Consider the following 66,115-nt stretch of genomic DNA (forward strand, 5'->3'; position numbering starts at 1 on the left):
GCCGTCTCATCCTGCACGGTGTCTCTGTCGAGCTGTGTGCATTCCTGACTAGATTGCTTCTGCGGGCTCTCTACTGTCCAGTGACCGAGCTGATGGGGTGACCATCCAAAGGTCCCAGGAGTGGGTGTTGCTCCCTGAGGCCAATATAGCTGCCCTGAGGGGCCATCTTCCCTTTCTGACCCAAGGTCCATGTTCTCCTCTTTCTCATCAATGGAAGGCTGTCTAAAAGCCTGGGCCCTAGGGTTTGGAGTCTTGGTCACACTTGATTCAGTTTTCATTATTCAGTGATGCTGGACTAGGGCATCTGCCTTCTGATGGGCCCTGCTTCTAGCCACTGGCTTGCTGCCACCTCCAGGGACCTGAAGTCAGAGACAAACAAAACCTATTAGCAAGAGGGAGTTTTCCTTATTTGATCAAAGAACACCAATTATGAAAGCCATGCCCTGCCGAGCGATTAAGGTCTTGAAGGGGACTCCTAGTCCCCAGGTGAGTGACCACTCAAAACTGAGTGTCAATATTGCCGAAGACATAAGATTTCCATTGTGCCACAGCCCCATCCAGAGCACTGACACGGTGCTTTGGAAAGTAAGCATGCGCCTGGGGACTTGAGCAGATCTCTCCATCCTGATTTGGCTTCATTGGGAAAGTGAAGATGAAGGAGACATCCTTTAAGATCCATCCAGGATGAAAGCATGAGTGACTCTGGACTCTTGTCACCCAGACTATGGAACAAAAGGCTAAAAACCTGTCCAGTTGACCTGGCATTACTGAAATTTTCAAGAAAGCCCATTCATTCCCTTCCGTTTCTCTACTTCATCCCTCCCCTTCAAGCCTGCTCAGAGTCCTTCTGTGAGATGTGCTCCCAGAAGGGCTGGGATTCTTCCTCACTCTCCAGCGGAGGATGCAAAAGCTTATTGTTGGGTACCAGCAACCCAGTTGGACTCCGACTCAGTGACCACAGGCGACAAAGAGGAACTGCCCGATACGGTTTTCTTGGCCGTTTACGGGAGCAGCATCCTCAGGTCTTTCGCCCACCAGCCAGTTAGCTAAGCAGCGCAGCTCATAAACCAAGTGCGTGCGCCACCAGGGCGCCTAGGTAGTGCCACCCTCTTCTCAAACCCACTGCTGTCATCAACGTTCCAAATGGCATTGGCTGGGCGCTGTTCGGATTCTAAAATGGCCCGCAGCAGGCAGGGGGAGGGGGAAGCAATTGAAGCAAACCGTTCCTTGCTCCTGGGGGTTGATTTTTTTTTTTTAACCATTTGGAATGGGGGTAGGGCAGGCAAGCCCCCCCGCAGCCCTCGGTTGGGAAGACTCATCTGACTTTTAGACACTTTAGGAGCCGGAAGGTCAGTGGGGACTTATCTTCCAATCCCTCCTCCACCCAACCTTCTGTGATCCCAAACCCTTCCATTTCTCAGGGCCGCCGCACGCTGGAGGCTCCCACGCGGTGCGCCAGCCCTGTTAACCAGCCATGTTGACCAGGGGCCTCTGCCTTAGACCTTCAAGCACCCTTTCTAGCTACAGCCCTGGTCTTGCCCCCCAAAACTGCAGAGGCCCCCTGCCTCGGCGCCCCGTTAGTTATCACTTGCCCCGCTCCTGCACCCCGGCCTGGAAGCTCCTTGCGTTGCAAAACCCGAGACGTTCCGCTCCCTCCGCGTGGTCCACGGAACCAGACCAGACTCGCTGCCCCGGGCATCCAGCAGGCGCTGACTAATACCCAAGGAGTCGGGCAAGGCAGCTCAGAAATGCGGGTTCCACTGGTGCGTCGGCATTGCCGGAAGCCAGCCCGCCCCGAAACTCAATTCCTAGACCCCAAACTTTCCCTGAACGCGCTAGAGGGTCCTCGGCGTGGCCTGAGCGAGCAGCGGATCGAGCCACTCCCACTCCAACCCAACACTTCCGAGGGTTGAAAGCTGCCCCAAGATTAGGGGCACAGTGCCCCCACTCCCACCCCCGACGGCCAAGGTCGGAGCCCGGCGGCAGATACCCCCTGCAGCAGCCTCCGCGCGCGCCGCTGCGCCGGGGTACTCACCTCGCTGCACGTGGCCCAGGCCCAAGGTCCCCAGACCTCTCCAGCCGCGCGTCGCTATGTGACCTTCACCAGAAGGGGAATGCCAGGGACCCTGCCCCGGCCCGCCCCCGGCCCGCCCCTCCTGCTCCCGCCCCTGCCGAACAGACCCTAACCTGCACTGCTCAGGTTAGGACCAGCCGAGGTCTTGAAGCAGTTTCTTAGCAAGTGTGAAGCTGGTGGAGCGCGCGCACCTCCACTAGCATTGCTCCTCCCGCTTAGCAGCCGCTGGACCGACTTAGCGGTAAGGTTTCTGGATGAATAATGAGAGTAGCGATACCTGGAGGGTAGGGGAAAGGGGGAGGTGGGGACAGAAGGGACAGGAAGGGGAAATCGATCGCAAAGACGTACAACGCCGTCCCCACCCCAGGGGGACGAACAGCAGAAACTTGGGTGAAGGGAGACAGAGGATGGTGTAAAATATGAAAATAATTTCTAAGTTATCAAGGATTCACGAGGAGGAGAGGGAGGGGGAAAAGAGGAGCTGATACCAAGGGCTCAAGTAGAAAGAAATGTTTTGAAAATGATGATGGCAATATATGCACAAATGTGCTTGATACAGTGGATGTATAGGTTGTAAGAGCCCCCAATAAAATGATTTATTAAATTTTTTAAAAAGATTTCTTGATAAGGAGAGTCTGCCGTTGAAACACACAAAGCCCCCATCCATGTGGAGCCCCTAAGAGAAAAGGAGAGCTTCACAGACAGCACCTCCCTCCTCCCCACATGCGGAGGGTCTTACACGGAACAAAGGCAATGAGGGAGCGCACGTGGGAGAGCTAAACAGCACACACACACGAAAACCACGACCAGGTAGACCCTAGTTTTTCCGGACTGGAGCTCAAACTCAGAACCATGGAATCGATACGACCCTACAGGACTGGCCACAACTGCCCTTGTGAGTTTCCGAGACTGTTCACTTTTTTTTTTTTTTAGCTCTAGAAGTATTTTATAATAAAAATAAGATTCGTTTTTCCATCAGCATCTTTGTCAGCGTAATTCTGAATTATTTCCCAAAGTACCATCTCTTTTATAAACACTTCGTACTGTGGAAGTACACACAAATCTCACTTTTGTTCCGTTTTCCTTAGTTTCCATTGTGAAAAGTTATTTCTGAGAAATTGAAACCCCAGAAGATAACACGACAAAAACATATTAAATGACTTTTGTTAAGTGACGAATCAAAGGCAGGCTGGAAGAGAAGTCGTTTAGGAATGAAAGAAGGCAAATGTAATCTCTGAAGGGAACGGTCCTAATCATCACCGAAAAAAGTAAAGTTACTGCTACATTCACCCCTACACGCTTGTTCCTCCAACTGAAAAACGACGATGTTACCGCCAAAACACCCATGCCAGCTTTTTTATCTTTTATCTTTGGGGGGTGTCATTTTTATCCTCATACGCCAAGAAATAACGCGAAAATTTCATAGTAGGGAAATCTAACTTTTGGAGCAGCGTCGTTCCAAGAATTCGAGTATAAAAATCCAGGGACTTCTTAAGATCTTTCATTCAGAGCATGGTCTACTGCAGCAGGAAAACTTTGGTGCTGGGGTCTGTGTCAGAGCATCCCTTGAGGTTGGGGTCCTCTGTGAGGCCGCCAAATGCTGGCTATGAGTCTGCCCTGATGGCGCTGAGTTTGTACTCAAACCACAGGAACCGAGAGGCAGGGGACCTCTTTTTTTTTTTTTAACAGTGTTATTAGCACTTCATCCACATCATACAATTCAATCATACCAAGGACAGTTGTGCAATCACCAACACAATCAATTCTAGAACCTGTTCTTTGTCTTTGTATTCATTGTAATTCATGTGCATTTTCCCCTTAATTGTGGCCAAAACATACACGACAGTCTCCTATCCTATAAATTGTACATTGATTCTACTCTCCGTGTTGTACAGCCATTATTGATAACCTTTTCACATCATTCCACCTCCATTAACATAAATCAATGCTACCTAAATGAGTTAGTTTATTGTGCCAACCCGGCCGATAAACACAAGTGGAGTTAATTGAAGGGCAGAGGGATAAATGGCTCAGTGAGCCTCGCCTTTCTAGTTCTCGGGTCTCTTGCTTTGGGATGGTCAGACCAGGGTGCAGCTGCCTTAGCCAGTTCCCTGCTTCAGCTGGCAAGTCTCACTTCCTGCAAGACATCCTCGAGGAGAAGCCGCATGGACCTACCCTGATGCAGCCCTGGGTGCTGGAGCAGCCGTGTGGAGACCCCTGCCAGTGCTGAGATGCTTACACGTTCACTGATTCGGCTTTCCTCCTGCAGTCAGTGTCATTGCACTGTTTTGTGAGATGGACGAGAACTTTGTGGATTGGCATTGGACATATGGGTTAATGTTGGACTTGTGGGCTTGGACAGCACTGGGTTGGGATGTTTTCTTGATGTGCACTTAACCTTGATATATAACTCTCTCTTATACGTGAGTTTCTGTGGATTTGTTTCTCTAGAGTCCCCAGACTCACACATTAAGCAACCGCGCTCATCTTCACCCATGGTAACCAGAGACTGTAACTGTTGACTGGAGTAAAAAGCCCCGTCTTTATCCCACGGAGCAGCTGGTGGTTTTGAACTGACTGCAGCCCAACAGGTCCCCAGTATGCCCCCAGGGTTCCTTCATTCCTGACCAGAACCCAATTAGTGTCTCCTGCTCAGTGATGTGCGCACAGACGTGCGGGGGTATCAAAAAGTTGGTGGAGGAATGGAATTAAAAGATAGTGCAATTTTTCCTTGAACGTTTGGAAATATTTCAAAACACAAAAAATACCCAAGCCATGGTGTTTTCAGTCACCTCACATGCCTATGAGAGTTGGACACCAGATAAGGTAGACCGTAAAAGAGTCAATGTCGATGCACTTGAATTATGGTACCGTGAAGACTATTGCTAAGTACCAATGGACTGTCAGAAAAGCAAACAAATCTGTCTTGAAAGAAGTACAGCCAGAATGATTCTTAAAAGCGAGAACATTGAGACTTTGGCTCTTGTACTGAGGAACTGTCCTTGTACAGGACAGGAGACGAGTCCCTGGCAAGAGACTTTAGACTATTTTTGTTCCGCAAACTCAAAGAACATTGTAAAAGAGCACAATGTGAGCCCCTCAAAGATTGTGGGCCATTTTGGTGTGTTGTCAATCGAGGAGCAGAGACTTCTTTTTTGTTTAATTGTTTTATTAGGGGCTCATACAACTCATCACACTCCATCCATACATCAATGGTGTCAAGCACATTTGTACATTCATTGTCCTCATCATTCTCAAAACATTTGCTCTCCACCTAAGCCCCTGGCATCAGCTCCTCAAGCAGAGATTTCTTCAGGGAAAACTTAGAGGGGTGGCAACACTGTTTTCATAAGTACATAGAACGAGATGGAGACACCAGTCGCTCTACATTGTCATAATGCTGTTTAATAAAAGTTTCTGTTGGGCAATACCAGTCTCTGGAGAAGAGTATCATACTTGGTAAAGCAGAGGGGCAGCAAAAAAGAAGCAGGCCCAGAGGCTGCAACAAGGTCTCAAACATAACAATTTTGAGGGTGGTGTAGGACCAGGCCATGCTGGTGACATTGCTGGGTAAGCCTTGAACTGCTAACCCAAAGACCTGAGGTTCAAACCTGCTTTGCAGGAGAAAGATGAGGCTAACAAACCTGTATAGAATCAACATAAAACACTAAGGGGGAGCAACAGAACAGAGCGGCGAGGTCCCCAGGGAATGCAGAAGGTGGGCTTTGGGGCCAGGGCATGGTGCCCCAATAGACAGGACTGAAAAACACTCTGAAAGGCAAACAAACAGTCCCTGAACTAACTACAAGCTTTTCTTTCTGGTTGTGTTTTGGGTTTTTGTTTTGTTTTGTTTTTTTGTCATTGGGTTGTTGTTGTTTTGTTGTATATTGTTGCTTGGTTTTGGTCTGTCTTGGTTTTGTGCATGTTATTATCTCCACAGGTCTCTCTAAATAAGATAGGCTGGATGAACAATCTGGAGGAGAAAAACAACCGACAGATCCCGGGGGAGTGGTGCGGGGAAAGGTAGTGGTGTTAACAAACGCAGGGACAGGGGAACAACAAGTGATCCAAATCAGTGGTGAAGAGGGTGTAGGAATCTTGGTAGGGCATGATCAAGGGTAATGTAACCAAGAGGAATTACTGAAACCCAAATGAAGACTGAACATGATAGTGGGACAAGAGGAAAGTCAAAGGAAATAGAGGAAAGAGCTAGGAGGCAAACCGCAAAGGGCATTTATGGAAGTCTAAATAAAGACATGTACATATGCAAATATATTTATATATGATGATGTGGAAATAGATCTATGTGCTATATTTATAGGTTTAGTATGAAGGTAGCAGAAGGATATTGGGCCTCCACTCAAGTACTCTCTCAATGTAAGAATACTTTCTTCTATTAAATTGGCATTCTATGATGCCCACCTACCCGACACAACTGCTGAAGACAACGCAGGTGAATAAGCAAATGTGGTGAAGAAAGCTGATGGTGCCCAGCTATCAAAAGATATAGCATCTGGGGTCTTCAAGGCTTGAAGGTAAACAATTGGTCATCTAGCTCAGAAGCAACAAAGACCACATAGAAAAAACACACAAGCCTGTGTGATCACGAGGTTTCGAAGGAATCCGGTATCATCAGAACAAGAAACATGATCATAATGAATGAGGTGGGTAGTGCAGATTGGAGACCCAAAGCCCATTTGTAGACCACTGGACATCCCATTACAGAAGGGTCTCCAGGAGAAGATGAGCCAGTCAGGGGGCGATGTAGCAATGGTGAAACATACAACTTTCCTGTAGTTCCTCTAGTTGTACATTCATTGCCCTCACCATTCTCAAAACATTTGCTCTACACTTAAGCCTCTGGCATCAGCTCATTTCCCCCCTCGCTCTCTGCTCTCCCTTCCCTCATGAACCCTTGATAATTTATAAATTATTATGTTGTCTAATCTTGCCCTGTCTGATGTCTCCCTTCATCCACTTTTCTGTTGTCTGTCCCCCAGGGAGGAGGTCACATGTAGATCCTTGTAATCGGTTCCCCCTTTCCACCCCACCCCTCTACCCTCCCAGTATTGTCACTCATACCCCTGGTCCTGAAGGGATCACCTGTCCTGGATTCCTTATGTTTCCAGTTCCTATCTATACCAGTGGACATCCTCTGGTCTAGCCAGATTTGTAAGGTAGAATTCGGATCATGATAGTGGAGTAGGGGGGGGGGTTTGAGGAGTGGTGGTGGAAGAAGCATTTAGGAACTAGAGGAAAGTTGTATTTTTCATCATTGCTACATCCCACCCTGACTGGCTTGTCTCCTCCCGGAGACCCTTCTGTAAGGGGATGTCCAGTGGCCGACAAATGGGCTTTGGGTTTCCATTCTGCACTCCCCCCCTCATTCACTATAAGATTTTTTTGTTCTGATGATGCCTGATACCTTAAAATTATTATATTATCCCTAAAAAATGCACATGCCTTTTAAAAGGCTTCTTACAAAGGCTAAGACAGGTGTACTCTTGAGGGAACTTATCTGTAGCTATCCACTGATTACAGAGACGGGTTTTATTTGGAATAAGAGCATGCATGTGTGGACTAGAACCCTCCTAGCAATGACATCGGATGGAAAGATCTCCCACCAACTTTATGAAGCCCCGTATGCTTGTGTGTGCCCCCCGTATGCTTGTGTGCCCCCCATATGCTTGTGTGTGCCCCCCGTATGCTTGTGCATGCAACTGTGTGCTTATGTGTGCGTGTGTCTCTGTGTGCACGCATGTGTGTGCATGTGTGGGCATCTGTGTGTCTGTCTCTGGGCATGTGTGTGCATGCATGCTTGTGCAAGTGTGTGCACATATGTATGTGTGTATGTATCTGTGTGTGCATGAATCTGTCTGCATGCATTTGTGTGTGTAAAACAAACCAAACCAGTTGCCCATAAAGCTGGTTCGCTCTCATGACAACCCTATGTGTGCAGACTAGAACTGTTCCGTAGGGTTTTCAAACTGTGGCCTTTCAGAAGCAGGTCACCAGGTCAACCGCTATGGTCGCTGTCAAGCTCTGAACCAATTACAGCCCCAAGGATCTCTTTTGTTAACCAGTCCAACTGAAATTACAGCAATTCTCTTTCCAAGTACTCGACCCTTACCGTCCTATCGTATTCATGTGAATGTGCCTATGTATCTGTTAAGTGCCACCAATCCAGAACCCATTCAGCGGCCACCTATCAAGAACAACCCCCAATCTGATGCCACATTCTTCATCAAATCCAGCTTCTGCAATGATTTGCTCAGCAAGTAGATTAAGTATGGTGAGAAGATTCAACCCTGATGCACACCTTCCCTGATGTTAAAGCATGCAGTATCCCCTAGTTCTGTTCACACAGCTGCTTTTTAATGCATGTACAGGTTCTGCATGCACATAAGGGTGTGTTCTGGAATTCCCCTTCTTAGTTTGCTATGATCCACACAGTTGAATACCTTTACATGAAACACAAGTAAACATCATGTTGGTATTCTCTACTTGCAGTTAAGATTGTGTTGTTCCTGACCTAGTAAAACCATATAATTTTCTGATTCAAAATGGCCAATATTAGTTGTGATAGTTAGATTTATTGTGTCAACTAGGCTTTCATAGGAACATGTGGACAGAATTTAACCAGGTCGCAGCTTGATTGGAGGGTGACTGAGAGAAATACTTTCTGAGGCTGGCATCCCCTCTCTCTTCCTCCCAGGTGATCAGACCAGCATGCTGTTGCTTGAGCTACTCTTTGCCTCAACTGTTTGCTGCACTACCTATGGGCTGAGCCCACCCGTGAATCATGTTGCTAGAGCTTGAGGCTCCTTTTAGACCTGCTTCACCACGCTGCTTGGGTGTGCATTGCTTGAGCTTCAGGCTGGTGGATCCTGTCGCCATGCATCCCTTGAATTCAAGATGCCATCTAGGCCTGCTTCGATGAGCTCCCTAGCTACTGACTATTGTGGCCCCACCCTGCTGTCTGCTGCCTGTGGGCTGACTCTTCCTGTCTTGACTGAGGGAAGACTGCATTGCCTGCTTCCTTGACCTTGACCAGGCAGCCTGAGTGAGTTGAAGGACCTTCAGTATATTAACTGTTCCACGAAAGTGAGTTGAACTGAGTCCTCCGTACTGCTCTGTGGACTAATTAGCTGTTACAGTCCTTCTTGCTATATAAGCCTATTGATATATATAATACTTCAGATTCCATTTACCTTTAACGGCTTCCAGTTTTCCTGGACTCCATTGTACATCCATGTTCCAATTATGAATTAATGTTTGCACCTGTTTCTTCTCATTCTGAGTCTGTCTTATCAGCAAATGAAGGTCCCGGCGCTTCTACTCTGCAGGCTTGACTCTCTGAGTCATTGTGGTTGACTCTGCTTGGAGGAAGCAGCTCCTCCTCAGGCATATTGTGAGAGCCTTTGGACCCGAGGGGCTTGTCTACTGTCACTGTCTGCAGCAACGTTCCACCTCTCACAGCTAGGTTTCCAGTATCTGACAATACTTCGATGCTATCCGCAAGGCTCTCAGTGGCTGAAGTGGCCATTTCAATTCTTCTGCAGTGGACAGCCTATTCCTTCTTGATGGTCTGTTCTCACTCTGGAAGCTTCACTGGAAGCTGTTCACGCTGGGTGATCCTGCTGGCATGTGATGTATCATGACATAGCTTTCGGCATCTCAGCAACACACAAGCCACCATAGTATGACCAAGTGACAGACAAGTGGTGATATACATACATTAAGGTGACCAGACGTCCCGCTTTTGGAGGGACAGTCCCAATTTTTAACAATTTTTCCCACTTCCCACGGCGTTTTTAAAAAGTCCAGATTTTTGGAAAGACTGCATGACAAGCTAGGGTATATGGTTTACGGCTGCCATGTGGCTATTTCACCAGGATATGAGTTTTATCAATGGTGTCCCGCTGGTGTTCCACTTTACCAATGTTAAAATCTGGTCACCTTAGCATACATACATACATACATACGTGTATATTTTACAGTGTGTGCGTATGTATTTATTTATTTACAGTGGCATGAGGTTCTACAATTTACAAAATGCTTGGGTAAAGCCTAACAAAGCCAAACTGAACTCATTGCCACCTAGCTGATTCGACTCTTAGCAATCCTGTGGAACAAGGTAGAACTGTCCTGTGGGGTTTTCAAGGCCATTATATCAGGGAGGCAGGTTGCCACACCTTTCTTCCGAGAGGCAGCTGGTGGACTAGTACTGCTGACTTTTCAGTAGCAGCGCAACCACTCTCACTCCAGGGATCACTTTTGTAAGCCTAATAGCAACAACAACAACAACAGCAACAGCAAAATCTGCCGTGATGTGATGTCAACTTACGGTGGTGATGCTACATTGAAGACAGAATAGAACCGCCCCATAAAGTATCCAAGACTGTGATCTTTACCTGAGAAGACTGCCACATCTTTCTTCAGCTGAGCAGCTGGTGGGCTGAGCCTTCCAGGTGGTAGTCAAGCACTGCGATCAATGTGCTGCCCTGCCCTTTGCCACCGAGTCAATTCTGACACACAGCAACCCTCAGTGGGGTTTCTAAGAGTATACATCTTTGTGGGAGCAGACCGTGTCACCTTTGTTCCCCTGCTGGGGGTGTTGAATGAGGATTTGGGGCTCAGCAACCCAACACTTGAGCCACAGGGTCAATGGGGGTCCTTAGCCCAACCCTAGTCTCCCTTAAATCTTCACAAACGCTCTGTAAAGTGGCCTTTATCTTGGCCCTTCCAAGAGAAGAAACTGAGGTCTAGAGATGCTGAGCCTTGCCAGACAGCACATGGACCGACACCAGGTCTGGGGGGAAGTTCTGATTCCACGGTTGCTCTGTTGTCTCAACTGAAGTCCCGAGTGGCCAGCAGGTGCCAGGTCCCCTAGTTCTCTCAAGGTACCTGACACAGCTCTGCCACCTTGCAGACAGGCAACTCCTATCTGTGGGCTGGGGAGGCTCCGGCAGGGTGGGGCCTGAGAACCAGGGCAATGGATGGGGGGGGGGTGGGGGCAGTGGGAAGCACTGGAGGCCGGAGGTTGCAGGAGTCTGGTTCATTCCTACCATGTGCAGACCCGCAGGAGAAGAAGCTGTCAGATTCTGCTGCTTATCATCTGTGGGTCCTTGGGTGCCTCGATGAGCGCCTTCCTCTAGCATATGAACTGACAACAAGGATGAAGTTAAAAAAATTTTTTAAAGATGAAATTTGCCTCTGACAGCAATTTTAAAGTTTATTACCACAGGTAAAGTTTGTAGTCTCCAGCAAACAGCAAGCACTCATTTAAAAACTCTGTACCAAAGAGCGAACATTTATAGGACACTTATTATATACCTTTAGTAAAGCATGTACATATATTACCCCTGGCAGACCTTACACTACATCTAAAATGCTAGCTCTATTGTTCTTATAAGGAACATGGGCTACAGAGGCTTTTATTAGCTAACTGGACGAAATCTGTGTGACATAGGATTTTAAATATGGTGGCAAGACTTCAAACCTACACCACAGTCTTAAATTACTCGTTTCATCTGTTGTTTAACAAGTGTACTGAATTCTTAACAAATGGGACCTATGAACTTAATTAATTTGTTAAATAATTAACAAAGCAGCCCCCCCCCCAAAAAAAAAAAGCTATCAACGTTAAGCCAGATGAGTTAGTTTATTGTGCCAACCTGGTTGATAAACACATGTGGGATTAATTGAAGGGCGGAGCGATAAATGGCTCAGTGAGCCTCGCCTTTTGAGTTCTTGGGTCTCTTGCTTTGTGATGGTCGGGACCAGGGTGCAGCTACCTTAGTAGTTCCCTGCTTCAGCTGGCAAGACTCACTTCCTGCAGGACATCCCCAAGGAGAAGCCACATGGACCTACCCCGATGCAGCCCTGGGTGCTGGAGCAACTGTGTGGAGACCCCTGCCAGTGCTGAGATGCTTACACGTTCACTGACTCGGTTTCCTCCTGCAGTCGGCATCATTGCGTCTGTTTTGTGAGATGGAGGAGGACTTTGTGGATTGGTGTTGGACACATGGGCTAATGTTGGACTTGTGGGCTTGGGCAGCACTGGGTTAGAATATTTTCTTGCTGTGCACTTACCCTTTATATAAAACTCCATCTTATACATGGGTTTCTGTGGATTTGTTTCTCTAAAGTACCCAGACTATCACACCCTATATAGGTAGATTTGGTTGCAGGTGGGGGCAACTACTGCTTCCAGCAGGCAGTGCAAACTTCGGGATGGTAGCGCTCAGGACCCCATGAAGTGTATGCACATCTGGGACCCCAGGGACAGCCCTCCGCCTGGCACCCTTTCTTGACTTTGAGTGATGCTCCTGAATTTGACTCATGCTACATCTGGGAGCATACCAGAGACTGGTAGAGATTCCGCTATAGGTGACAAAACGTACATTCATAGAGTGTCATGACATCAAGGCAAGTCCAACTCCCAGCAACTCTGTCTTGGCTTTCTTCAGACCAGTTCGTGACTCTGAACTGCTGACTCTCTACTTAACCGTCAGTGCTTACCTGACACCACCACGTGGGTGCAGCTGTGTGAGGTTTACCGTCTTGGAAACTCTCCTGGGCAGTTCTATTCTGTCATGTGGGGTCACTGTGAGTTGTAACAGACTCAATAGCAGCGGGCTGGTTTGTTTCAGGCACGTAAAAGTTGGCAGCTTCTCTTGCCACTTCAGTCAGTCTGTACATCTGCATATGCTCCTTATTTTTCTCACTGCCATCCTTGATGCTGATTCACACCAACTCTCTAGCACAGACTAGACCTGCCCTTGGGCATTTCTGAGACTCTGTTTATAGGAATAGAAAGCACCATCTTTCTTTCACAGAGAGGCTGGTAGATAGTTTTGAACTTCTGACCTTGTGGATTGCAGCCCAGTGTGTGACCTCTACACCTCCTTGACCTTTCAAAGCCTCTTTTGGGCTAACTTCTTTCTCGTGCCCCTAATATTCACTTCTGTAAAATGCCTTATTTTTTCTTAAGCAAGAACTCTCTCTTTTACTCCCTCCAATGGTTCCAGTCACAAGTGTTGGATGAATTTATCTCCTACAGTAGAAAGCTTATTCTCAACTAAGTCAGGATTTAGTCATTTCTGGATTATCCAGTTGCTGATTTAATGGGGAGGGGGATTGTTTGTTGCATGGCAGATGCTTAAAGAAATTTACTTTCTCCATAACTTTTTTCCACTTTTCTATGCAGCCCATATTTGATATATCATGATGAGGCATCATTCATTATTGATTGGAATTGACAGTGAGTTTTAGAAATCTTGTACTCCCAGGTCCTCCCTGCTTTGTTCACTGATTTTCCTCTCGGGAATCCAATGAACCCCTCCCTCATTCAACCTTATCCTAACCTTTGGTGTTAATCCAATTACGACTTTATAATTAATAGAACTATTTGAACCAACTAACCTATCCTGTGTTCCTGACATCCTGAGGCTCGGTTTTCAAGCACTTCAATTTTCATGGTTGAAAGTCCTATCAGGCAGGCTGTGATGAGCTTTAAGTCCTTATCTCATGTATCTGATCCAGTAGGAGGCTTATCATGATCTGCTTTGTCCTGGGACCCCAGTCACATCATCATCTCTGTTGTTTCTAGGTTGGCATCTCTTCACTTTCAAGTGTCAGTTTAGTTTATCCTAAGACTCTCTAGGTCTCATCTCCACTGAAGTCCAGCTCAGTAGTTGTACAGCCTGTTGCTGTTAGCATGTCTCCTCTTCCTAACCTGTTCTCTTATCCAAAATCCAGTGACTGGGCATTTCTTTTGTTCCGTTGCTACTCTATGAGTCACAAAAATCGCTACAAGTCTCCCCGGCCTTCTCCTCGATTCCTCGGGACGTTTGATTTACCTTGCCCCGTTCTGCAGACTGGAATCCTACACCAGAAGTATTGATCCCTTATCCATGTTGTCTTTGTTGCCAAATGCCCATTGGGATGTTTGGACCTTCTCTTTGTCCTATTCTATCCTTAATTGCCCATTTGATTGAACAGAGGGGATTTGGGGAAATGATGGGCATACGAGCCACATTAAGCAGCCAATATAGGCAACTTTGAAAATGAGACTTGTTTTTGAAGGACTGAAAATAAACAGCGTGGTCATTGATTCAGATGGGAGAGACATCAGCATATTTGGAGGTCAGAAGGAAGGGTCCAGTTGAAAGAAGCACTTGGACATAAAAGATGACACAGAGTGGGCAGTTGGTGGCTTCAGTCTCTGAGAGAGCAAGGGCAGTGGTCGTCTTCTGTCAGGAGACCAGGAGACAGGGAGTGGCAGTGACCAGAGAGAGCAAGCAGCTACAAAGAAAGATGCAGAAATCAGTAGTACTTTGTGCCTCAGTTGCAGTCTCCTGGAGATGCAGTTTTTTATTTGGAGATGCAGTTTTGTGAGAGATTTCTAGGTACTTTCCACTGATTTTTCCCTTTTCTCTGTGCTGACCAAAAGCAGGTTGTTAAGGCCTGTAAACCAAACAACAAAAAAACTTTGACCATAGTGTTACTGTATTTCAGACCTCAACAACTTTCCAACGTGAAGACTGGAATCCAGTCCCTATTGTATGTGGAACCCGACAGCCATGTTTTCCCTCCAACTCTAAGAGATGATCTCACCTCCTTCTTCACAGAAGAAAAAAAAAAATAGAAGCCTTGTGAAGATGCCTTCTGGCAGAGATTTATTTTTTCCCACTCCTCTCATGCGCTAACTCCTAGGAACTAACTCCTGCCACATAACCATGGAAGAACCTTCTCTAAGAAGTACTGCTCCAGGGACATTTTCCTGCTTCCTTTAAAGACATAGCTTATCGATTTGGATTGCTTGTAAGCCACCTTTTATTTTGAGAACTCATCTAAGTGAAAATGTTTTCAGGTGGACAGGTCTAATGGTTTACAACTACACTGTACATGTACACACAACTCCCAACAGTGTGAAGTCGATACCAAAATACTTTTAAACGACTGTACCCATAGGCACTAGCTGCCCACTCTGCAGTTGTTCATGGGAGACTATCTAGCGGGCCCATCGGATGCTGTCTTGTCAGTCTTTATGTCCGCCAGTCTTGCCTGACCCCCAAACAAAATGTTATTTGATTGATATCGAGTTTAAGTGGACATTCATCTTGGGGGGGGGGCGCGTCTCTCACAACAGTGGGAACATGGGACTGGATAAACTGCTTCATCATTTGGAATTTTTTTCTGTTAAATCTTTCCTTTATAACAGTGGACGCATGGATGCCCTGCTCTCGTATATGCTGTATGGTGCAAGTTAGGCGTTTAGGGTTAGTAGTTCTGACGGAAGCATGGACTGGAAGTGAAAGGCCATCTACTGAAGTATCGTCATCTCATCAAGATAATCTTTTGAGGGTTGACAGCAAGGACCATGGGAGAGGCAGTGAAGAACAAGGTCTTATTCACCATTCCGGCCCATCGTGGGCTTCCTACCTGCTAGCATTATGGGGAAACTAGCCTTCCTTAACCACCCGATACATGCTAGCATTTCACATAAATTATCTTCCTCCCTGTGATAGGTTTTTGTGCCAACATAAGAACCTGTGGGTGGAGGTTAGCCTGTCACCCAGGTCACAGCTTGATGACCTCATTTGGAAGTGCCACTGAGACAAATGGCTCACTAGAGACAGGGTCACTTTCTCTGTCTTCACCTTCCTGTTGATGTCCTGTGGAGACCTCCGTAAGCCCTGTAGATGTGTCCACTGCCATTGGATCCACAGAACTTGGCACCCACTGGCTGGTGATGTTCCTGCATTCTGCATCATTGCATGTGGCTTCCTGAGTGTGAAGAGGGACTTGTGGACTAGTATCGGACATATGGATTTGAGCTGGACTGGGCTGAGATAATAATAACCTCTTGATATACAGTTTTTTATTACACATGCATGAGTGTCCCTGGATTTGTTTCTCTAGTCAACCCGGCCTCACATACTCCCCTTACTGCTATGAAACGTTACCATCCCCACTTCACAGATGGGAACCAGAACATCAAAGACGATAAACAACTTGACCAAGTACAAAGTAGCCAAGCCAAGAATGGCCACACTACCTCTAAGTTTGGACCTATCTGATCCTTTCCAGATGGCAGCCCTGCCTGAAGAGTAGCGAGGACAAAAAGGAACAGAATAGAGAGATTTATTCAAGAGTTGCGGTTTTATCAATAGAACATTGAGACTTTCCTAAACTTCTCTTTCCCTATTTGGCTTCTCAGAAAGGGCGGCATGGGTAAGAACTTCTTTGTATACGGTCTTACAACTGTGCCCCCCTCCTCCTCTTCATTCGGAGTCTTCTCCATCAGAATATTCACTTGGATGCGACTGGCTTGGCATGGCTGAAAGAGGGGGTATGCAGTCACTCTTTCAAACACTTGCATCTCCTTCTTGTCTCTCCCGGGCTGCTTCTTGTGGGCCGGCGAGGGGCTCTGGGTTATTCCCAAGATCCCCTCCTTGAGCTTCTGTTCTAGTAGCTCTCGCCCTCGAAGCATGCGCTCCTGGTGATCTTTAATTTGCATCTCTTCCCTTCCACAGACCTGCTTCCTTCTCTGTGCCTTCGGCATGCCAGGGTCTTCTGGCACAAGCTTGGGGAGTGTTGTTTCCCTGGTGGGCTGGCGTGGTTTCCGGAAGTCCCTCCTGCTAGATTCCCCACCCCTTCCCGCTCGATGTATATGTCTCTCTATGTGTTTCAGCTCTCTCTTGGGGACAAAATATTGCTGCTTTGGTCCCTGAGTGAGTCCGGCTTTTGGACCCTCCTCCTCCTCATCTGTCTGCTGTTCCCTAATCATTTCGGTTGCTCTTCTATTATAGTAAGACTCTGCTTTAGCGAGCCAGTAGTCAAGGGAAAGCGCCTGCTCTTTATAGAGCCGTTCGTACTCCTCTTGTTGCTTTTGAATGAGCAGGTTTCTGGCTTCTTTCGTGTGCACGCCTCCTAGCTTCTGCCAAGGCAAGCAAGGAACAGCGATTTAAAACGGGACCATCTTGGTACTTTGAACACACTTACACAGAAGCCTGCCCTCACCATTGGAACCAGTACAAACATGATGGTCTTCGATTTACTTTGATGTCAGCACTAAGATTTTTATCCCCGTCACTCTCAAGCGAGTCAGAACTCTACTGCATTAGGATAACAGCCAGCCCAGGTGGAACATATCAAGAACAATGTTTTACCCCCCACTATCATGATCCCAATTCTACCTTGGAAACCTGGTGAGACCAGAGGATGCACAGCGGTGCAGATGGGAACTGGAAACACAGGGAATTCAGAACAGATGAACCCCTCAGGACCAGTGGTGAGAGTGGTGATACCGGGAGGGAAGAGGGAAGGGGAAGTAGAAAGGGGGAACCGATTACAACGATCTACATATAAACTCCTCCCTGGGGGTTGGACAACAGAAAAGTGGGTGAAGGGAGATGCAGGGCAGTGTAAGATATGATAAAATAATAATTTATAAATTATCAAGGGTTCATGAGGGAAGGGGGAGCGGGGAGGTTGGGGGGGGGGGAAGAAAAATGAGGAGCTGATTCCTGGAGCCCAAGATGAAAGTGAGAGCTTTGAGAATGATGAGGACGACGAATGTATAAGTGTGCTTCACACAATTGATGTATGTGTGGATTGTGATAAGAGTTGTATGAGCCCCAACAAAATGATTTTAAAAATTTTTTATTAAAAAAAAACAATGTTTTAATTACAGGAGTTGGAGCTTTAGAAAGGAGACTTTGTTTTGCCACTGAGGATAGAGCTGGGGAAGACATACTGCCTGAAAATTCTCTCGAAGGATTTAGAAAATACTACGTCTTCTCGAGTTTACAAACAACATGGTGGGAAGAAAATTTGCTCACCAGGATCCTTTTTTCCAGTGGTGACTGCTGACCTTCAGCAACCCGAGGGTCTGTGGATGCCTTAGCCCAGGCCAATCTGGAATAGAAAAGGCAAAGAGAGATTCCAACTAAGTGCCGCCAATTGCCACTGAGCCCCAGAGACCCCATAGGTCAGAGCAGAACTGCTCCTGGGGGTTTCCAATGCTCTATATCTTTCTAGAAGGAGAGAGCCGCATTCTTCCCCACAGAAACTTAAGGACACATCTGCCCAAATCATGTCTGTGTCAAGGAACCCCGTTTGGGCCAAAGCCAAGGGTATTTTCCTCACAAGGAGGAAAATCTGCTCTCAGGGCCATTTCTCCTCTGGGAAACCACTTCATTCCTGCAGGAGAAGATGGTCTTCTAGTAAGAGATCGACTTTTCCCTTCACAGGAACTAAAAGCATACTTCTTCTGTGGGCTCAAACAGAACCACTCGAAATCTTGTATCTTGGACTGGAAGAGGGGAGACACAGACTTCTTGGCATTATGTTGAGTGAACACACCGAGTGATTCCTCCGTCTCCTCATCTCCTTCTTCGCCTGGGGCAATTCTAACTCCCCATGTTCTCAGTTCATGCTCTTTCTGAATTTTCTTGAGCCGGTCCCTCTCTGCCTCTATCAGCACAAACAGCATCGCTGGGCTTTAATCTTGTGTCTGTATCTGATCGCCCACCTCTCTGCTTATCTGCCTGATACTACCAGTCATCCTTCACCCTCAATCCATGGTGAAGCCCTTCACTGTTGAACCCCTCAGGATGGGAACTTAGCGTTACACTGAGTTTATTTATGGGATAGGCGGATAGCAACACAATGGAAGGGCGCCAACCTTCTGTGTGTCATTCCTGGTCTGATCTGAGTTTACTGTGAGGTCACTCTGAAGCTACTCTCATGCCTGGTATTTCATCTCTGTGCCTATGTTCACATGATTCCTGGTTAAACGCATGGGGTTGGGAGCCAGAAAGGGCAGAGTTGAATCCTAATTGTACTTCCTGCATGTGTGACTGATAAAAAGTAACCTGACTGATAGCAAGTAACTTAACCCCTGTCTGGGTTGGTTACTTTTTAACACAGAGACATAGACAAAATCCTGCCTCTGGGCTTACCAAAGTTAAAAGAACAAATGTGAGTCAGATGTGGACAGCTTAGCACAAGCTCCAAATATGGAGAGTAATTGGCAGTTGTATTTCACAACAGGCCAAGCCCTGATTCCATATGAATTCTTCCTGGTCTACACCATAATTTTGTCTTCTTCCAAACAGAAACCCTGTTATTTCTACAACTCATTTGAAGATTCACCATGGTTTACATAAAAATATCCATATATCACTTTTCATATTTTGAGGCATCATTTTGTCAACTGAAATTTAGGCTCATAAACGATGGTTAGGTTTATATCAACAAGGATGACTTAACCTGTCAGGTACTATCAAAGAGAATCTGAAACAAAAATTCTGACACCGACCTCTTAGGTGCACTTATATTGTCTGACAATATATAGCTATTTTTAGATTTCAAAATAAGATTTCTTAAATCTCTTATATGGCACCAAGCCTAGTATTTAACATTAATGTGAGCCCAAATTACTTCCTAGTTCTTAAAATTAATGGTTGATTAACCATCAGATTAAACATCTTTTCTCCAAAGAATTGCATTCATATTTTTAACGAAACATTTCCCAGTCTTCTATCAAGCATACATGCAATGCCTGTCTATTGGCAATGCCTTGACCTGGACCTGTCACCTTTAAACCTCTAACTGTACTTTCATTACACTTATTCACTTGTGTTCTTTGAGATCGGAGTTGTTTGACTTCGCAGCCCCAGCTTCGGTTCCAAGTCTGGCACAGGTATGGCACAGGTACTCATACCTTATGAAATACACTGTGAGATATTTTTTGTGAAAGTGTCCTGACTTAAAACGTGTCTCTATTGAATCACGGCAGCAATTAACCAGTGCGATTACTCATTGACTGTTCTTCCAACGTTAAAAGAGAGTTGAGGAGGGATAGCTTCAGCTCCTCTTTTTCAAGGAGACAGACAACAAACAGGTGAGAATAAAAACTGCTTTCTAATACTAGCCTTGCTTTAGCTACCTACAGGCGTCTGAAGGGAGGGGAAGCCCCAAACCTCAACCCCTTCCTGAGCGCCCCGCTTTATCTCTGCCTTCATCTTTATCGCTTCCTGCCCCTTAAGTCAACTCTCCAAGAACCGTTAAACAGATCACAAAAAAATAGCAAGTCAGCCAAGTTGGGAAGGAGCGCTCGGCCAAAAGTACCGGCTACGAGAAAAGCCAGGGCCAAGCTTTGCTTTCCACCAGGGCACAGCCGCACGATGGCTCAGGAACGGGAACACGCTGCTCTAGTCTTGACCAGAACAGTACGCATTCAGAGGCGAGTGCGATCTTAAGGGGAAAGCTCCCCGCGACTGGGTGGAGGTAAGGCGCAAAGCCAAGACTTTAACGACCCTGGCGTAGCCGGAAACGCATCTTAAACAAACCGCTTCCTAACTGACGTCAAGTACCAAGCTCGAGAGCCCACTCCGGATTCCCGGCCGAGACCTCCTTCTCCAAGGCCCTCCGGTTGGATCTGCGCAATAGTGCGCGTGACGTCACAGCCAATCGCGAGCGGGAACGCCTTGGCGCTCTAGCCCGCCGCACTCGCTGCCCAGCCTCCCGGGCGGAGAGGACGCTCTAGCCAGAAAGCCGGCTGCTTCTCGTTCCTCCCAACGGAAGTCTTCGCTCCGAGTGTCCGGTTTGCCGCCCGGGCCTGGGTGTCCCCGACACTTTGGTTCCGTCGCCGTAGATGTGCACGGGATGAGAGCTCGGGCACCCGATACCGAGGTTCTGGGACGGGCCTGGCACTTCGGGGCGGGGAGGTTTTATTGAGACACGTCTGGTTGCCTCCTTCCAAGCCTCGGCCACCAATACCATCATGGACTTCACCGACACCCGCTCCAGCTTCCAGTCCGACCTGGACTTCTGCCCGGACTGCGGCTCGGTGCTGCCGCTGCCGGGGGCTCAGGACACGGTCACCTGTGCTCGCTGCGGCTTTTCCCTGAACGTGCGCGGTGAGCCGCTCCTGCTCAGCGGCCGGGGGGCGGAGGCTTGGGGCGCTGCATGGGCGGGAAAGGGGGACCCTGGAGCCGGAGATGGGCCTGGGGCTCTTGCACGTTGTGTCCAGGGGCGACGCCTGCAGGTCCACACACGCGAGGAGCCTTGCAGCGGTTCTCAACCTGTGGGTCGCGACCCCTTTGCAGGTCGAACGACCCTTTCACAGGGTTTGCCCGATTCATATCAGTAGCAAAATAGCAGTGATGAAGTAGCAACAAAAATAATGTTATGGTTGGGAGGGGGCGGTCACCCCAACATGAGGAACTGTATCAAAGGGTCGCGGCGTTGGAAAGTTGAGCACGGCGAGGGCCACTTTCTGTTCTGCGCCACTAACAGCTCTCCACTCCTGTACAGATTTCGAAGGGAAGGTCGTGAAAACGTCAGTTGTGTTCCACGAACTGGGCGCTGCCCTGCCCCCGTCGGTGGAGGAGGGTCCAGAGTTCCAGGGACCAGTGGTAAGTTAAGAAGTCGCGACCTGTTGATGGGGGGGGGGGGCGGCGGGCGTTGTTGCAAAGATCGGGAGAGTGCTGTACCCACTTCCCAGAAGGGGGGACTTTTAGAGCAGACAGGCCTTTTGGGGGGTGGTGGCTTGATTTTTTTAGGAAGCTAGGCAAGTGGAGGTATAATGATGATAACGGAAACAAGGTATTGTAGGAAGTGCAGGGGCGGGGGATGGGCAATAGAGAGGGAAAGGGGATTTGGGGAGTAAATAATGAAGGCGGGAGGGAACACTAGATCTGATCCTGATTACCCAACTCATTTTAAAGGCGGTTTAACCATGAAGGGCGGGGATGCTCTAAGACAGATGTGATGCTGATCGTACAAGACCTCTTGATATGATTGGATAATTGACTTATTCAAATGTATGATATGGAAGTTGTGTGCCAATAAAAATGTGGAAAATAGCAAAAAAGAAAACTTTGGGGGGGAAAATGCAATTTTTTTAAATCCAATTTTTAATCAACCAGTCGGGATAATTTTTCTCAGATACATTCTTATATATAGAGAGAGATCCATAATCAATTGAATTGTCATGTAGCCAAAAAAAGCAGGAGCTAGGGGGAGGCTTTTCCTCTCTGTTGGCTCAGAGGGAAGGTCCCTATCTCTTCCCAGCCTCATTCCCTTGGTTCCTATGGCCTTCATGTAGCTATGACTAGCTCTCCCCTAGCTCAGTCTTTACTCCCAGATTGACAGACGCTGCTCTCGATGTGGTCACGAGGGAATGGCTTACCACACCAGGCAGATGCGTTCAGCTGATGAGGGGCAGACGGTCTTTTACACCTGTACCAACTGCAGGTAAGTATTCGCTTCTTACCCTCTGGCATTCTTCGTCTGTTTGCTAACCAAATAACTACAGTGAATTACGGTTTTTAAAATCATTTTATTAGGGGCTCATCTTATCACAATCCATACATACATCAATTTGTACATGCAGTGCCCTCCTCATTCTCAGCGATTTATGTTTTTTACAAAAAGAAAAATGATTTTCTTTGATCCTGTATCACACCCCTTTACTCATTCCTACCCTCTTGTAGCCAAACAACTAAACCTTTTAAAAGTATTTAGAAATGGGATGAAAATACAGAAGACAGGGATTGCTTAGTGGCCCAGATGGTCTGCTTCAGCTGTAATAAAGCTAGTTGTAGTTTGATGTAAAGTAAGAAACCTCTAAATGGTTTTGAGAACTTTTTTGTCTTTGATATTCTGTAGTTTCATTACATGTATCAAGTGATGACTTAACATTTATTTATCCTCTTTGGAATTGGTTCGAGTCCAGAAAACTGGGGATTGATTTGCATTTCATCAGTTTTATAAAACTGTTTATCCTTAGCTCATTGAATGTTGCTTCCCCCCCATGTTTATCCTCACCTTCTGGGCCTCTAACTGCTTGTGGAAGGCATCACTGGGTGTCGTAAAAGGTTGATTGACTACTAGCTGAAAGTTTGGATGTTAGAACGCTCTCAGAATTGCCTGGTAATCCGCTTCTGAAAGGGCACACCCATAGGAGGAGCGAGCCAGCCAGAAGAAAAACAGCAATTAGTTGTATATTAAATCTTCTCTTCCCTACTTCTTTGAATTGACTTCTCTCACATGTGACACACGTGTTCTCTCACAGTTCAGGAAGCTGGTAGCCTGGTTCAGGGCACCAGCTCTGTCAGAGGCCCTCCTCTCTCCTACGCTGCTTGTTCCTCGCTTCTTGTCTTCATGTGGCGTGGCACCTACCTTCCTCCAGCTCTGTCTCAAGAGATGGATTTAAGGGCCCTGCCAGTATTGTGGTAATGTGTTGGGTTGTTAACCACAAGGTCGGCAATTTGAAACCACCAGCCAAGCCGTGGGAGATAGGCGGGGTTTCCTACCTCCAAAAGGAGTTCAAGTCACGAAAACTCAGAGGGGCAGTCCTGCCCTGTCGGGCAGTGTCATCGCGTCAATGAGTCTGGTATTTAGGTTCTACATTAATTCCCCCTTTATTGACTTAACAAAGGAAAACATTCCCAGGGGGATGACAGCAGGTACTGATTACAACCACATATATATATGCATTTACAACACATAGCTAGATTAATCCATAACTTTGCCTTGCATATTTTCCATTTCCTTTCTCTCTCTCTGCTGATTATTGAGTAATTCCTACAGGTTTCTCATCTGGGTTACTAATTCTGTCTTCAGTTTATTCCTCCCATCTCCCCCTTTTTTTTCCAGTTTATTTTATTACTTTTTTTCACCATTTATCTCCCATAAATCCCCATGGTGATTTTTAATAGTTTTCAGTTCTCTAATTATATTTTGAACTTTTTCCTTTAATTCTTTAAATATGCATTACATTTAAATTTGGTTATTTCTATTTAACATCTGATCACTTTGATACTTACAAACCTTTGTGACTGATGCTGCGGTCACGTCTCTTGCTGACTCTCTCGTGCGGATTGTCTGTTGTATGTTCTTTTACTACCAGCTCAGGTTTGTTTAGAACTTTATGGGGATTTTTTGAGGCTTGGCGAGAATGCTGTGATTATTGGCATTGGTGTTTGATCTGTCAGGTGCCTTGAGGCCCTGGATATGTTTTTGCCTTCAGGTGTTCTGGACCACAGAAGCAGCATGGATTTGGCTTGCAAAACCACTGAAGGGCCAAGGTTAGAGTTAGAGACTCGGTGGCCCCATCAGTGGTGCAGGTCAGAAGTTGTACCCACCCACTGCTCCTTAGGAGAAAGACAGGGATTTCTGCTCCTGTAAAGATTTCTAGCCTCGGAAACCCGTTTGGTTTTGCATTTTTTTCCACAGAGAGAATCTGCCCTTTGGTGAAAATCTCCCTTCCCCATTGGGGATGTATTTTCTCTGATGTCTCACGTTCTGTGTGGCTGTCAACACGGAAGCCAAGGGGTGTCAGGGTCGCACCGGACCTCAGTTTAACTTCCTTGTCTAAAGATTGCCTTTGCACTACAACTTATCTCTGGATTATATACGTAGATCTATGTATCCATATATCAGACATTTTTGAGAATGTTTTCTCCCGGTCTCTGGCTTGTTTATTTTCTTAACTTTTAGTTAATAGAAATGTAAAAATTTCATATTTGTCTATGCTTCCCCTTGCACGGTTAATATTTTTTGTGTGTCTTGCCTAAAAAATTCCTGTGTAGTCCACGGCCATTGCCCATGTTTTGTCATCACAGTGTGCTTAGTTGTGCTAAGGCTGTTCAGGAGATCCGTCGCAGTGACGTAAGAAGTCCCTCCTGAGCCCTGTAGATCAGTCAAGCAGCCCACAGTGCTAGGAGTTCTTCCTTTGGCCTAATGAGTCATTTCTTTCTCCGTAGGTTCCAGGAAAAGGAAGACTCTTGATCTTTTTTCTGAGCAGCTCCCGCTTCCCTTCCTTGGAGTGTGAAGAGTATCGGACCCCGAGATGCGCCGTGTTGCAACATTTTGCTCCCAGAACAAGGATCAGGGCTGCACGTGGGGATTGCCGTTCGCCCCCAAAGTACCCCCCACCCAGTGAAGTCTCCTATTAAAGCCGTATTTCTCTACAAGACTGAGGTGTGCTACCTATAACCCACCTTAATTTCAGAGGGAATCTAGCAATAGATCTGTTCTTTTGGAAAATATATCAACTACTGAATAAGAACAAATTAGTACTACATGACAAAGAAAAAGGGGGGAAAAAACAAGGAATTAAAAAAATGGAGACCAAAATGATGGTGATATAAAGAGGTAAGACTAGTAAATATTCCCTCACTGGCTAAACCTATATGATAACTTGAGTTATCTACCTTCCTTTCAACCTCTCACCGGCTCAAAGTCCACAATATTAGCCAAGCAGACAGGGCCCCCCATATATGGACTGCCTACCTGCCAGGCTTCACCTGGCCCTCCTCTTCTGTCCAACCATGCAGTGCTGTTGGTGTTTCCTTTGATGTACACCTCTCTGACTTTGATGCTGCTCTAGCTATCAAGCCTTTGGCCACCTTCCGCTTCCCTTTTTACCAATTTCTGTTGCTCCCCACGAACATGTATATATTTTTGTTGAGCACAAATTGCCCTATATTGTAATTTCTGGCCATTTCTTCACTTGTTACATGCTGTCAAGTTCCAGTTCCATAACTATGAACAGTGGAACAAAACTACCTGGTCTACGCCATCTTCACAGCCATTGCTATTGTTGCAGCCATTGTCTCAGCCGATCTCATTGAGTAGCTCCTCTGTGTGTGTAGATCTGAGTGGATCCTCTTTTGTGTGTAGATCCATCTCATTGAGTGGATCCTCTTCTTTAGATCCAGCTCATTGAGTGGATCCTCTTGTGTGTGTAGATCCATCTCATTAAGTGGATCCTCTTGTGTGTGTAGATCCATCTCATTAAGTGGATCCTCTTTTGTGTGTAGATCCATCTCATTGAGTGGATCCTCTTGTGTGTGTAGATCCATCTCATTAAGTGGATCCTCTTGTGTGTGTAGATCCATCTCATTGAGTGGATCCTCTTGTGTGTGTAGATCCATCTCATTGAGTGGATCCTCTTGTGTGTGTAGATCCATCTCATTAAGTGGATCCTCTTGTGTGTGTAGATCCATCTCATTAAGTGGATCCTCTTGTGTGTGTAGATCCATCTCATTAAGTGGATCCTCTTGTGTGTGTAGATCCATCTCATTAAGTGGATCCTCTTGTGTGTGTAGATCCATCTCATTAAGTGGATCCTCTTGTGTGTGTAGATCCATCTCATTAAGTGGATCCTCTTGTGTGTGTAGATCCATCTCATTAAGTGGATCCTCTTGTGTGTGTAGATCCATCTCATTAAGTGGATCCTCTTGTGTGTGTAGATCCATCTCATTGGATCCTCTTGTGTGTAGATCCAGCTCATTGAGTAGATCCTCTCTTTTGCTGATGCTCTACTTCACCATGTCTTTCTCCATGTACTAGCTCTTCCTGAAAACATGGAAAGTGCATGGACAAAGTCTCACCATCTTAGCTTCTAAAGAACATCCTGGCTATACTATGAAGCCCGTAATATATTTAATATTCTCTCACATCATGATCCACAGGGATTAATTATTCGTTAGGTCTTCATAGTCGCTGTCCCTCTTTTGCATGCATATGAAGTGATTAGAAATTCTGCTTGGGCCAGACATACCTTAGTCCGCAAAGTGACATCATTGCTTTTGAGCTCTGGCGTGGTCTTTTGCTGCAGTTGTACCCATTTGATGTCTTTGCTGCTTCCTGGGTTATGGACGGTGGAGCCATTCAAGATGAAATCCTTGACACCTTCATTCACTTCTGCCTTTATCATGATGTTGCTTGTCCCCTTGTGAGAATTTGTGTTCTTTATGCTGTGGTACAATAATCCATACTAAAGGCTACTCTAAACCCTACTGCCATTAAGTGGATTCTGATTTAGCAATCTTTTCAGGAGCCCTCTTTAGGGTTTCCCAAGAGAAAGCCTTCCTGGAACAGACCACTTCCTCTTTCTCCATGGAGCCATTGGTGAGATTGAATTTGAACTGTTTGGAGTTAGCAGCCTGATGCTTAACACACTGTATCACCAGGGCTACTGCTGAAGGCTGTTAACCATCAATAAGTGCTTCAACCCCTCTGTTTACAGAAAACCAGGTGTTAGCTGCATATTACATGTTGTTAATAAGTTCCTCTCATCTTAATGCCACTTTCTTCCTATAGTCAGACTTCCTATCATTGGTATTTGCAGTAGCAATTGTAAAGGATAGTGAAAGGATACCACCCTGACCCATACCATTCCCGAGTTTAACACACTGAGAATCCCCTTGCTCTCTTCCAGTGACTGCTTGTGAACCCGTGTCCAGGTTCTGCAAGAGCACAACTAAGTGTGGTGGAATTCCCGTTTGTCTCCATGCTCTCCGTAAATTCTCACCGTCCACACAGGCAAATGCCCTTGCATTGTCAATAAAACACAGATAACATCTTTGATATTCTCATCTTTCAGCACATTACATCCCTCATTCCACATGCTCTTCTGAATTTGGCTCGAGTCTCTGGCAGTTCCCTTTCTATGTTCTTGAGTGAGCTGAAGGGAAATTTTACTTGTGTGTGATGATAGTGAGCATCACCTTTCTTTTGAATTGGAGCAAATATGGATTTCTTCCAGTTGGTTGGCCAGGTAGCTGCTGCCTTTCTAACTTTCCATCAACTGGTTAAAACATTTCCATTGGTTTCAGTCAATTCCCAGAGCCTTGTTTTCTTGTGAATGACTTTCAATGTAATTTGGATTTCTTGTGTGCTAACAGTGCTTGATCATGTGAACCCCTAAAGTGGTGGAACATTGATCAGGTATATTGGGTACAGGGTCCATCCTTTGATGCTACATGGGTGGTTCAACATTTTGCTCATCGAATCCATCAGTATTGCAATTCAGGGTATACACTCTTCATTGATTTCACCTTGAGAAATACTGAGCACATTCTTCCCTCTTGGTTTTCTAAATCCAGGTCTTGGCACATTTCATTATACTACTCTGGCGTTTGGAGTCACTGTTTAAAACCTGTTTAGCTCTTTTACTTGCTCATTTCCCCCCACTTCCTGTTTCAGAGTATTTCCTGATACTCCATCTTTTCCCTTTTGCCTGTCTTTTGCTTTCTTCATGTATGTTGTCCTTGGTGTCATTAATGCTCAGTATCTATTCTTGAGATAGTTTGTAAGTTCAAGTGGAATATACTCAAGGTCATATATTGACTTTTTTTAAAAAACATTTTATTAGGGACTCATACAACTCTTATCACAATCTATACATACATAGATCAATTGTGTAAAGCGCATCTATACATTCTTTACCCTCATCATTTTCAAAGCATTTGCTCTCCACTTAAGCCCTTTGCATCAGGCCCTCTTTTTTTCCCCTCCCTCATGAGCCCTTGGTAATTTATAAATTATTATTTTGTCATATCTTGCCCTATCCGGCGTCTCCCTTCACCCAATTTTCTGTTGTCTGTCCCACAGGGAAGAGGTCACATGTAGATCCTTGTAATTGGTTCCCCATATATTGGCTTTTATAGATTTTCAGATTTTCTTTAACTTCAACTTGCATATGAGCGACTGATGGTCAAATCAATTCCACACTTAGCCCCTGACCTTATTCTGATAGATGATATTGAGCTTCTTCATCATCCCTGTGGTGAGCAGCAATGGAGGTAGACATATCTAGCCTCCTCTGGAGTCCCTATTGCCACGAGGCAGGAGTCAGACATAACCTTCACCCTGGGCTCTGCTGCATCAGGTTTCGGAGATTTGGGGCATGCTTCTTCCAAGTGGCTCTGAAATGGCTCTTATAGATCAAGGAATGGTTTTGATGGCTTATCTTTTTTTTTTTTTAGTGGACCATTCCCTCTAGAAAAGTAGAACGATTTCCCCAAGGGAGTAGAGTGTGGCTTGGTTCACAAGTGCCCGAATTTTGTCAACATTTTTGTCCGTTCAGGAAGTTGACATGTCCAGAATGAGGTTTGTCATCAATTGACATTTCACCTTTTGTGAAACAAGACTGCCACTTGTGTACTTGAGGTTTTGGCCCATAGCACTGTCTTTGTAAACTTGCTCAACATCACAACCGTTTATGCGGCAATTTTCCCAAGCAGGAAACAAAAATTTCATAGCCGCACACTGCTATCTTAAATTGGCCATCACAAAAAATGAGGTTTGAGCGAGCGAACTGCATTTATGAAAAGATTCACTGTGACCAGAGATAACCTTCCTAGATGACACCACTGAGTACACTAACTCAGAGCGAGTTGCTTGATGCTAGCCTAGCAGGAAAAACGTGTACTACAAAAGCTTCATCCAGCAGTGCTTTTTCCAATTAATCATATGTTTGATTAATTTTATGATGCAGATGGTGGTAAAAATACTTTTCAATAGAGGAAAGAACTAGGAGGCAAAGGACATTTATAGAGGTCTAAATACAGGCATGTACATATGTAAATATATACATAACTATAAGGAAATAGATCTATGTCCATATTTTTACATGTTAAGTATTAAGGTATCAGATGGACATTGGGCCTCTACTCAAATACTCCTTCAACGCAAGAACACTTTGTTCTATTAACCTGGCATTCCCATAATGCACACCTTCCTGACACGATCACAGAAGACAAACTGGGTGCATTAGCGAATGTGGTAAAGATAGCTCATGGTTCCTGGCTATCAGAAGATATGGCTTCTGGCATCTTAAAGCCTTGAAGATAAACAAGCAGCCATCTAGCTGAGAAGCAACAAAGTCTACATGGAAGCACACCAGCCTGTGTGATCACAAGGTGTCGATGGAATCAGTTATCAGGCATCAAAGACCCAGAACAAAAAAATCATATCAATGTGAATGAGGAGGAATGCAGAGTGGAGACCCAAAGCCCATCGGTAGGCAATTGGACATCCCCTTACAGAAGGGTCACAAAGAAGAGACGAACCAGTCAGGGCGCAGTAGTGTACCGATGAAATAGACAACTTTCCTCTAGTTCTTTAATGCTTCTTCCCCTCTCCCCCCACTATCATGATTCCAATTCTACCTTACAAATCCAGCTAGACCAGAGCATGTACATGGGTACAGATGAGAGCTGGAAACACAGGGACTCCAGGATGAATAGACCCCTCAGGACCAGTATTGAGAGTAGCCATGCCAGGAGAGGAAGGGGAAGGTGCGGGAGAAAGGGAAAACCGATCACAATGATCTACCTATAAACCCCTCTCATGGGAACAGACAACAGAAAAGTGGGTGAAGGGAGGTATCGGTCAGTGTAAGACATGAAAAAATATAAATTATCAAGGGTTTGGGAAGGAGGGGGGAAAATGACCTGATATCAAGAGCTCATGTAGAAAGAAAATGTTTTGAAAATGATGGCAACAAGTATACAAATGAGCTTGACAAGAAAAAAATTTTTAAAAAAATTTCTATTCATCTTTGGCATTAGTAGTTGGTGGGTGTGGAAGTTATATAATCTGGTGCCAATTTGAGACTATTAAGAGTAAAGGGGAAAAACGTTTTTAAAAGAGTGAAGGGGTGGAGTTTAGCCTGTCAATCAGGTCACAGCTTGATGACCTCATTTGGAGGCACCATGGAGATAAATAGTTTGCTGGTGGCAAGACACACTCTGCTTCATCTCCCTGTGAGACATTCTTGTTGACAAGACACATGGAGCTATGCTGATGGCAGCCAGCTGGAGGAGCCACATGGAGACCCATGCCAGCACTAAGATGCTTCTATCGCCACTGGATCCACAAGACTTTCCACCCACTGTCCTGTGATCTTCCTGCACGGTGTCATTGCACGTGTTGCGTGAGGCCAAAGAGGAATTTACAGACTGGTATCAGGCATATGGGCTAATATGGGACTTATGGCCTTGATCTGGATTGGGCTGGGATGTTTTCTTAATGAACAATTGCTCTTTGAGGTAAAGGTCTCTCTTACACACATATGAGTTTCCCTGGATTTGTTTCTCTAGTCTACCCAGACTAAGGAAATAAGTAGTAGTACTGACTGGTCTTTGCGAGTATATGAATATTATCCTATCCCTGACTACTGTTGTTTTTCAGGATAGAGCTTGAAATTCTTTTGGATGATACATGTGATCCAATTCCTTTTCATACGAGGCATAGTAAGCCATGCGACTGATTAAAACTGGCCAATACCATCCTTTTCAGCTCTCTAATGCCTAAGATATTGATCTTTAGGTATTTCATGTTTTAAAAACCACCAGCTTTGCTAGTTTCATACTTAGTATATTCTGCATTTGCAGTAGTAATAGCTGAATTGCAGCCGATTCTTCTGAAAACTTTACTCCATGTGCGTCATTAAAGTTGGCTGCTTTGGTCAACTTTTAATGACACACAGGGAGTAAAGCTTTCAGGGCCTTCGCAGCATGAGAAGACACAGCTGCAAATAACCCATGAGTAATGTACATGCAGAATGCGAGCCATTCATCTTCCTGCAGTATAAGCAGGCTTTGTTCAGTTGCTATTTATAAGCCAACGACTTTAGAAGGGTTATGGAAAACCATGCTCTGTTCCCATTTGAAATAAGTCTGGATAGCGCAGAGGTTGTACACCGGTGCATATAGGAGCTGGAGGCACAGGGAATTCAGGACCAGGGGTATGAGGGGCGATACTGGGAGGGTAGAGGGTGAGTGGGTTGGAAAGGGGGAACTGATTACAAGGATCTACATGTAATCTGGGAGAGGGACGGCAGAGAAGGGGGTAAAGGGAGACGCCAGATAGGGCAAGATATGACAAAATAATAATCTATAAATTATCAAGGGCTCATGTGGGAGGGGGGAGCAGGGAGGGAGGGGAACAAAAAAGAGGACCTGATGCAAAGGGCTTAAGTGGAGAGCAAATGCTTTGAAAATGATTAGGGCAAAGAATGTCCGGATGTACTTTACACAATTGATGTGTGTATATGTATGGATTGTGATAAGAGTTGTATGAGCCCCTAATAAAATGTTAAAAAATATATATTGGCATACCTTCCAGCATCACAGCAACATATCAGTCACCACATGTGATGAACTGATGGACAAGTGGTTTCTCCACTTGGTCTTACTAATCTCCACTTCAAGGAGGAGCAAAAGCAAAAGTACCTAAGGCCTTATGTGTAAGCGTCTGCCTTAACTATGCGAATGGCAACGCTTTGTGCATTTCTCATGATCAGGGCCTAGCACAGCGACTGAAAAAGTCCAGTTGAAGGTGCACGAAGTGACCTGCCTGCACAGATACGATACAGGGCCTTGTAAGGCCCATCTGAAACCCAGAGGAGTTGATTCTGTAAGTGTGTTTTCAAAGGTCCCTGGCCCCGGATTCCCAGGAGTACGGGCCTTAAGGTGCTAGGTGATAATGTGCAGAGCCACAAAACCCTTTGCTAGAACAATGAGGCTGTAAACGCATACTCCCTACAAGAGCCCCTTTGAGTCGGAATCAATGACCACGGGTTTTCGATTTCTCCACCCTACTCCATCCCCAGGGAGAAAGTTCTGGAGCTCAGTTCCTGATGATCTCAATCCTGGGGCCAGCACCCATGGTGGCGAGAGATCGGCTACGCCAGGAAGGTGCCAACTCCGGTAGCAAGCCACGCATCCTACACCGCCCTCCCGAACCCCACCCCCCGCTACCGCCGGTGCGCGTGCGCGTACCGCCCAGCCCCTGTGCACCGCTCTAACCTGTCCTCCTCGTGCTCTCCACACATGCGCAGTGACGTTACTACCGCCGAAGAGCCAGTTCTTCTCGCGGCGCCTGCGCAGGAAGGAGGAACTAGTCTGGCGACGCCTGCGTCCTGGCGCATTTGGGGGCGGGAGTAGGGAAATGAGGAATTACGGGCGTGGTCACACCCGGAAGAGGAGAACCGGAAGTGGGGTTGGACAGGTTATACTCTGGGTGGGGAAGCCTAGGCCCTGGAGGAGGGGGCTGGGGGAAAGAAAGGGGAAGATACTGGCTTCTCCTCCGAGTCCGATACCCGTTCGCTGAGATCTCAGAAACACAGAAAAAGGGAAGGGTGTCTCATCCTTCTTCGTCCCCTCCACCCGCTCCTCTGCCTCTTAGCCATGGCCGAGGCAGGGGCTGGGCTGAGTGAGACCGTCACCGAGACAACGGTTACCGTGACAACTGAGCCCGTGAGAAAGGCTGGGGGGTGTCCTGTTTGGGTGTCTGGGAGATAACGGGAGGGAGGGCATGGGCCATTAGAGAGTTGGTTCAGCGACTGGACCTGGGGATATGGGAGAAGTGGAGTTGAATAGCTGGGGTTTGGAGAGTCGCAAGGTATTGGGATGGTGCTGGATCCTGGTGGGGCTGGGGGTGGAGGGATTGAGAGGCAAGGAAAGGGAGATAGTTGTGCCTTGAGAAACCAGAGAGGAGAGAAATGAGATGGAGAAATAGGTCGCATTTTTGCAAAAACCAGATCAAGTGGCTTTCAAAAGGAGGCTGCGTTGGGTTTAATAATATCTGAGTTCAGGATGGTTCAAACAGTAGTTACCAAAGTAGTTAGGGTGCTAGGGAATAGAGTGAAGGGGTGGGAAGTTCTGAATTTGAGGATTAAAGGGGTGAGAATAGAGGGGTGGCTTTAATGTGTGTGTGTGTGTGTGTGTAGGTATTAGGTTCGAGATAAAAGAAGTTCAAAACATAGATACTGGAGAAAGAAGATGATTTTTATATATGAATACCACCCAGTGAAGACAGAGATATGGGGAGGATTGTATTTTCTTTAGAAAATATGGGGTTAAAAAGAAGAGGAAGATATGCTTGGTGTTCTCCTAGGTTAGGAATTAGTCTTCTTTGTACATTATCAGAAGTTAAGAACAAGAAATAATGTTTTATGATTCCTCAGGGAACTCTCTGCGGCCAAAGACCAGCTGCTCGATGTTAGCCTTTCCTAGAACCTACTCCTGTAGTGCTATGTTATGGTTCTGATTGAGCTGGGGGGGGAGGGGGCGGCTAGAAAAGTCGCCTTCTGAAGGAGAGGGAATGGCCCGTAGGAGTGGAGTCTATAGGTATGCCGTCCCTCTGAACCTTCCAGGAGAACCGGAGCCTCACCATCAAACTTCGGAAACGGAAGCCAGAGAAAAAGGTGGAATGGACCAGTGACACCGTGGACAATGAGCACATGGGGCGCCGCTCATCCAAATGTGAGTTAATCATTGGTGCATGGGATCGCTGGTGGCCCAGCCCCCTCTGCAAATCTACGTTACAGCCACCGAGCCTCTGGAGCTCCCAGGGGCTTACCATGCTGCCCCTGCCTTGCTGACTCCCCAGTGTTAGAACCCACCCCCTGCCATCAGTGGGTTTCCATGCACTGTGACCCTGTGGGACTGCCCTGGAGGGTCTTAGACTGTAACTCTGCTTTGGAGCAGACAACTTGGTCTTTCTCCTGTGGAACAGCTGGGACTTTGAACTGTTGACCTTGCAGTTTGCAGTCCAACCGTTGACCACTGCACCACCAAGACTTCAGGCATGAGACAGAGAGGGGTTTGTTAGAGGGAAAGAGGCAGGGAGGGCTCGAGGGTGGGTGTTGCTAGGCTTGGAGGGAAATACTGGAGATGTGGGACTTTGTGGGATTTGGGATTTCCTGTTCCTGTTTTGGGGACTTTGTGGGACGTGGGATTTCCTGTTCTCTGACTAATGGGTGACCCCAGGACATGAGGGCTGAGACCCTGAGCCCCAGAGGGAGGCCTAGGGAAGCGGGTCCTGGGAGGTAGGAGCAAGCAGTGGTCATCAGTAGGCTTTTCACCGACACTGAGTGGGACTGGATCTGACTCTGCACCTTGTTCATTCTTTGTAACTGGGCCCCTTCCTCTGCTTCCAAATCCAGGCTGCTGTATTTATGAGAAACCTCGGGCCTTTGGTGAGAGCTCCACAGAGAGCGATGAGGAGGACGAGGAAGGCTGTGGTCATACCCACTGTGTCCGTGGCCACCGCAAAGGACGAAGTCGTACATCCCAGGATCAGACCCCCAGCACCCCGCCCCAGCCACCGGACCCCTCCCAGCCCCCTCCAGGGCCAATGCAGCACTAAATTCCTCTCCCCTTCCATTCTGGTGTCTGTCTGGCCCTGAGTGTATCCATGTGGCTACTTGGGGGCTAGACCCGTGGTTTAATCCCTTCTCTAGGCCCCCTCTTCCCTCTGCCTGCTAGAGAGAAGGAGAGGAGAGGGGACAGAGCTCCTGGAATTCCGACTTGCTGCTATTTCAGAACTCAGGCTTCTGGGTTCCTCTAGCCCTCATCATTCCCCCTGATACCCAGCCCCTCCCCTGGAAGGGTCCTGGCCCGACCCTTCTCCTTTGTTCTCACTGCCAAAGGACCCAACCAGCCCTGGGATCAGTTAGCTCAGCCCCCTGCATGTGCTACTTGAGCCCCAAACACTTATATTGGGTTTCAACAGCCCCAACCTCCACTGCCAGGGTCCCGGTCAGATTCCCAGCAGTCTGGTCCTAGTTATGCTCCCCGGTCCTGGTGTAGACGTTCTTCCATTAACATATGTATGCAATCCTGACTCCTAGTCCTGTGAGGTCTCAGGAGCCCTGCCCCCTTCCCCTCACTCCCTCAGGCTATTTAGAGGAGAGACCCATTTGCCAGGCTTGCCTCCAATGGAAAACCCGAACAAGATATAGGGTGCCCTCTCTGCCCCTTCTCAGCAGGTCTGGGATTCCTGGGGAAGCTAGCTCCCTGACTGGTCGCTCAGAGCCCACTGTCTCCTCAGCCCTTGGTGTGCCAGTGTCTGAGCCCAAAGAGACCGAGTCCCAGAACGCTGGATTCTGCTGGATTCTTAGCGGAGGAATAGGAAGGGAGCAGGTAGAGAGATGGGGGTGCACCCCTCACCGCCTTACATCTTCCTTACGGGGTCTGGGTATCACTTACCAAGTACGGTTGCAAAGATCAATCAAACCCATCCCACCACTGATAATAGCATTTATTTCCTCCTGCCACAGATGCACAAAATAAATAACCCAACATCACAAAACGTGTTAAATACGGGCCCGTTTATACACATGGCCAAGATATGGGCCTCTATACACAAGTTAGCCTTTGGGGGTCCGGGCTGTCCCCAGGGGGAGGTGATGGGAGGTAGCACCATCAGGTCTACTGTGTGAGCATACTCAGTGGGAAGTCTTGAGACTTCCTGGGGGCGAAAAGCTGTGAGCACCAGAAGCCAAAAATGGATGGAGAACTGGCCCACCAGAAAGAACGAAGCTATTAAGCTCGGAGGTGTCCTGGCTTTGGGAGGCGCCTCTTATGAGAAGCTTCGAAGAAGGCACTGTGCCTCTGTGGGAGATACATGTGCGTGTGTGTGTGTGTGGGGGGGGGGGATGTTAAACAGTTGGTGGGAAACGGAGTGAAGTCACTACCATTCCCCAGGGACTTCTTGAAGCCCCTGCTATCTGTCATCCAGGGCATCTGTGGTCAATCAATACTGATAGGGCAGGGCAAGAAATGGAGAGGTCAGTTGGGGAGGAGGTGGGGGAAAGTCCCAAGAGGGAGGTGGGACTGGATTTGGCTTTGGCTATCGGTGGGAATGTGGGGACCAGCTGAGGCCTTCTTTGTGGGGGCCATCCACCTGCGGGCTGGCAGACACAGTCCTTGGAACGCCCCGCGCTTTCCATGCCCACGCGGACGCAGCATGGGTGGAGTGGTGGGTGGCCGACGTTCAGCCCTCAGCGGGCACGATGCGAAGAGGGGCACGGGGGTCTCGGGTGCAGAGCAGCGGGAAGACACGCTCCCCTAGGGGCCCCGGTGCCTGGAAGGCGTAGAGCAGGTCCAGCGAGCGGCCGTCGTAGAAGGCCACACGCCCACGCTCCCAGTCCAAATCCACACGGATGCGCCGCGGCGGGGGTCCCGCGCCGCCCAGCGGGGTGGGCTCTGGGGTGGTGAGGGCCCACAGGCGACCCCCGCGGCCCTCCACAGCCCACACGGCTCCCGCGGGGCACAGTCCCACGCGGCCCTTGCGCCGCACGGACTCGCCCGCGGCGCCCAGGGCGTAGCAGCTCTCAGCGTCGCCCTCGTCCTCCCCGGAGGAGTCTCCGCAGGACGCTGGCTCCGCCGTCTCCACCTCCCAGCAGTGGCGGCCGGCGCGGAAGCCCTGGGTGCCCAGTACCGCGGGGAGCTGGTCGAAGCGCGCGGGGCTGTCTGGGGGCGCGGGTGTACCTGGCGGGGCCAGGCGAACGCTTCGGCCATCGGAGGATACGAGGAGGCGATGGTGCGCAGTGCGGGGATCCAGGGTCAGGTCGGCTGCAGAGTGGACCGGCAGGGAACCCGAGTCAGAGAACTCTTACCAGGAAATCGGGGTACCAGTGGTTCCCAACAGCTGCAGGTGGCATTTGGAGGGTCAGGGCTGAGCCAGACCACCCTGAGCCCTCTGTCCAAGCGGGCTGGGGGCCAGCCCTGCCAGCTCTGACCAGGAAACATCTCTGAGATGCAATGAAGGCAGAGGAGGGAGGGGGAGGCTGATCTTGACTGCTGGGGAGGGGTGGGGACAGATACCTAAGCTGAGGTGGCTGGGGTGGGGTGTGGTGTCGTGTGGGAGCTGGGTCAGCCGGGTGGGAAGGTACATCTACAGAGACTGAAACCACAACCACCTGTGACAGCCGGGAGGGGCACAGAGAGAGAGAGAGCTAAGGTATCCAGAGAAACCAGCCCACTCAGCCTGGAGAACAGGGAGGGTGGACAGAAATCCTGTGTGGGCCAGAAGGAGATGCCTCTGGAGTGAGCTCAGGTGGCCCTCTGGACATCTGCAGAGAAGGTGCAGAGTCCAGGCCGGCCCAGGAGTCTTGGGAGCTCTCTGGAGAGGGCTGAGGAGAGGGAATGGGAAGAGTTGCCTGGGAAGAGGCTGCTCTCCATAGGTCTGCTGTCAGTACCAGTGAGGAGAAAAAATTCTTGGGAGTTGAGGAATTGGGGAAAGACATCCAAATGGACTTGTCCTTCCCAGGGGAGAGAAGAGAGGAACCCTAAAATGCCCCTTTGGTCGGTCCCCTCCCTTCTGCTTCTTACCGGTCAGCCTGTGAAGCATGTTTTTGACCACAGGGTAATCTTCCGGGAGGTCATCCTCCGAGTTTGAGCATTTGGGCCCTGGGGCTTCCAATCTGAAGGGAGGAAATCAGTAGACACCCTCTGCCCCATGGTACCCCACCCCCAGGCCCCTCTCTAAAACGGGAGGGAAGGGTGAGGCCATTCCCAGTGTAGGGGCAGAGGTGTGTGCTTAGGGACCCAGTGGGGAGGTGGGGGCTGTGGTGGTGGGTAGTGGGAAGGAAGGAACAAGAAGAAGCACTCACCGGCTCCAGGTCTTCCTCACATCCTGGCAGAAGAAACACAAGTGAGTCCTGGGCTTTGTACTGTGGGGAGGAGGGGGGCTGTCCCTGCCCCAGCCACTCTCTAGGTGCCCCTGCCCCCCTCTCAGCCTGATCTCACCTCTATCTCAGTGGTGCCAACCCGCCATCTCAGTCTCCCCTCCTCTCATGACCTTTCTCTTCTTGACACCCCCCTGTTGTCCCCTTCTCCCCAGCCTTTTCCCCATTCGCATCAGGCTGCCTCCAGGCCTCAGAGTTCCTGCAAGCAGCTGGGTTCTTAGTCCCTCCCCATTCTCCACCGTCCTGACTTTATCCAGCCCAGAGAGCCCTCTGCCTCCCACAGCACACACGCCAAGCACACGCCCAGGGCCCAAAGCCCAAGCTGGCCCAAGAGCTGGCCTGTAAAACCTTATAATAAAGCTGCTTCTCCGGCTGTCATCAAAGCGCAGCAGCGTTTATTGGCTCTGCTTTGTGTCTGTCCCCAGACCAGGTAGGCAGCTGGGCTTGGATGTGTACCAAGACCCGAAACAGGTTCCTGGGAGTCAGCTCAGGGCAGAGAGCTCGACCTTCACTTCTAATATCAGGACCCCATCCCTGCTGGACAGAGGGACGGATGGACACACACACACACACACACACACACACACACACACACACACACACGGCTGTCCAGTGGGGATGACAGGAAGTGGCCAGTCTGGTGGAGATAGGGTGAGAAGTATAACAATTTGCCCAATTAAGCCAATTACACCTAGACTAATTAGATCTGTGAAGGCTTCAAAGGGAGGAAGCTGGCCCTGCTGGGGAGAAGCCAGCTGGAAATCCCCATGCCCAGAGGTTCTGCAAGGGAGGAAGTTTGGGTGACTGACAGGCGACCTGATGGACTGGGGACCTTGGGCGCGCGCGCGTGCGTGTGTGTGTGTGTGTGTGTGTGTGTGTGTGTGTGTGTACGCACACTGAAGTGCAGGTGGAGTGGTGAATGAGGGTCAGGGCTGCAAGTAGACAGGAGCCCTGAAGCGCTTCTGGATCTAGTCACCTCCCCTCTCTCTCACCACCGCCCCTGCCAGAGGCCCTGGGAGGAACACAGAAGGACACAAACAACTGCTGCCAAGGCTGGGGGCTGCCGGGCCAGGCTGCACCTGGACTACTGTGCCCCCTATCCCAGCCCCCTGGGCAGCGCCCACCTACCTGCCCTCAATTTCGGCTGCTCCACTTACTCTCCTTCAAGGGCCCAGCGGTGGCCCTGGGGGCCCTCCTTCAGTCTCTGTGGGGTCCCTTTGAGCTCCCTAGAGCTCACTCCGGGAGCCTTTCTCTTCGGTTCCCTCCCGCACAAGACCCAGCCATCGGCACCCTTCCCTGGGGACGGGGTCCACTTGTCGGAACTCCTCCACCTGGAGGCCCAGGGGGCAGCCTCTGCCTCTGTGTCTCCACCCTTCCCTTGTCTACTGCCAACCCTTGGGTTCTATATGAACCTTGGCTCCGAAGTGCCATAGCCCCCCTCCCCAGGGCATCCATGGGTCCCATCCCGCCACCTGCAGGTGAGCCCCACGGAGTGCGCCTCAGCTCACCTCTTCGTGCAGGTCCAGGAAGCCCATGGTGGGGATGCGGCCCCCGCGGCGGCGGCCCGTGCGAGCGCCCGGCGCGGCCAGCTTCTCACACAGCGCGCGGCTGATGCGCACCTCCACGGCCAGCCTCACGTTGGACCTCAGGCTGCGGCGGGGGCACGGCCGGCCGCAGCTCGGACAGCCGGGGGGCGTCTCCTCGGCGCCCGGCGGCGGCGGGGGACCCCAGCGGCGAGCCAGGCACGCGCGGCAGAAGCTGTGCTCGCACGCCAGGAGCACCGGGTCCTCGAATGGGCCCCCGCACAGCGGGCACGTGGCCAGCTGCTCCAGGCGCTCCACCAGCCCCGGGCCCAGCTCAGGCGCCTCCATGGGGAGCCGGTGTTGGGGCGCCACCCCTTGTGCGACCACCGCCGCCGCCGTCGAGGGTGCAGATGGCAGCCTGGCCTTGCTGCTGGGTGACTCGATGGCCCTCTCTCCGCCTCCCGCATTAACTTCTTAGGCCTTTGCTCCCTCCCTCTCCTGCGATTGCTGCCTCTTCTCCCCAGGCCTCGGTGCTCGCAGATCTCCCCACCTCAACTGGCTTTATAGGGAGGGAGGAGGCCCCGCGGGAGGTAAACATCAGGCCCTTGCGTAACACCTCATCTGGTTCTCCCGCTTCTCAGGAAGGCTTGGGGAGGTGGGGAGCCCGGGACTCCACATCGCCAGGCGGAGAGGTCAGCAGGAGCGGCCCAAGGCAGCCAGGTATGGGGAAGGTGCCCCCTGCCCCCGAAAGCCCAGCTAAGATCCTGAGCTTCCCCCTGTGTGGTGTTGGGTGGGCAGAGTGCCCGCGCAGGCTCTGGGCTTCGGTGCCCATCGCCAGGGTGTGAGTCATTCCAGGTGGCTGGCACACCTACATTTGGGGGCCGGAAACACGGGTCCTGGCTATGTGGCTTTGGCAGGCCTCTGGGTGTTGCCGCGCGGCTGCCATCCACAGCACCTCTCTCCCTCTGCTCCATCTTTCTGCCTTGCCTATTTGGCACTGGAAGTTTGGGGGAGGGGGAAGGGCACCCCCGAGGGCACCCCCCCTCCCAGGCCAGCCTCCAGGAGCCAGAGTCTGGCCTGGACAGCCCTGCCTAATTATCTCCCTGGCCTCCAGGTCACTTGCCCTTATGCCTCTCTCTGGCTCCAGTTGTAACTCCCTGTGTATATTTTTATTTTCTTTCTTTCCCTTCCTCTGGGACAGGTCCAAGGGTATCAGTCTAACAGTCTTCACCACGGAGGCTCAAAGAACTGCAATTGCCCAAAGCCACACAGCAAGAGAATCCCCGAAGTGGAGCCATAACCCTTCCGGGAAGCCAGCCCCTCCTCTCCCTTCTTTGCCCCAGATCTCTGGCACACCTTCTGTATACTTTGCTCATCGGGTTCCCTCTTTCTCACACCTCCTTCTCTGTCTCCCTCTCTTCCTCTTCCTCCTCCTTCTCCCTCCCCCTGCCCCTGTTCCTCCGCCTCCCTCAGGAAGGACCTCTTCTTCAATACATCAGATGGCCTTAGGGGGTTGTGAGTAAATAAACATCCTGGTGTCTACAGCGGTGAGCAGACACTGTGTGGCACACATACTTGCACAAATCACCAACACATGGATGTCCGCGTGTACACAGGCTTACTGGTGCACTTACACAATGCCCACACTCGGCCATGCCAGCCTACATACTGGCACACCACACCACAGGGAGGAATACTATTTAGAGGCAGATGCATGTGCTCAAAGCAAACCTGGAGAGATACACTCTCCTTTTTTTTCAATTAATTTTTTTGAGAGATACACTTTTGATAGGTTTTATCCTGAATGAGAACAATAGCAAGTCTTTCTGGAGGAGCAGTGCTTCCTGAGGTACTCCCTCCAGGCACTCTCTCTCCCCCATACTTATCAGGGAGACACTCAGGTAAGGCACCTGGTAAACAAGCCTGCACAAATAAGCACAGGTGCACGTATCTTGGGGCAGCCCTCCCAACTCAATGCTCATAAAACACCCAGATCCCTGAGCAAAAGACAGCAGGTGAGGTCACAATCCACTGTGTGATAGACAGACTCCCATGTTATGGAAGGTAGACCGTGCCTCACCCCCTTTCCTCCCCCCCCACTCTCCACAAAAGCACCCACAGCCGCATCTTTGGAGTCGGAAGTGTTATCTTGCAAAGCAATGCGAAATGACATGTCACTCTTCAGATGGAAGCACGGTTGTTAACCAGACGGTCTGGTCTTCAAGGCCAGAGACAATCCTGTCCTATCCAGGTGGGTCCAGTGTAATCACAAGGGTCCGTTCGAGTGGAAAACAGAAGCAGAACGGGAGAACCAGCGAGATAGCCATAGGAGATGGACTCGCCCAACGGTGCTGGGGGACAGGGGCCGCGGGCCAAAGAAAGTGGACAGCCTCGCCGCCAAACTCACTGCCGTCATTGGGGTTCATTAGACATTGTAAAAGGCAAAAGAACCAAGTTTGCATCTGGAAGGTGCTCCCCTCTACCAACCCCTCCATTTTTGCCCAACAAGCTCATTTCATACCACTGAACGTCTTGTTCCAAACCATTCCGTTTGTGCTGACTTATCATGGCAGAAACAGAACACAAATGCAGATGCGTCCCCCTTTCTCCAGGCCTCTGCGTCTCTCTGTTGCCAGTTGGCTGCTGCCCAGTAGGTCCCACCCTAATCCCGGGGCCCCCCAAATGAGGGGCCCTGTGCAAACTGGCATCAGACCGGGTAAGCAGGTTTCCACGGGCTGATTTTCAGAAGGCATTGCCATGCCAGCCCTTTCTACCTGTCGGACTCGGAGAGGAACCTGGGTCCTTCATGGATGGACACTGGTAGCGGCGCTTGAAGAGCATGTAACGCAAGCTCTGTGTGGAGGCGTGAATCCAAGCACAGCACCACCACTGTCCTCTTCTCTGACTACTGCTCTGCTTGAGCCTCTTCCCATTTGTCACAGTTTGGAGGCTCTCTCCCTGTTCTGGCCCCTAGTAGGTCCCCTTTTGTCTAGTATTATTTGGATTACATAATTTGCTTGGCTCCGCTGAGGTTTTCTGCATCTGGGTCTGGGCACAGGTGAGACACCTTTGAGTGTCAGGAACCTTGCACTGTCACCCATCCAAATGCTTTGCCAGCACTTTCAAGGCCTTATCTGTGGCTCACAACCTTGCGATTGTACCTTAGAATCATTGGAGGAAGTTTTAAACTCCCAGTGCCCAGGCTACACCACAGGCCAACTAAACAGAGTCACTGGGGACGAGCCCCAGACATCCATCAATTGGTTTTATTTCTGTATACATTTTATGGAGGCGAAATAGAGTAAAACGTACACCACTTCAATCATTTCTAGGCATACGGTTCAGGGACGTTGGTGCTAGTCTTACAACCATGCCACTATTCCCGCTGTCTCTTTCCAAGTCACTCCACCATCCTGAACCTAATTCAATGCCCTATAAGTGAAAATGCGCCCTCTACCCCAGGTTACCACTTTGGTAACTTTGGTCTAATCATCTTTGGTTTCTGTCCGCGCACATTTTGCCTATTTCATTAAATGTGATCTTGAGGTATTAACCTTTTAGCAAGGGGCGTATCTCAGCACGATGTTCTAAACGTTGGCCCGTGTTGCGGAATGCATGGGGACTTCATTTCTCTTCACGGCTGAGTAGTGTTCCACTGTGTGTGCATACACATCACAGTTCCTTCATCTGTTGATGGACACCAGTCATTTCCACATCTCTCCAGGTATGACTGACTGAGGAATAAACCAGTGCCCGACGTGGGGTGGTCAGCAGGTGGGCTTCTGTCTCCTCATTTCACTGGTCACAGTGACTCATCTTCTAGTCCTTGGACATGTCAAAGCTGGTCTCTAGGACCTCTGCACTCACTGCTCCTTCTGCCTGGGTCCCTTTTGCCCCAGAGCGTCACCCTATTATGTCCATTTTCACGGTAAGTCAACCCATTCATTCAGAAAGGATTTGTTCCCCCAGTGCATCCCAAGTAATTTCTCGCAAAGGCCCTCCCTGCCTCTTCAGCGGGCTTGCTTGTTTGTGTGTATGAAGTACCTTCATTTCCTTCAAAGTTCTGGGAAAACAAAGCATTGCAGACCCCAATCAGCAAATGCCCACTTGGCCATTAGGAATAAAATTATTCTAGCATGTACAGCCAGGTTGCTAATTTCCATAAGAAAACTCTCCCCACCACCTCCAATATTTTCACTGTGCCCTTTACATCCGTCCACCTTACAGTAACACATTCAAGGAGCCCCGGCGGCATAGTGGGTCACAAAACCAGCGGTTTGAGAAGCAGGAGGCTCGCTACGCCTGTGAAGATGTCCAGTTTAATGACCCACAGGGGCAGTTCTACCCTGCCCTAACTAAAATGGTGAGAGTAGAATCGACTTGATGGAGGTGGGTTTTGATGCTACATACAAAGAGTCCTGGCAGCAAAAGGGCTACATGTTCTGCTGCTAACCAGAAAGCTGCCGGTTGAACCCGCAGCAGCTCCGTGGGACACTGCCGTGCTGCCTGCCCTGGTAAAGCTCACAGTCTCCAAGCCCGTCTGCAAGCTTTCCTGTCCTACGGGGCTGCTCTCCATTGGAAACAGCTCAACAGCAGGGACACACTCTTTAGCAGGCGAATTGTTCCATGGCATTTGCACTTTGTGGGGGCCACATCTGGCCTCCTTTCCCTTCCAGCGCTGATTGGCCACGAGACAGAGATCAGAGAAGTTCACTCCTTCCCCCTGAACCTGACACCAATTGTCCCTCCCCCAGCACTCTGCTACCGTGGCCAGTGTCGAGAACTCATAGCAATGACCGCACAGAAGTCACAGCTGATACAATGGTGGGGTTCCCTAGGGAAGCCAACAGGCTACAGTCCTTGTGTGTGAGACGGCATCAGGACGCAGTGGGTCAGGCAGAACAGCTTCTTCTCTGCTGTGTCCGCAGACAGGTCTCCCTCTGGCCCAGAGCCTTGTGGCCTGGCCTCTCCCCTGCTCAGGCAATGTTGTAAAGCAGTTTTAGGGCTGCTAATGAATGCACCAGGACATGCTGTTAGGTAGCTAGCATAGAGACAGGGACATCCATTACACATGCTCAGAGGTTTGAGCTTCTAGCCAGGAAGGGGCGGTACACCTACATGAACATTACACCTGGATTGGCCCATCTAATCCAGTGAATTTGATTCAGCCAATCAGGTCGACCAGTATTGTCGACCACTCCTCCAAATAGGGCCCTGGAAAAGCCAGAGGTTTTGCTCTGGGTTCTCTCTCCCAGTGGCTGCTACACGATGTAGCACAGCCTGGCTGTGTTCCCGTGCGGCCAGGCCGCAGTCCCGCAACTGTGCTGGGGACTCTGGCTTGAGTTCCATTTACTGTAGAACCTGAAACTGCTACCATTCTCTCTATAAACGCACTGGGATCACAAACCAGGCTTCAAAATGAATTCTTTCTCATGCGGAGCCAAGGACCAAGGTCTAGCTCTCCCCCGAGAAATCTAACAGTTCTGCTCCTCTAGAAGCCTCGGTCACTCAGCTCCAGCTCCATGGGTCAGGAAGTCCAGCTCTAGAGACACTCCCTTCTCCAAGCCAGCCTCCTGCCCCAAAGCACTCAGCTGCAGTTGTCCCTAGTAATCACTCACAGCTGGGTTGTATAACACACTCAGTCTCTCCCCCTGGTGCCCAACTTTTTATTCAGACCTATGGAGGAACAACCATTCGGTGGGAGTCACGAAGGCTAAAGGTGGCCAGAGATCACTGGCCCGCAATCACGATCTGAAATGATGTGTTTCTTTGATTGGGGCCTATTTACAGTCAGTGGAAAATGTAGGAGCTGCAACTCAGCAGTTGTAGTGGACCCTGAATTCCTTGTATCTGAATGGTGCCTCTCACACACTATAGACAACAACAACAACAAAAGCCCAACAACGGCCATCAAGTCAATTCTGACTCCCATGGACCCTACAGGACAGAGCCGGACTAGAACTGCTCCCGATGATATCTGAGCCTGTGCATCTTTACACAGGGAAATAGCTGCATCTCTTTCCCCTCAGAGCCGCTGGCAACTGACACTGCTCACCTTGAGATTAGCGGTCCAGAGCAGAGCCCACATACCACCAGGGCCTGTAGCATGGACTACTGGCCCCCACCACCGAATGGACCCAAAGGGCAGTTGTGTAATTGGAAGGTAAAATTAAAGAGATACCAGACAAAATAAAGCATGCAAGTGCTGACCTCTGGGACCACCATGACTTGAGGAGCTAGGTTCGAGAAGAGAGAGTTTAATGTGATCTCACGAGATTATGTGGCCTCAGGCATGCAGGCTACGTCAAGGTCTGTAATAGGAAGGAGTTGTGCAATAGGCATACCTGCAACAAGAGGAGGAGTAGCTAGGGGTGTACATGCATTAGGAAGGGAAGGCACTAGGCACACATGTGACAGAAAGGCATATAGATAGCAAGATGGGCAGCCTTTAGAGTCGGAGTTGGCTTAACCTGAGAGCTCTCCTTAGGGGGTCCTTATCAGAAGGGTGTGGGCCCTGCTTAGGGTGGGACAGACAATAGGGTCTGAGATGGTTGACAACCTTCAAGCAGTTGACCTCCAAGTGTATAGTAAGTGACCATGTGTTTGCAAACAACACCTTAAATGTGGTCTCATTATCGGGGCACATTGTGGGGAATCACTTTTACTTAGGAGAAGGTGAGTGGGACGCATCTCCACCCCAGAACATGAGGATTCCCTCCGTGGGAGCCGTGGCCTCCCACACTCCTTACAGTATGGATGTTGGGAGTTTGTTCTCAAACACTCGCTTTTCCATTCCATTTCCCACGCCTTAGGCCACAGGAAGCTGGAGTAACCATCCATATCAGCTAACATCACACACCGCATCGGAGTAAAGTAGCTCCAGCCACCATGTCCCAAACCCAAAGCCAACTCACTACCATCGAGTCAACGCTGATTCATAGCGACCCACACTAACCCTAAACCCTGTGAAAGCAGAATCCCGTCTTTCTCCCTCGGAGCTGCTGGTGGTTTTGAACCACGGACCTTACTGTCCCAGCCCAAGAGTAAACACCATACCACCAGGCCATCATCGCCTAACGGGTGAGTTAATGAAATGATGGACCAGTATGGCCTGAGAATGCTGTGCCAAATACTCCAATGGACCTGGGCAGGAAGAGGTCCCCCAGCCATCTTCAGCTAGTGATCGACCTGCTCATCACTGATAGGGCAAAACCCAACGGTCCTCTGATTGCAGGCAGAACTTCTAAGGCAGAGAAGCCCTTAATCCTTCTTGGTAAACATTCTCGCTCCTATCCAACAATGTGAGATACGGGGCTTAGTCTAGTTCAAGGTCCTTGTGGTTGGCTTGTTATTTTATTCACGTGCTAAAGCCAGATCATGAGAATTCCTGCTAGCACTGCTCCAGCTCAGCCTTATCACCCAGTCGCCAAGTTCACATCTAGTGATTCTAGGACACTGGTGGGGGGTGGAGCGGGAATGGCTTTGCCAGGAAATGGCTCACATCTCACTGCGTTCTCCCTCCCCTGCCAGAAGCAAGAATCCAGTTATGTTTTATCCTCGGAGTGCTGGGAGGGTGGAGGTGATCTTGCTGGGAGTGCTGGTTTGGCTTTGCTTGTTCCAGTTAGCCGTGACCGGATCCTGCCTCTCAGCGTCCACGTTTGCTCCTACCTTATTTATTTATTTAAGTATGGAACGCTTTATGAATTTGCGTGTCATCTTTGCACAGGGGCCATGCTAATCTTCTCCGTATCATTCCAATGTTCGTATATGTGCTGCCGAAGCGAGCACTCTCCTACCTTATTATAGGTGAGTCTTTCAGCCCTTCCCACCTCTCTTTCATTCTTTTCTGGATGCCTGCATCTGGTGTTATGGAATGTGACAGCCCTGGGGAGTGCTGGGCTGGGACAGGCATTAGCTCATGCCCTCATTTCTTAACTCGTTCTCTTTGTACTCTTCTCTGCATTTCTCTATCCTTCTCCCCACCCCCCACCCCCCACCCCACCCCACAATAACCTATTATCTTGTGGAGCAGGTGAGGGTGTTTGGAAAGGTGTTTGGAAGACTGAGACAGTCACAGTCCCTGCCCTCAGAGAATGTGATAAGACAGATAAAGTGTACCTACTTTATCCAAACTCTGTCATTACCTCATCACAAAGGTGCACTGAGAGGGGAAGAGTGAGGCGAGGACTATGCCAACAGGCTGGAGGATGAGCGATTGAGAAGGATTTCAAAAAGGTTTCCTGGAAGCGGTGACTGTGGATGACGGCTGTGATGAGTGGGAGAGAAGGGGTAGGGGGGGGGAGGAGTCTGAACGAAGAAGATGAAGAACTTTGGGTGAACAATTTGAAGGAGAGAAAGAAGACCCAAGAGGTAAGACACATAAATGAAGACCAGAATTTGTTCTCAATTTCCACTTGCTGCACCCACTCCCAAAGATTGTTCTCAACTTGGATCACTTCGATGACAACTCATTTGTTAAAAAGACTCAGTCATTTACAATGTGCTTTAACATAACTAAGCAGCTCTTGTGGCAGTGGGTTATGAGCTGGGCTGATAACCAGAAGGCCAGCAGTTCAAACACACTAGACACTCCTTGGGGGAAAGATGAGGCTGTCTACTCCTATAAAGATTTACCGCTTCAGAAACCCTATGGGAAAAAAATTCACTGCCATCCAAATTGATTCGGACTCAGTGGTCCTATAGGGCAGGTAGAAATGCCCTTTGGGTTTCCAAAGCAACACCTTCAGGGTTGTAGAAAGCCTCATCTTTCTCCCATGGAGTAGCTGGTGGTTTTGAACTTAGCAGCCCAATTCATCACCACTATACCAACTTGGCTCTAACAAAAACCCTACATGGAGTCTTTCTGAGCCAGAACGGACTGGACTGCAGTAGCGGTGTTACACTAAGGCAGCTCATCTCTTCAATTGCTCCCCAGTGCTATCTGGGTGTAGCACCCCTGGTGTTCTCTCCCTGGGTGGCAGGAGGACAGCATCATGTCTACACTTGAAGTATAGACAGAGGGTACACTTCTCACACCTTCATAAACAAAGAGCAAGTGCATATGACATATGAATGGGACATATGACATATGAAGTGCATATGAATGGGAGGTCTTCATTTGCACATTATTTGCATAGAAACATGGTAGATTCACCCAATCAATCCTGATGTTCACAAAGGTGGCTGAGGATCTAGGAGCGTCACCTCATAGGACCATTCTCTCATTTCACCCCCACGGTAGCTCTGAGGCCCCCAAGTCCAGACATTTTAAGATGAGGAATCTGGAGTGCAGAGTCAAACTGATGGTCAGAGGCAGAACCAGGACTGAATTCAGGTACCTGGGCTCCTTCCTTTCCTCTGAGGCCTCCCTGTTCCTACACCGCTCCCAGATACCCTTCTTCCTCCCTCTCCCTTTCAAGTTCTTCCCAGGTGATGATTGTTCCCACTTCCACTGTCTCTCATGACTCCTCCCTTCCTCCCTGCCCCCTGTACCTCTCAACTCATCCTTTAATCTCACTGATCGCTTTCCAAGGCTCCCTAGCCCTTCTTGTTTCTCAGCCCCTTACCAGTGTCTCTAAGCAGGATGGCTCTATTTGTCCATCTACGTCATCCTCTGACAACTATTTATGAAGAACCTATTATGGACATGAGAGTGTGGGATGTAGGGGAAGGAGGAGGCGTTGGCCAATCCAGGGACAAGGGAACAACGAGTGGTTCAAAACCAGTGGAGGGAGGGGATGGGAAGACTGGTAGGGAGTGACCAAGGGCAAAGTAACTGAGAGGAATTACTGAAACCAGAATGAAGGCTGAACATGGTCGTGGGACAGGAAGAAAGTGTAAGGAAATAGAGGAAAGGAGTAGGAGGCAAAGGGCATACAGAGAAGCCTAAATACAGACATGTACATATGTAAATATATTGATGATTATAGGAGAAATAGACCTATGTGCATATATTTATAGGTTTAGTAGTAGGGTAGCAGATGGACATTGAGCCTCCTCGAGCGCATTCCCTCAATACAAGAGCACCTTGCTCAGCTAAATGGTCATTCCATGATACTCACCTTCCCGACATGATCGCTAAAGACAGATGTGAGCATAGCAAACGTGTTGAAGAAGGCTGATGGTGCCTGGCTGTTGAGAGGTATAGCGCATCTGGGGACTTAAAGGCTTGAATGTAAACAAGCGGCCATCTAGCCCAGAAGCAACAAAGCCCACATGGAAGCAGCCCACCAACATGTGTGATCATGAAGGACCGATGACCCCAGGTTTCAAGCACCAAAGGTGAGGGAAAAAAAAATCATATCATCGTGAATGAGGGGAGTGTGTGATGGGGACCCAATGCTCATCTGTAGACAACTGGACATCCCTTGCAGAGAGGTAGTGGGGAGGAGATGAGTCACTCAGGGTGCAGTGTAGCAATAATGAAACTCACAACCTTCCTCTAATTCTTAAACACTTCCTCCCCCCAACTATCATGATCCCAATTCTACTTTGCAAACCTGATTAGACCAGAGGATGCACAGTGGTACAGTTGGGATCTGGAAACAGGGAATCTAGGACAGATGAGCCCCTCAGGACCACTGGTGAGAGTGGTGACACCGGGAGGGAATTGGGGGTAGAAAGGGGGAACCGATCTCAGAGATCTACATATGGCCTCCTCTCTGTGGCATGGGCAACAGGAAAGTGAGTGAAGTGAGACGTCGGGCAGTGTAAGATAAGATAAGAGAATAATTTATAAATTATTAAGGGTTCATGAGGGAGGAGGGAGTGGGGAGAGAGGGTGAGGGAAAAAAGGAAAATGAGCTGATTCCAGGAACCCAAGCGGAGGCGAATTTTGAGAATGTTGAGGACAATGAATATATAAGGGTGCTTTACACCATTGATGTATGTATGGATTGTGATAAGAGTTGTATGAGCTCCAATAAAATGATTTTTTTTTAAAAAAGAACCTATTATGTGCCCGGCATGGTTTCAGGAGTCAAAATGGCAAACAAGCCTAATATGGTCCTTTGCCCTCTGGTCATTTAGATTCTATTGGGAGCGACCAATCATAAACAAGTAAACAAAGACATGAAGCTCATGACAGATTGTGGTCCTTGTCTGGAAGACTATAAAGTGGATAATAGAAGGATGACCGGAGGAGGTGTGCACTGCTTTTAATAGGGTGTTAGAGAAGCTGCTCTGGGAGGAGACTCGGGAACCAAGCAAGCGAGCGATGAGGAAAATAAGGGAAGAGCTTTCCAGGCAGTGGGAACAGCAGGTCCAAAGCCTCTGACTTGGGAAAGACCGTAAGAAGTAAGAGGGGTGAGACCATAATTTGATACGAGATTGCAAAGGCAGTAAGAGTCATGCAGTGCTGGGCCTTAGGCACCAGGATAAGGAGCTGATTTTTTTTAATTAGTTGGGATTTAATACATATATCATATCATTCCATACTTCCATCATGTCAAGTAGAATTGTACAATTGGTAACAATTGTTCCCAAACATTCTTTGTCTACATGGACTCCCTTGACATTGTCTCCCACCACCACTGTAACCCCATCCCCCCAGCCCCTTATTCTACTTGCTGTCTCTATAGGTTCATCAATCCTGGGGTTTGTGCACCCCAAAACAGAAAAGCAGAGAACACAACTTCAAGAGGGTGACCTCCATTGACATAACACCTCTGAGATACATAACACCCTCTTGCAGCTGTGTTGTTTGTTGCTCTGTTTTCCAGTAAATGAATCCCAGGGATGTTATAGGGAAAGCAAATAAAACAATGGGGCTTCAGGGGGGAGGGGGAATACAGGGGGGAGGGGTAAGAGGGAGATGAAGTCAAGGAGTCCAGGAAGGAAGAGTATGTTTGGTGACTGATTGTGGAAGCAATTGTACAATTCCGTCTGCCGTTAGGAGTGGGGTTTTGTTCTAATAACTGTAGATGACACGGAAGGGTTTTAAGTAGGGGACTGACAATCTGCTTTGGTACTTAGATGCTCACTCTGTCACTGTAGTTTTTTCTTCTCATTTTATTTCCCAGTTCTTGTCCTCTTTCACATTACTTACATGCTGAGTGAGCATCCAAATCCGTGTGCACTTTGCCATCCAGGTTAAAGTCTTCCAAGCAAATTACTTATTAACCAGTTTGAGGTTCTCTAGTGAGGGGGCATATGTCATTATTTTGACTCTGCATGCCACCTGCACTAGAGGCTTGAAAAAACAGTAGGTTTGTAAACTATTAGAGCTGAAAGGGACACTAACCGTCACGTGCTCCAACATTACATTACAGATACATAAACAGAGACTCAGAGGGATGGATTTCAATTGACTGAGATGATTGGTGAGTAGACAGGGGGATCTTTCAGCTCCCCATCCCTCAGAGTGCAGTAGCATAGTTCCTTCCTGTTTCTCAGAGATTTATATCAATTAAAAGGATGTATGTTAACTAGTGGAGCACTCCTGTGTCCAGAGGAACGCACAGCTTCACAAGGAATGACAGGAGCAAATGACAAGCTCCACGTGCAAGAAGGCAGAGTTGCCTTGACCAGCCACACAAAAGGCAGAGGTGTCTTGGCCAGCCACACAGACACTGCACTCATGCAGTGTACAGTCTCTGGGCTAGAGAGATCTTAAAAAGGAGAGAGTTATCAACATGATGTGCAAAATTGCAACTAGCAGGAAATACAGGCGAATGAGGCTGGCATTCGGCAGGCTTCACTGTAGGAAGGAGAAACCCCTCCAGGTATTGTAGACTGAGAGCTCCATGATCACCAAATCAGTCAAAGGGCTGACGGATTAGGAGTCAGGAGGTCCAATGAGACTGTTGACTTCAAGGTCAATCATCATTGGTCATAAATGCTGCTGCTGCTGCCAGGGGTCTCATGTCTAGGCAGCTTGCAACCCTTTCTGCTGTAGGAATATGGCCTAGTCTACTTCATGGCTGCCTCGCCAATTTTATACAAATACATCTAATTGGCAGAACCTATTCCTATCCAGAACCTTACCATGGCTTTGGCATTGATTCTGACTCATAGTGACCCTGTAATCAGGGCAGAACAGCTCTGTAGAGTCCCCAAGACCACTGTCTTTATACTCTCGGAAAAGAATGCCATGCTGTCTCTTTTGGGAACCACTGGTGAGTTTGGACTCCCTGCCCTTTTATTTAGCAGCCAAATTAATAGTTGGTGCAGAAATTATTGCAAGGACGTCTAGGCAAGAGAATTTTTACATTTCCAGCATCTCCAAATTGGAGCTTGGAGTCAATATACATATCTAGGGTTGCCAGGTGAAACACTGATGTCCAGTTGCCTTTGACTCTCAGATACATAAGGAATTATTATCTTTCCAGTGTAGGTTTACAAAAAAAGTCTTGGGCATACTGAGACCGGAAGCAAGTTATGCGTTGTTTTTATGAAACTCGGATGTAGCTGTGTGTCCTGAGTTTGTATTTACTAAATCTGGTAGTCCAAGGAATACGTAGCTTAGAGGCCAACATCAAGGCACCCTGATTTAGAAGGACGTGGAGCGCGGGGTGGGGAAAGCCTACTGGAGAAGGTGATATTTCAGGTAGGATCTGAGCAATGCGTGAGAATCACCGAGCACGGAGGAGATAGAAAATAGTTCTAGACAGAAAGAGCAACTTGCAAACACCGAGAGGCCAGAACAAGTTGAGTGTGACGAAGCAAAGCTGAAACTCCATGGAGTCCCACAAAGTCTTCAGTTTTTTTAAAAAATTTATTTATTTACAATTGCTACCACACTCTGTTTTCTCTTTTTTTTCCTTTTTTTTATTAATAAATCTTTTTTGGGGGCTCATACAACTCTTACGACAATCCATACATACATCAATTAAGCAAAGCACCCTTATACATTCGTTCAAAGTCTTCAGTTTTGAGGAGTAAGACGTGAGGTAAGGGTAGAATGGGGGAGACCCAGGCCCACTGCATGCCAACGACCTCCCCAGCAGAAGGCAAGGGGAGAGAGGATGGTGGTTGAGCCAGCTGGGAGCCAGCCGGGGTCCTGGAAACCTGCAAGCCGACTGGAAGCATTTCTTAAGAGATTTGGTAATGGCAGGGTGAGGAAGACCAAAGTCAAGGACGCAGCCCCTGACCTGGGCAGAACTATCAGGCCCATGAAAGGGCCCGCGCGCGCCAACAGGAACTGCTTGAAGGCGTTCTGGGGATTGGATGTTTTCTTCAAACAAGGAAGCAAGCCCGAAGTGATCAGCAAGTTGTCTCTGGTGAACCACGTTGCACAAACCTTTACTTCTATTCTTTGCAGAATCATTCCTAATGGGCACATGGATGCGACGCTTCCTCTCCTCCCTCCCCTTCCCCGCATTCTTCCCCAACCCTTTCTCCCCTTTGTTTCCTCTTTCTAATTGGCGGACACGACCTACCCGAGGCTCACAGAGTGAGATGCAGTGAAAACCACCCAGCCTCCGGCTGCAGCGCCGCCGCCCCAGGCGACCCCAAGGGAGGCGTAGGCATCCCCTCCAGCAGCTGGGAAATCTCCTGGTCCACATCCCTCCTTTTAAAATTGAGGACCAGAGGGCTGGGAAGGCAGATCCAATTCCCCTTTCTGACCAAGCGAGTCCCACTGAAATGGCCCAGCGAAAGAGTTTTGCGTGGCTTTAAAACTGGCTGGCTGTCCAATTGCCCCAGCAGAACTCCAGGTACCGAGAAAACCAGGGTCCTGCAGAGAAATGGCTTCCTGCCTTGCCCCCTCCAAGGTCCAGGATTTCAGGGCGCCTCACATCTAGGGCTCACGGCCTTCCACCCCCAAGACAGCACGGGCACCCAGCGCCCTGATTCCCAGGGACAGAGACGCAATGGCAGGGGACACAAACAGTGAGTCAGAGGACCCAAGTGAGACACAGGCATGGAAGCACGGGGCTCCGCAGGGATACACCTGACCTAGAAAACCCGGAGGTAGCCAGCCGCACGTGCCTGTGCCTCGGGTCCAGGCCCACAGGCCAGACTCTCCCTCCCATCCTTCCTCTCCCCTGATGACCTGTCGCGGAAACATCGCTGGCATGCTTTTGGCACCCAGCCTGCCAATTAATGCAGGAGCCTCGCCCTCCCACTTCCTCCTCCGCCTCGGAGACACCGCTCCCCTTCCCTGCCCTCAGCGCACCGCCGCAGCCCTGCCCTGTCCAGCCCCAGTCAGCGCCCCCAAAACTGGCCCCGCATCCCGGGCTCCCTTCGTCAGGCCCCACCCAGCGCGGAAAGTGGCAGCTTGCGCCCCTTTATCGGCCGGATCTGAGGGCCTTTGCTGGCGTCCTTGAAACCTGTGCTTGAGTGGAGGTATCACACCCACACCCTGCTCCCCAGACCCCCCCCTCCGCCCGCCTGCTCTTGAAGGAAGTGGAGGGCGGGGTCCCAGCCAGGAAGCCACCCAAAGGTTCATAAGATGGCTCAAGCGGCGTCTAGTTCTGGAAAGAAAGCAGCGAAGACGTCCAAAAAGTGGACACGGGAGGAATGCGAGAACCAGCCCCAGGAAGGGTGAAAGGACTTGGGGAGCGGGGGCTGGGAGAGAGATGGGGGCACAGAAGTCGCTGGGCTTAGAGAGAGCGCATTCTGTCCTAAGGAAGCAACGTTGGAAATACCCAGGTGGGCTCAACCCAGCCCATGGGGTCAACCAATACCGCAAACCACGGCTTCCCCCAGTCAGGGGGTGGGCTAAGCTAAAGGCAGGGAGCATGCCTGCAAGCTCTCTTGTCCCCCTTCTTGCCACAGGCCCTCTTGACCCCACACTCAACCCCCCTTCTTCACTCTCATTCCCTGTGGAGCTCTCTGACCTCTGGGGAGCCCCCTCCCCAGTTTCACACGTGTGGGCCTGTTTTTCCATGAGGATGCTCTTGCCCACTTGTGAACCCCTTTGAGCCTGTAAAACCTGAAACTTACCATGTCTTTCATAAAAACTCACTCGGTGACAAAACAAAACAGGCTTCAGAGGTGAATTCTTTAATCATGCAAAGCCAAGAGCGGAGGTATTATGCACCTGAGAAACCTTACAGGCTCCCTAGTGGGGTAATGGTCACATGTTGGGGGCCTAACAGGGAGATCAGCAGTTTAAAAGCACCAGCCAATCTGCAGAGAAAAAGACGAGGCTTTCTACTCCTGTTTAGTCACCATTTCTGAAAGCCACAGAGGCAGTTCAGGCAGTTCAACCCTGTTCTGCAAGGTTGCTATGAGTCAGAATCCACTCAATGGCAGCTGAGTCTTTGCAGTATGCTAAACATTGACGATATTAAAACAGTCTGCCTTCAAAAGGCTGACCTTCTAGCTGGGAGTGATATGCACTCGACAAGTGGTTCAGGAAAGGATGTTCTTGGCAGTGAGGGAGGGGTTCACAGGGAAACGGACCTCTTGGAAGGAGGGAAACATTTCCGAGTAGGTGGGTCGCAGCAGGGGTTGGAAGAGGGTCTTTCAGAAAAGGCCAACCAGTGAAAGGGCTCCTTGGGAAGGAGAGCCCCAGGGAGTTGGGTGTTGTGGAGGGAAAGGACTGGAGAAGCTAAAGAAACAGCCCAGAGAGTCCATGCAACTCCAGCAAGGATTGAGGGAGGATCTTAGAAATAGTGTTAAAGAGGGGATTCTTCCACGATGTCCAATGATAGGGTGTAAGCAGTGGTGAGATTAAAATAATCTAACAACCGGTTCGCTGCCCTAATGACCATTGAACGCATAAAAAAACATATACTGAATGGTAGTTTGTTATTTCATACATTGAATACTTAAATAAGGACAATAAAAAGGTACACACAATAGATTATGTCATAAGAAAGGTTTTTTTTAAATCTTGCAATATTGTTTTTATTTTTAATTTTTAAACATTTTATTAGGGGCTCATACAGCTCTTATCACAATCCATACATACATATATATATACATACATTGAAGACATTTGCACGCTGTTTCTTCACTTGCACTGTTCTTCGCTTTAATCCAAGCATCACCCACTGTGTGGTTCATCCTGAACTATCTTTCACTGTGGGAGCAGGGTCCCATTCCTTTAGAGGAGGACAATTAGACATTTGGCATTGTGCTTGATAGATTAGAAACAGGGGACTCCTCTGAACATACTGTGCTCATCTTTGAAAAGCCCCTTTCGTAGCAATGATGAAAAATACAACTTTCCTCTAGTTCCTAAATGCCACCTCTCCCCCCCACCCCCCACCACTATCATGATCCGAATTCTACCTTGCAAGTCTGGCTAGACCAGAGGATGTACACTGGTACATATAGGAACTGGAAACACAGGGAATCCAGGGTGGATGATCCCTTCAGGACCAGTGGTGTGAGTGGTGATACTGGAAGGGTAGAGGGAGAGTGGGTTGGAAAGGGAGAACCGATTACAAGGATCTACATGTGACCTCCTCCCTGGGGGATGGATAACAGAAAAGTGGGTGAAGGGAGACGTCGAACAGTAAAAGACACGACAAAATAATAATTTATAAGTTATCAAGGGCTCATGAGGGAAGGGAGAGCGGGGAGGGAGGGGAAAAATGAGGCCCTGATGCCGGGGCCTTTAGTGGAGAGCAAATGTTTTGAGAATGATGAGGGCAGTGAATGTACAGATGTGCTTTACACAATTGATGTATGTATGGATTGTGATAAGAGTTGTACGAGCCCCTAATAAAACAATTAAAAAGAAAAGAAAAGGCCCTTTCAGCTTCTACTGAACTTACAGCCATTGTTCTCACAATATTTTTAGGTCTTTGAACACTTTTAAGGAGTTGCATGAGTCACTCATACTATCTCTTGGGAATTTGGGGGCGTCACGCAGAGCTAAAATGAGTGACAATGTGTCACCCTCTGTTTGTTTGGTACCTTTTCTCTTTACAAGTTCTGTTTGCTTACTGAACTCACAAATGCGGGGCGGGGAGTGTAGTCTTTCATTAAAAGTATAACGAGGTTTATGAAATGAATATTAATCAATCAATAAACATTACAAGCATAGTTCCATCTAAATTTTTATATTTATGGACGGATGAACTTACCACAGGTAATTAGGATATACTGTTGAGCAGATGAGTGTTAAAAAAGAGTAAGGGGTGTAAATTTGCGATTTCTACATTGAGAGAACCCTGATTACAAGTGCCATTTTAGTCACCAGTTCACAGAACTCAACCAAAAATTGGGTATTGGTTTTGCTGAAACCAGTTTGAACTGGCCGAATCCCATAATTGGATTTTTAAAAATCGTTTTATTAGAGGCTCATACAACTCTTATCACAATCCATACATACATCAATTGTGTAAAGCACATTTGTACATTCATTGTCCTCATCATTCTCAAAACATTTGCTCTCCACCTAAGCCTCTGGCATCAGCTCCTCACCTTTTCCCCTCCCTGCTTCCCCTCCCTCATGAGCCCTTGATCATTTATAAATCATTATTTTGTCATCTCTTACACTCTCTGATGTCTCCCTTCACCCACTTTTCTGTTGTTCGTCCCCCAGAGAGGAGATCACATATAGATCCTTGTAATCGGTTCCCCCTTTCCAACCCACCCTCCCTCCACCCTCCCAGTATCGCCATTCACACCACTAGTCCTGAAGGGATCATCTGCCCTGGATTCCCTGTGTTTCCGATTCCTATCCATACCAGTCTATATCCTCTGGTCTGGCCAGATTTGTACTGTAGAATTGGCATCACGATAGTGGTGGGGGGTGGGTGTGGGTGTAGGAAGCATTTAAGGACTAGAGGAAAGTTGTATATTTCATTGTTGCTACATCGCACCCTGACTGGCTCATCTTCTCCCCGACACCCTTCTGTAAGGGGATCTCCAGTGGCCTACAAATGGGCTTTGGGTCTCCACTCCACACTTCCCCCTTCATTCACAATATGATTTTTTGTTCTAATGATGCTTGATCCCTGATCCCTTTGACACCTTGTGATCACACAGGCTGGTGCTCTTCTTCCACGTGGGCTTTGTTGCTTCTGAGCTAAATGGCCTCTTATTTACCTTCAAGCCTTAAAGACCCCAGATATTACATCTTTTGATAGGTGGGTCCCATCAACTTTCTTCACCACATTTGCTTATTCACCTGCTTTGTCTTCAGTGATTGTGTCGGGAAGGTGAGCATCATAGAATGCCAATTTAGTAGAAGAAAGTATTCTTGCATTGAGGGAGTAACTGAGTGGAGGCCCAATATCCTTCTGCTACCATAATACTAAACCTATAAATATATGCACACAGTTCTATTTCCTCATTCTCATATATAAATATATTTACATATGTACATGCCTTTATTTAGACCTTTATAAATGTCCTTTGCCTCCTAGCTCTTTCCTCTATTTCCTTTTACTTTCCTCCTGTCCCACTATCATGCTCAGTCTTCATTTGGGTTTCAGTAATTCCCCTTAGTTACATTACCCTTGATCACGCCTTACCATGCCTCCTACACCCTCCTCACCACCAATTTGGATCACTTGTTGTTCCCTTGTCCTGGGTTTGTTAACATGACTACCTTTCCCCCCACTTCCCCCTCTCCCATGTCCCCCTGGAACTGTTGGTCCCATTATTTTCTCCTCCAGATTGTTCATCCAGCCTATCTTATTTAGACCTATCTATGGAGATAATAGCATGCACAAAAACAAAACAGATCAAGACCAAGCAACAATATACCACAAAACAACAACAACAACAACAAACCAACGACACAAAAACAAAACAAAACACAACAAGAAAGAAAAGCTTGTGGTTATTCAAGGACTGTTGGTCTTTAGACATGTTTTCCAGTCCAGTCTGTTGGGACACCAATCCCTGACCCCAAAGTCCACCTTCAGCAATCCCTGGGGACCTCGCCACTCCATTCCCTTGCTATTCTGTTGCACCCCCTTAGTGTTTTGCCTCAGTGTGGCCCCACCATTGGATTTAAATGAAACCATTTAGCACTTATTGAGTGTTTAGATGTGCCAGATAGCATGCTAAGTGCTTTCACTTAATCCACGTTAACAATTAACAAGAATAAAGAGGATTTAAAAAAATAAAGAGGATTTGTTTAGATTGACATGAGTAGATTTCTAAGATTTCAAAGGAAAACATGCAGATGATTATGCACTGTGAGTTATGATTTAAGCTAAGGACGTGCTCAAAGGCGAAGGGTTTCACCAGTGGGAACAGGTAGTAGAGATGCAAGGAAGCCTGCGAGAATGAGGTGTGTTTGGGGGCTAGCAGCTGACTGTGGTTACGGTCTGTGGTGGTGATGGAGGAGGCAGGAGCTGAGTAGGGTACAAAATTCACTAAGGATTGGCATCAGTTCTGCTCTCTTATTTGAGTCTTGGGGAATTTTTTAATGGGGAAAGAAATACACTGAGATAAACAAGTTATTTAATTGTGGTTGTGGGTGGAGGACAGATTAGAGAGGGTGAGACTAGACTGGGAAAAGGGTGTCATAATAAGGTGCTTTGACTGAGAGAATGGAAAAGTGGAGGGAATGCTTGAAGCTGGTCTGAAAGAGTGTGTGTGGCCTGGAATCCTGACAAAGCCAAGAGGAAACACACACACACACACACACACACACACACACACACACACACACACACACCAGAGGTAATTTTTCAGATTCTTACACTAACACAAAAGTCAAGTAAATAGTTGAGTTATTAGAAAAATCAACAAACCCCATCCTCGATTCTATTTTAGTGGATGTGGTGGTTACATAATTGTTAATTTAAGGATTAAACGTGTAGGGGTGGAGTCTAGCGTGTCAATCAGGCCATAGCCAATGAGGCTTCTGTGTGGGCATAACCTTAACCTAAGGATTCTGGGAATTCCGGTATTTCCTCCTTGGAGGTGGGAGAGTCTCTGCTCATACCCTGGGAGACAAAGCAGCTGACAAGACACATGGATCCACCCTGATGCAGCCATGCTGGAGCTGGAGAAGCCACGCAGAGATCCCTGCCACAGCGGAGATGTTTCCTATGCCACTGGATCCAAAGACTTTCTACCCACTGGCCTGTGATCATCTATATTCAGCATCATTGCATGTGTTGCGTGAGTTTGAAGAGGAATTTATAGATTGCTGTCGGACATATGGGCTAATATCGGATTTAAGGACTTGATCTGGACTTGGCTGGGATGTTTTCTCAATGTTCAATTGCTCTTGTATATCAAGCTCTTTCTTATAAACATACGTGTGTCCATGGATTTGTTTTTCTAGTCTATCCAGACTAACACAATAGATTTGCTTTCGGCTTTTGCCTGCACCTGCTATAAACACCAGGATCACATTATCATTTTTTCTTTATTACACATTTATTTTAATTAGATGTACAGAAAGACACTAATTTTTATAAGAAACCCTATGTAAAATAAAATCACCTCATTTAGAAATGCTTCAAAGAACCTGCAGTGGAGCTACCCGGAGAGGCATTGAATGCTTCCCAAAACAAACGACAGTGATTCCACTCTCAGTAAAAATTAAAATGCTATCCTGATGAAATTAATACTTATACATAATTTTCTACTTTGGGGGAATTACAATTCATATCTATACCCATACACTTTTGCAGTTCCTTTTTTTGGTTTCTATTTCTTTTTGTTTTTTAGATTTTTTTATTCACTTTATCATTGTAAGCTCTTCTAGTTAGGCACTTTATCCATTAAGTCACTTTATTAAACATAGAGCCAGTTTTCTGTATTTATTTTTTAATCATCAACTTCACCTGATTAAGAAACAAATGCCCTCACTATCTCAACCATTGCACTTTAGAGCTACTTAAAAAAGTAAATAAATAAAAGCTGTTGGATTCTATTGGCGAGGATTTTGCTGACAATTTTTGCCCAGGCTCAAGAAGGATACTGATCTATATAATTTTCTTTTTTAGTAATGCCTTTGCTTGGTTTTTGGTCCTCAGGTGATGCTAACTTCAGAAAATAAATTTGAACATTACATTCATCTGTGTTACAGGATTGTTTGTGTAGAGTTGGCATCAGCTCTCCTCCGAATGTTTGGTAGAATTGGCCAATGAAGCTGAATGGGTATATAAATAAATAGATAGATAGATAGATAGATATCTTAATCATTTTATTCGGGGCTCATACAACTCATCACAATCCATACCTACATCAGTTGTGTAAAGCACATTTGTACATTCGTTGCTCTCATCATTCTCAAAACATTTGCTCTTCACTTAAGCCCTTGGCATCAGCTCCTCATTTTCCCCCCTCCCTCCCACTCCCCACTCCTTCATGAACCCTTGAAGATTTATAAATTATTATTTTGTCATATCTTACACTCTCTGATGTCTCCCTTCACCCACTTTTCAGTTGTCCATCCCCCAGGGAGGAGGTTATATGTAGATCCCTGTAATCAGTTCCCCCTTTCCACCCCACCCTCCCTCCACCCTCCTGAAGGGATCATCTGTCCTGGATTCCCTGTGTTTCCAGTTGCTATCTGTATCAGTATACATCCTCTGGTCTAGCCAGATTTGTAAGGTAAAATTGGGATCATGATAATAGGGGGCGGGGGGGAGGAGCATTTAGGAACTAGAGGAAAGTTGTATGTTTCATCGTTTCTACACTGCACCCTGACTGGCTCATCTCCTCCCCACGACCCTTTCATAAGGGGATGTCCAGTTGCCTATAGATGGGCTTTAGGTCACCACACTGCATTCTACCTCATTCACAATGATTTGATTGTTTGTTCTTTGATGTCTGATACCTGATCCCTTCAACACCTCATGATCACACAGGCTGGTGTGCTTCTGAGCTTTGTTGCTTCTGAGCCAAATGGCCGCTTGTTTACCTTCAAGCCTTTAAGATCCCAGACGCTATATCTTTTGATAGCTGAGCACATCAGCTTTTTTTTTTCACAGCATTTGCTTATGCACCCATTTGTCTTCAGCTATCATATCGGGGAGTATATATATATTTTGGGGGGGAGAGATTTAAAATGACCCAATCAATTTATTTTAAAAAATATGGATCTATTAAAATTTTCTACCTCGCGAGTCTAAGTAGATGGTGTATTTCTAGTAATTTGTCCATGTCTTTTAGGTTCTCAAATTTGCTGGAGTTGAGGTCATCATTGTATTCTGTTATTATCTTTATTATTCCTGTTGGTTCTGTCGTGACATCACCAACTAGAATAATAGTTGTTTCTTAGTCATGTCATTTGGATCTCTTCCTTTGATAGATTTGTCAGTAGTTGTTAGATTTGCCACATTAAAAAAAACCCAACACATTAAAATAAAATAAAAAACCGGCACATCATAACGAAGTGGGATTCATATAAGGTATAGGAGGATGGTTCAACATTAGGAAAATACTCAACATAATCCACAACATCAATACTCTGAAAGGCATCTGGCAAAATCCAACACCCTTCCTGGTAAAAAGCACTCAACAAAATAGGAAATTAAAGGAAATTTATCAACACAATTAAGGGCAATTATACAAAGTCAGTGGTTAGCATCAGTCTCCACAGAGAAAGGCTGAAAGCATCCCCCTTGTGAATGGGAACCAGACAAGGATGCTCTTTGTCACCATTCCTACTCAATATGGTGGTGAAAATCTTAGCCTGCTCTACAAAACAAGAAATGGAAATGAGAGGCAAACAAATTGGTGCACACATACATAGAGAAGTCAAACTATCTCTATTTGTATATGATATGACCTTATGCATAGAAATTCTCTAATATTTGCCGAGAGAATTACTGGAACAAATTGAAAGCTTCAATGAAGTGGCAGGGTCAAAGATCAACATACAAAAATCAATAATTGGGGGAAAAATCAATCAGATTCCCTTAGACTAAAAAGAGAATTCTGACAAGAAAATAAAAAAAACAATACGATTTGCAGTAGTCAATCCAAAGATGCAATACTTGGGAATCAGTATAATCAGGGAAACAAAAGACATCTACAAAGAAAACTACAGATCAACACTGTGAGTTGCAAAAGAAACTTATAAATGGAAGAAGAGTCCATGCTCATGGATAGGAAGGCTTAACATTGTGAAAATGTCAATATTACTCAAAGAAATTTACAGATGTGATGTAATCCTGATCCAGATACCAGCATCATTCCTTACAGATATGGAAAAACTCACCATCAACTTAAAGCACTAATGAAGAAGAACAAAGTAGGATACTTCTTACTACCCAACCTCCAAACCTACTATACAGCCCCAGGTGTTAAAAGCTTGATGTTGGCACAATGATAAGTACATAGGCCAATGGACCACAACTGAGAACCATGAGAAGTAATCCACTCACCTATAGACTGCTGATCTTTAAAGGGAATGAAACACACTAAGTGGGAAAGAGATAGTCTCTTTAACAAATGGTGCTGGCAAAATTGGATATCTATTTGCAGAAGAATAAAGCAGGACCCTTATCTCACACCATATATAAAAATGAAATCAACATGGATACAAGGTCTATATGTAAAACCTAAAACCATGAAGATGATTAATAAAAAATATATGAATAAACTTAGGGGCCCTACTACATGGCATAAATACACTATCAAACAATGAAAAACACACAGACAACAGAAGACAAATTAGATTCTGAAGCTTCCCAATGCTACGACCCTTTCATGCAGTTCCTCATGTTATGGTGACCCCCCAACCATAAAATTATTTTTGTTGCTACTTCATAACTATACTTTTGCTACTATTACAAATCGGGCAACCCCTATGAAAAGTTGTTCGACCCCAAAGGGGTTGTGACCCACAGGTTGAGAACCGATGAATTAGATGATTGAGACCTCCTGAAAATTTCAAGCTTATGTGCGTAAAAAATGCTCACCCAAAGAGTAAAAAGAGGATACACAAACTAGGGGAAAATGTTTGGCATGTTTTTTCTGACAGGGGACTGATTTCTAAAATGTATAGAAAAGCTCCAATACTTTATCAATTAAAAAATGAGCAGATTACATGAACAGATGCTTCTCCAAAGAAGACATTCAAGTGGCCAATACGTACAAGAATAAGTGCCTACAGTTATTAACAACTTAGAGATGAAAATCAAAACAATGCGATATCGCGTCACCCTAGCACTAATAAACCAAACCAAACTCACTGTCAGTGAGTCGATGCCGACTCATAGCGACCCTATAGCACAGGGTAGAATTGCCTCTGTGAGTTTCTGAGACTGTAACTTCTGACAAGAGTGAACAGCCCCATCTTTTCCCTGAGAAATGACTAGTTAGCAGCTCACTGTGTAACCATGACGCCACCAGAGCTCACTAGCAGCCATCTGACGTGCAACTGTTGGTCTAAACTCATCCAGAGGAAAGAAGAGTGATGCAAATGGGAAGAGAGTTGGGAAAAATTACTCCAGTGGATTAATGAACCACTTGGACATCAGGCTCCACAACAATGAGAGAAGAACTAGATGGTGCCCGACTACCACTGCCAACTGCTCTGACAAAGATCACAGCAGAAGGTCCTGGAAAGACAGGAGGACAATGTGGAACAAAACTCAAGATCATAAAAAAGAAGGGACTGTGTGAGTGTGTGTGTATATATATATATATATATATATATATATATATATATATATATATATATATATACCATAGTGAATATGAAGGGGGAAGGGAAGTGCAGAGTGGAGACCCGAGGCCCAAGTGTCGGCCACTGGAGATGCCCTCATAGAGGGGTTTAGGAGAGTAGACGGGTCAGTCAGGATGCGATATAGTACCGACAAAGAACACAGCTTTCCCACAGATCCTGGATGCTTCCACCCCGCAACTACCATGATCCGAATTCTACCTTGCAGGACTGGATAGGGCAGAGATTGTACACTGGTGCATATGGGAGCTGGAGGCACAGGGAATCCAGGGTGGACGATACCTTCAGGACCAGGGGTGTAAGGGGCGATGCTGGGAGAGTAGAGTGTGAGTGGGTTGGAAAGGGGGGACTGATTAAAAGGATCCACATGTGACCTCCTCCCTGGGAGAGAGACGGCAGAGAAGCGGGGGAAGGGAGACTCCGGATAGGGCAAGATATGACAAAATAACAATCTGTGGATTATCAAGGGCTCATGAGGGAGTGGGAAGGGAGGGGGAAAAAAAAAGAGGACCTGATGCAGAGGGCTTAAGTGGAGAGCAAATGCTTTGAGAGTGATTAGGGCAAAATAATGTACGGATGTGCTTTATACAATTGATGTATGTATATGTGTGGATTGTGATAAGAGTTGTATGAGCCCCTAATAAAATGTAAAAAAAAGAAAAAAACCTAAAAAAATCCTTACTATATTTTCTTTTCTTAACATTCTTCTCTACATG

At 47.7% G+C, this 66,115-nt stretch overlaps 4 protein-coding genes and 1 non-coding gene across 6 annotated transcripts; 2 read left to right on the forward strand and 3 right to left on the reverse strand.

Annotated features, from left to right (window-relative positions):
- Positions 1–16,206: 16,206 nt before the first annotated feature.
- LOC142427702 (putative uncharacterized protein ZNRD1-AS1) lies at positions 16,207–20,262 on the reverse strand. Its single transcript, XM_075532847.1, has 3 exons — positions 20,219–20,262; positions 17,926–18,001; positions 16,207–17,021 (listed from the first exon to the last, which is right to left on the reverse strand). The coding sequence occupies exon 3, from the start codon at positions 16,869–16,871 to the stop codon at positions 16,248–16,250; it is 624 nt and encodes a 207-aa protein (XP_075388962.1). The 5' UTR covers positions 16,872–17,021; positions 17,926–18,001; positions 20,219–20,262; the 3' UTR covers positions 16,207–16,247.
- A 413-nt stretch (positions 20,263–20,675) lies between these two features.
- POLR1H (RNA polymerase I subunit H) lies at positions 20,676–25,071 on the forward strand. Its single transcript, XM_075532838.1, has 4 exons — positions 20,676–21,009; positions 21,407–21,507; positions 22,239–22,348; positions 24,862–25,071. The coding sequence occupies exons 1-4, from the start codon at positions 20,874–20,876 to the stop codon at positions 24,884–24,886; spliced, it is 372 nt and encodes a 123-aa protein (XP_075388953.1). The 5' UTR covers positions 20,676–20,873; the 3' UTR covers positions 24,887–25,071.
- A 7,837-nt stretch (positions 25,072–32,908) lies between these two features.
- On the forward strand, positions 32,909–35,998 carry PPP1R11 (protein phosphatase 1 regulatory inhibitor subunit 11). The gene is made up of 3 exons (XM_075532836.1): positions 32,909–33,150; positions 34,050–34,158; positions 34,842–35,998. Exons 1-3 carry the CDS (start codon positions 33,082–33,084, stop codon positions 35,042–35,044), a joined length of 381 nt encoding a protein of 126 aa, XP_075388951.1. The 5' UTR covers positions 32,909–33,081; the 3' UTR covers positions 35,045–35,998.
- Positions 35,999–36,562: 564 nt separating this feature from the next.
- On the reverse strand, positions 36,563–40,255 carry RNF39 (ring finger protein 39). 2 transcript variants are annotated; one of them, XM_075532822.1, is made up of 5 exons: positions 39,878–40,255; positions 38,295–38,317; positions 38,014–38,105; positions 36,962–37,254; positions 36,563–36,763 (listed from the first exon to the last, which is right to left on the reverse strand). In XM_075532822.1, exons 1-5 carry the CDS (start codon positions 40,238–40,240, stop codon positions 36,674–36,676), a joined length of 861 nt encoding a protein of 286 aa, XP_075388937.1. In that variant the 5' UTR covers positions 40,241–40,255; the 3' UTR covers positions 36,563–36,673. The 2 variants fall into 2 exon arrangements, with proteins under 2 accessions (XP_075388937.1, XP_075388933.1); XM_075532818.1 differs by having other exon boundaries at positions 36,563–37,254.
- Positions 40,256–47,573: 7,318 nt separating this feature from the next.
- LOC142438226 (U6 spliceosomal RNA) lies at positions 47,574–47,680 on the reverse strand. Its single transcript, XR_012782649.1, has one exon. It is a non-coding gene; the product is annotated as a U6 spliceosomal RNA (small nuclear RNA).
- Between the last annotated feature and the right edge of the window lie 18,435 nt (positions 47,681–66,115).

This window comes from Tenrec ecaudatus, chromosome 1 (genome assembly GCF_050624435.1).
Source record: "Tenrec ecaudatus isolate mTenEca1 chromosome 1, mTenEca1.hap1, whole genome shotgun sequence".
NCBI lineage: Eukaryota > Metazoa > Chordata > Mammalia > Afrosoricida > Tenrecidae > Tenrec > Tenrec ecaudatus.

Excerpts from the sequence above, each read along its gene's own strand:
- LOC142427702 (XM_075532847.1), bottom strand. The coding sequence starts at position 16,871 with ATGATTAGGGAACAGCAGACAGATGAGGAGGAGGAGGGTCCAAAAGCC.
- POLR1H (XM_075532838.1), top strand. The coding sequence starts at position 20,874 with ATGGACTTCACCGACACCCGCTCCAGCTTCCAGTCCGACCTGGACTTC. Across the intron at positions 21,508-22,238 it reads CAGAGTTCCAGGGACCAGTG|ATTGACAGACGCTGCTCTCG; the intron begins GTAAGTTAAGAA and ends CTTTACTCCCAG. Across the intron at positions 22,349-24,861 it reads TACACCTGTACCAACTGCAG|GTTCCAGGAAAAGGAAGACT; the intron begins GTAAGTATTCGC and ends CTTTCTCCGTAG.
- RNF39 (XM_075532818.1), bottom strand. The coding sequence starts at position 40,240 with ATGGAGGCGCCTGAGCTGGGCCCGGGGCTGGTGGAGCGCCTGGAGCAG. Across the intron at positions 38,318-39,877 it reads TCCTGGACCTGCACGAAGAG|GATGTGAGGAAGACCTGGAG; the intron begins GTGAGCTGAGGC and ends TTCTTCTGCCAG. Across the intron at positions 38,106-38,294 it reads GTGAGGAAGACCTGGAGCCG|ATTGGAAGCCCCAGGGCCCA; the intron begins GTGAGTGCTTCT and ends TCCTCCCTTCAG.
- PPP1R11 (XM_075532836.1), top strand. The coding sequence starts at position 33,082 with ATGGCCGAGGCAGGGGCTGGGCTGAGTGAGACCGTCACCGAGACAACG. Across the intron at positions 33,151-34,049 it reads TTACCGTGACAACTGAGCCC|GAGAACCGGAGCCTCACCAT; the intron begins GTGAGAAAGGCT and ends TGAACCTTCCAG. Across the intron at positions 34,159-34,841 it reads GGGGCGCCGCTCATCCAAAT|GCTGCTGTATTTATGAGAAA; the intron begins GTGAGTTAATCA and ends TTCCAAATCCAG.